This window comes from Cebus imitator, unplaced genomic scaffold, assembly GCF_001604975.1.
Source record: "Cebus imitator isolate Cc_AM_T3 unplaced genomic scaffold, Cebus_imitator-1.0 Scaffold180, whole genome shotgun sequence".
Classification (NCBI taxonomy): domain Eukaryota; kingdom Metazoa; phylum Chordata; class Mammalia; order Primates; family Cebidae; genus Cebus; species Cebus imitator.
Genome location: NW_016107495.1, coordinates 2,073,859 through 2,138,049, shown reverse-complemented (window position 1 = coordinate 2,138,049; position 64,191 = coordinate 2,073,859). Strand labels below are relative to the sequence as shown.

The following is a 64,191-nucleotide window of genomic DNA, read 5'->3' as shown; positions in this document are numbered from 1 at the left end:
CACTGAATAGTATTCCATTTTCTGGATATACCCCGTTTATTTATCCAGCATCTACTGAAGGTCATCCCTGTGGCATCCCAACTGTGAATAAAGCTGCTATAAAATTGGTGTGCAGGTTGGTGTGGATGTACATCTTCAATTCCCTTGGGTAAATACCAAGGAGCATAATTGCTGGATCGTCTGGTAACGATATGTTTAATCTTGTAAAAAAAAAACCACCAAACTGTCTTCCAAAGTGTTTGTTCTGCTTTGCATTCCCACTGGCAATGAAAAAAACTTTTTTATTTTGGGGGGACAGGATTTGCTTTGTCATCCAGACTGCAGTGCAATGGCACAAACATGGCTCGTTGCGGCCTCAATCTCCTGGGCCCAAATGATCCTCCTGCCTCCATCCCCTAAGTAGCTGAGACTACAGGCACACACCACCATGCCCCGCTAATTTTTGTGTTTTTTGTAGAGACAGGGGGTTCGCCATGTTGCCTAGGCTGGTCTCAAACTCCTGAGCTCAAGCGATCTGGCAGCCTCATCCTGCCAAAATGCTGGGATTACAGGTGTGAGCCACGGCACCCGGCCGAGACTTTTATTTTAAATCAGAATGAAAGTGACAACTATTAGTTGGTAGAGAAGCACTTCTGGTTCCATATTTCGGGTAGTTTTTGTTTGACTACACTGTGTCCTCAGCTAGACAAGCCAAGCCAGTCCCATGCCCTTACAAACACTCTCACATTTCCTCACCCTTGCTTTGAGGCCTCATTCTTGGTGCAGAAGCTTTCCGAGACATCCCTCTTCTGCTCCGTGGAGACTCCATCCATCTAGGTCCTGTGTCTGAGAAGCTTGTGATGCTCTTGCAGTGTCCTGGCATGCACAGGGGCCAGTGTCCAGTTGTCCAAGCTTACCTGTGCCCAGAGAGGACCCAGGTGGCTTTGGAAGGCCCCCTTTCTACTTGGAACAGACCTGGCCAGCCCCAGAGTCTGAGGAGTCACTGGAACATCATCAGGGCCTCGGAGAGGAAAAAGCCCCCATGGCTCTCCCCTCTCTCCAGATCCAAGCTCTTTCTTTCTTTGCCTCTCTTTGATGTGAAATTCACATAACATAAAAATTAACCATTTTAGGCTGGACATGGTGGCTCATGCCTGTAATCTCAGCATTTTGGGAGGCCAAGGTGGGTGAATTACACAAGGCCAGGAGTTTGAGACCAGCCTGACCAACAATGGAGAAATCCTGTCTCTACAAAATAAATAAAAAACAAAACAAATAACCATTTTGAAGTGAACAATTCAGTGTCATTTTTTTGGGCACTGGGACCTAAGGAGGCTCCCAGACATTTTTCTGTCTCTTTGGGTTCACCTAGTTTGGTAATGGAACAAATGGAAACATACAACATGTGGTCTTTTGTATGTGGCTCCAGGTTATTTTGCACGATTCTCTGAGGAAGGAGAAGGAGAAGGGACCTCTTCGGTCTTTGTCTCCTTCCCTGTCCCTTGTCCACCTTGCCCTGTGCGCCCACCAGCAGCACCTGTGGCTCAGCTCCTCCATTCTATGCCATTTCCTATTGCTCTTTTGTATTTATATTATTTGAAACAGGGACTCATTCTGTTGCCCAGGCTGGAGTGCAGTGACGTGACCATAGCTCACTGCAGCCTCGACCTCCCAGCCTCAAGCGATACTCCCACCTCAGCCCCCTGAATAGCTGGGACTACAGGCATGCACCACTATGGCCAGCTAATTTTTAACACTTTTTTTTGTAGACTCCGAGTTTCGCCATGTTGCCCAGACTGGTCTCAAATTCTGGGCCTCAAGTGATCCTCCTGCCTCTGCCTCCTAATGTGCTGAGATTATAGACGTGAGCCACCATACCCAGCCTCCTATTCCTTTTAAGTGCTTTGAGGAGTCATAGATGCATTCAACAAATAGCTCATAGGCTAGCAGCTGGGAGAGACAGGTTAAGCGTCATTAAAACTGTGATAAGGCAAGGCTAGCAGCTTTACAGAGAGCCAGGGGACCCAAGACACAACTAATTCAGCCTCAAGGTGAGGCGGGTGAGGGAAGGGGAGGCGGGGCCTGGGTCTGTCTTGCTTTTGTTCCTCAGCACTCAGGGTGGTTCCTGGTAACTAGAACGGGGATGAGTGGACAAGTCAATCAGTCAAGCAAGCAATCTCTCTCTCAGAGGAGCTGAAGAGGCCAGGCGCAGTGGTTCACACCTGTAATTCCAGCACTTTGGGAGGCTGAAGCAGGCAGATCACAAGACCATCCTGGCTAACACAGTGAAACTCCATCTCTACTAAAAACACAATTAGCCAGGCATGGTGGCAGGCACCTGTATTCCCAGCTACTTGGGAGGCTGAGGCAGGAGAATCGCTTGAACCCAGGAAGTGAAGGTTGTGGTGAGCTGAGATCGCGCCACTGTACTCCAGCCTAGGCAACAGAGGGAGACTTTGTCTCAGAAAAAAAAAGAGCTGAAGAATGAATAGGAGTTTTCTCTACCTTCCCCCCCCCCCCACAAAAAAAATGGGTAGAGCCTATCTGGAGACTGTAGGCAAGAGAGGCAGCCCGTTCATTACACTGAGAGATGTTTCAGTCTAGATGAAGGTTGAAGAAGATGGGGGTAGGGCAGAAGAAGTTGGGGCCAGGTCATGCAGGGCCTTGGAAACGACATAAAGGACTTTGACTTTAACTGGAGTAAAAGAGGGACCGCTGAAGGGTTTTACGTGGATTTGCATTTTTTTTTTTTTTTTTGAGACGGAGTTTCTCTCTTGTTACCCAGGCTGGAGTGCAATGGTGCGATCTCGGCTCACCACAAGCTCCGCCTCCTGGGTTAGGGCAATTCTCCTGCCTCAGCCTCCCAAGTAGCTGGGATTACAGGCATGCGCCACCATGCCCAGCTAATTTTTTGTAGTTTTAGTAGAGACGGGGTTTCACCATGTTGGCCAGGATGGTCTCGATCTCTTGACCTCGTGATCCACCCGCCTCGGCCTCCCAAAGTGCTGGGATTACAGGCGTGAGCCACCGCGCCCGGCCGGATTTGCATTTTAGAAACACACTGTCTAATCCAGACTAGTAATGATGATGACCTAAGGAGGTTCCCAGCAGACAGAACGTCATTCTTGCCCTCCTGCCATTGGTGGTCTACTGGAAAACAGAGGTGTTTCATCAAAAATAATCATGTGAAAAAAATTAATGAACTCACCACAAGGATGCAAGGTGCTCTGAGGGATGCTGTGAGTCAGGGAAATCCTTCCCAAGACCTGGAGGGACTTCGAAATCAGAACTCGGGAAATGAGCAGGAGTTGGCCAACACTAAGGCTCTCGGGAAGGTCCTGAGCAGCCTGTGTTGAAGGAAGTGAGAAAAGTCCAGGGCAGTTGCTGTGAAGAGTGTGAGGCGGGTAAACTGATCGGAGGAGGCTGGGGAGATCAGAAGGGCTCAGACCAGAACGGCTCTATTACACATTTTGGACTTACCCTAAGCAAAATAGGAAGTCCTCAATGATGTAAACAGGACCTATTTTGAAAAATAGGATTAATTGCATTTCTCTTTCACATTTCTGTGCATGTGACCTTCTTCCTGGTCAACTCAAACATCTGCTTCCCTGGGGGAAGGGAATAGGATTATCAAAGGAAAAAAACACAGAGAAAGATAACGAATAGCTTCTGACATCCAAACTATGATTTTTCAGCCAGACGATAGTCTTGAAAGACATTCTTTTTGAAAGAAAAAGGATGTTCCAGTGTCTTTAGCTCCCTCTGTAAGATAGCAAGAAGCCCTGACAGAATTCACCATGGGCTTTACCTAAAGAAAAGAATAGAAGAGAAACCCCTGACGTTTAGTCCAAAGGATGGCAAGGAGGAGGCCAGAGAGAAAGCAGGTGGAGCAGGAAGTCAGGAAGTCAGATGTGCATCCTGTCTTCCATTTGAAGTCCCAGAGGGTGAAGGTTTTAGAAGATAGGGGAACAGTGGCCCTTCTAGGACCCTGGGAAGAGATTTCCTTGAATATTTATCCAGAGGTCTTCACATCAAAGTAAACGTGGCGGTTTGGTGTGGTTAGGCACAGAGAGGGTTTGAACTTAACCTCCTCAAGCCACCCTGAGTTCCCATGTGGCGTGAGAGCGATGTCTACCCTAGATCTTTAGCTGTGGGTTTTCCTTAAGAAACTGACTAGAAGCAGATAGTTGAAAACATACCAAGCTTTTAAGAAAAATGTATGAAATTCTTTCTAAAAAGCAGTGACTATGGTCTGTCATAACCTTAACAGTTAAATTCTAAAACAACCCCAGGGCCCCAGAACCTACAGCAGCAAGAAGGAGGCTGTGAATACCCAGGGAGCCCATTCCCAATGCCCATTTCAAGGGTGGCCATGGAGGTTAGTGAACCAGAAAGAACCTCCCAGAAGGAAGAGCCCAGAGACACGGACAATGAACAAAATGATTCTTCCCAAAGAGGAAATTTTTCCCCCAATCTCTGGCTCCAGACTTTTAGATAAGAGAAGCAAATCTCGTATGCTCAAGGTTCTGTTTATTTGGGTTTCCAGGCACAGGCGGTTGAATGGAATCCTAACTGATATACCTCTCCAATAGGCTTTCAGCAGGAGTCCTAAATAATCATTTTGGTTTTAGGGACCCAGAACCTGCAGCGGCAGCAGCAGGAAACAGCAGGCTGTGAACGCTCATATCAGTTTGTTTTGGCTGCAGCGCGGATATTGGAGATGACTGTGGTAGTCTAGAGGAGAGACGAGAGGTGCTTATACCAGGATGGAGGCAGCGGGGCGGGATAGAACATTCCCACGGGGAACAGACGGGGCTTGGGGTATTTGCCTTGATATGGAGATTGAGGGAGAGATGAGAGTCAAGGACAGGGAGAGGAAAGTTTTTAGAAAAGGCATTTCACAGAAAAAGTGGTCAGCAGTGCTAACTGTTGGGCAGTAATCAAAGATGATAAGGGCTGAGACATGTCTGTGTAGGATTTTATCACGAGGAAGTACAGAGGCTCAGGCAGAGGAGGGAAGCCAGACTTCAGGGGGCTGAGAGAAGGGTGAGAGTGAGGAAGTAGAGGCAGTAAGTAAAGGTAACTTCCCGAGACTCTCAGCTGTGAAGCTGAAATGCGAGTGGGGTCAAGGGAGGGCTTTTGTCAGGTTTAAGATGGATGACACTTGATCACATTTAATGCCGACAGGAAAGTGCCCTTGAAGAGACAGACATCCATCACAACATAAGAAGAGGAGGAAGCTGATGCAAGAGGGTCCCTGAGAAGAAGGAGCATGGAGGAACCCGGAGCCGTGCGAAGGAAGGGGCTTGGGGACAGGAGGGGCCCTTCTCTGTCAAATCAGGAGAAGGAGGGAAGGTGGGAGACAGGTGGCAGCAATGGGAGATTGAGGAGAGACCCTCTGATGTCCTCCCTTTCCTGAGAGGTGGAAGGTGACGCCATCTGAAAAGTAAGGGAGCTGGGGCGCCCGAGAAGAGGGGAGGCAGTCTGGGGAGACCCTCTGGGCTCCCTCTGGGGAACAAGGGAGCATTGGCTGGGAAAACACAGACGGCCCAGGACCAGGGCAGGGTGGAAACATGGCGTGATGGCGGCACCCATCTACGCATCCTCCAGCTCCTGGCGTTAAATGCCTAAAACCGAACACAGACCTGGGCCTCCCTCCCCTGACCCAGCTCCTCCTCTTGCCTCCCAGTTTCTCTATTACTGGAACCAGACCTCTAGGACTCGGCTTCCTCAGGAACGTCCTTCTGATATCACTGCGAGTGCGGACTCTCTCGGGGCCTCCCTCCTCCCCCTGCCCACCTGTCCTGCACACCTGCTGCAATAAACTCTCTAGAGTGGCTGTGGCTGTGTCACCCCCATGCATCCGCCCCTTTTGCAGCTCCGAGTATCTAGAAATAAAGCCCTCATGTCTTCTTACTTTTGGGGTCTGTTTAAATGCCACTGATTCTGGAAAGCCCTTTCTAGCCATCCCCTAGACTAGGGAAAGTCCCTTTGACACCTGCCCTCATGATGCCTTATACATCTCTGAGACACTCGTGAACTTGTAATTACTTATCCTACAATGGCCAGTGGCCAGGACAATGGCCTGGGGTGGGGGTGGGGGCCCTAGGGTTTCCTGGTCCCCTCTGTCTTCCTGGAGCAGAGAACAGTGCCTAGCACAAATAGCCACTCAATAAAAGTCATTGATAGACTGACAACACAGTCCCCTGCACAGCCTCAAAAGCGAACCCACGTTCTCGTCCCTTTGTCTTTGCTCAGACTGTTCCCTCAGCCGGGCACACTTGTTCTCCTCTCCATCCGTCTTTTTTTTTTTTTTTTTTTTTTTGCAGGTTTTTTTTTTTTTTTTTTTTTTTTTTTTTTTTTTTTTTTTTTCTTTTGAGGCAGGGTCTTGCTTTGTTGTCTAAGCTAGAGTGCCATGACACGATCACAATTCACTGCAGCCTCCACCTCCTGGGCTCAGGCAATCCTCCCACCTCAGCCTCCTGAGTAGCTGGGATCACAAGTGTGTGCAACCATGTCCAGCCAACTTTTTAAGTTTTTGTAGAGATGCGGTCTTGTCGTGTTACCCAGGCTGGTCTCGAACTCCTGGCCTCAAGTGATCCACCTGCCTTGGGCCTCCCGAAGTGCTGGGATTACAGGCTTGAACCACTGTGCCCAGCTCCACTCTATCTTACCCATAGTCATCCCACTTCCCCTTCCAGGCTCTACTTTAGGGTCCTCTACTCCAGAATCTTCTCTGAAATCCCCCCACCTGCCACAGGCCAAAATATCTGTGCTCCTTCTCCTTCCACTCCAACCAGATTGGAACCTCCTTGAGGGCAGCTTCTAGTTTGTAGTTCATTGCTATTTCCAATGAAAACATTTGACTGTAAAATAAAGAGACACCTCATTTCTAACGCTGGTATCAATACTCTTTTAGAACTGTGTGCCCAAGAGTGCCTTTGGCAGTGCCATGCACTAGGTAGGAACACAAAAGTATTTTTGAATGAATATTGTCTCCCTCATTCCTGTCAGAACATAATGGTGACAGTCTCCAACTGCACACTCACTTTTAAAAATGTAGTTCTCCTATGTTTACGACACAAAAAAAGATGTCTGTTTTCATCAGTGGTTGTCTTTTCAGATTTATCCATCTTTATCAAAGAAACAAATGCATGCCATTTGCACTGGATCAAGGTAGTAACTGTATTTGCCAGTGGACCAGACACACTGCTGTGTAAGTAAAAAGGAATTTCTGGCCAGGGGCAGTGGCTTATGCCTATAATCCCAGTAACTTTGGGAGGTAAAGGCAGAAGGATCACATGAGGTCAGGAGTTCGAGACCAGCCTGGCCAACATGGCGAAACCCCGTCTTTACTAAAAATACATTAGCTGGGCATGGTGGCACATGTCTGTAGTCCCAGCTACTCGTGAGGCTGAGCCAGGAGAATCATATGAACCCAGAAGGCAGAGGTTGCAGTGAGCGGAGATCATGCCACTGCACTCCAGCCTGGGCGACAGAACAAGACTCTGCCTCATAAATAAATAAATAAATAAGAGGAAGAATTTCTCAAGGAGCTGAGATTTTCCAACACATCCGGCAACACTTTTCTTTTGGGTAACTGAATCGGACCATGGCTGTGAAGGCACATGAAAAGGCTACAAAGCACAAAAATAAGGGGGACCAGTAGCTCTCGTCTCTATTAGTTTATTCTCCATGCTCATGTTTCATGATTCTTTTTTCATTCAGAAAATAGAGTTACTGGGATTCTCAAAAATACTACCTAAATATAAATCCACAGAGACGCAAAGCAGATTGGTGGTTGCCAGGGATCGGGGAGGGAGGATCAGGGAGTTACTGCCTTGCTGGGGTTTTCTTTCCAGGTGATGAAAATACTTTGCAACTAGAGAGAGGTAGCAGTCTCTCTCTAGAGAGAGGATTATATAAAGGAACTTTGCAACTAGAGAGAGGATTATATAAAGGAAACAGCTGAGCAATGACACTATAAACTAAGATATTCTTCAGGCACTGGCTGTGCCTGGGGTCTGGACAGTTCTCCTTCCTCAGTGCCCATGGGGGGTGTTACCCACAGGCCCTAAATCACCCGGGCCTGTGCTGTGTCCTCACAGGGACATGGCACTCCTGTTTGCTTCATTCCATTAAAGAAAAAAACCAGGCACAGCCACTGGTGCGGAGCTGATCATAAGCAACCCACCAGCGGCACCCCGCTCCGCAGCCACCCCAGCCGCCGTGCTAACGCATGGCTGCCGCTGTGCAGCTCTTTCTGCTGGACGTGGCATTCGCCTTCTCCCACACCTAAGAGGCCTGGGCCAGCCCCGGGGCTCAGCACCAGGAATGCCGTCCATCGGGCAACTGTGAGAGCCGACCGGAGCCAGGAATCTGCACTCAGGAGCTGCACACGGAACATCAAGGGCGCTGCTGGCAGCTGAAGGGTGTTTGCAGAGGGAGGTGGGGAGACGAGGGCAACCCTGACCTAGGCTCTTGCTCGGATAAACACCTGAGCGACAAAAAAAAAAAAAGAGAGAGGTAGTAGCTGTAATATACAACATTGTGAAGGTAACACATGCCACTGAATTGTTCACTCTAAAATGGTTAATTTTCTTCTACATGAATTCCAACACAATACAAAGATATGTCACCTATATAATACTGAATAGTTTCTGAATGTCCTGAGGGACAAGGCAGCATTATGTTCTGAAGCTGCCGCAGGTCTGAAGGCCCGGCAGCAGCCTGTGCTTTGCCTTTGGAGAAAGAAGGGGATCCCTCGTGTCTTCGCAGGGCCAGATCCTGGCAGTGTCCGCAGTCACTCAGCTGGCCACCACTGCAGTCCAGACCACCGCGGGGCATTTGTGTTTGGGTTTGTTTTCTCCTTGGGCTCACAGAAGGACTGGCTAAGGTGGTTAGTTTGATCAAGAACTACCCAGTTCCAGAGGTGGAGCCTGAAGAAGTTTCTATTTTTTTTCTTCAAGTGAGTGGAACTTTCCAGGAACAACTCACAGACTGTGGATGGATTACAGATGCATTTGACTGTGGCCTCTACCCACAAGGGGCCTCATGGAGGGGAAGGAGGAGGAGCTGCCCAATGGGCAGAGTCGTGGGGTATAGTTCCGCTCTACTCCAAACAGTTTGGCAAAGGCAGAAGCTGACTGCAGAGAAGGCCGGGTGCGGTGGCTCACACCCGTGATCCCAGCACTTTGGGAGGCCAAGACTGATCACTTGAGATCAAGAGATCGAGACAAGCCTGGACAACGTGAGGAAACTCCGTCTTTACTAAAAATACAAAAAATGAGCTGGACATGGTGGCGGGCGCCTTTAATCCCAGCTACCCAGGAAGCTGAGGCAACAGAATCACTTGAACCTGGGAGGCAGAGGTTGCAGTGAGCCAAGATTGCACCATTGCACTCCAGCCTGGGAAACAAGAGTGAAACTGTCAAAAACAAAACAAAACAACAACAAAACAAAGATGGCTGGATGGACTTATCCTAACAGTTCACAGCGGCTCAGGAAACAGTCCTTTGTTGTCTCATCAGGTGCAAGTACAGCCTCCCAGACCAGATACACAGGTGGCCCTGAAGACCATCAGAACTGCGTGGGGGCTTGGCAGGGCCCTGTGGCCAGCAGGCGCTGAGCTACCCATGTACAGGTATCCCACCTACCCTTTAAACGCACAGAGCCAAAAGGAACATTGCATCCTTCATTTCAAAATGGCACTGGAGCCCAGAGCCCAGTGGCTTTACCATAATCAATTTGCCTCCATCAACACTGTCACAAGGTCTGTGACTTCAGCTACTTCAGTTTCCCCAACTTCAGCCCTTCACCTCCTTCCACAGGCCCTCACGTACTGGTCTCATTTCTCAGCATGTTGGAAAATATCAGCTCCAGGAGAAATTCCTTTGCCCTTACATAGTGGCGGGTCTCATGAATACAGAAAAGCCTGGAGACAAAGTTGTGTTCACTTGGGGAACTCTAGGTCCAGCAAAAGGGGATTGTCCCAGGGCTCCCTCACCAAGGCAGCTTTCCTGAGGAAGCAGACTGTGCTTCATCCTCGAAACTGCACATTTGCTGGAAATGTCATCAAGAGTTAACCATACCCCAGCCCACTGAACTGGTTTGGGCTGAGGCAGCGTAGAATGACAGGTGACTGCAATATTCCCCCAACAGATTGTCTTAGGTTGAGAACCCAGGGGAGGTTGTCCCTTAGTGTTTCTTTCCGTAAAAGACTGAAAAACTGTCTGGATGCTTTGAAGGCATTTACAGCTGCACAGAGAATCTTCTGACTCCATCTAATAAGTCACTGTCAGTCATCAACCTCTCTGATTGCCATATGGGTGAAGAGATGGGAATTTAAATAAACAGTGGATTTTGAAGATGAAGAACATTATGGAAGGGCCTAGGCATGAAAGCCATGCATCAAAGCATGAGCACATGCGTCTCTCTTGACAACTTCATCCCCAAAGCCCAGAGAAGCTGGATGTGGACCTCCTGAGCATCTGCCTCCTCGGCATGTAGACCACAAGGAGGCACACCGCTTACTCAAGGAAGTACAGGTAGCACTGAAACCCTCCAGATTCCTTCCGTTTCCTTGTCCACTCAGGCAGAAGAGGTCATTACAAGGCCTAGTGCTATGACTCTGAGTGGCCCTATTCCCTAATGCCCCTGGCTCATGTAAAAGGAAAAGGAGGCCAGGTGTGGAGGTTCATGCCTGTAATCTCAGCACTATGAGTGGCAGAGGCGGGTGGATCACTTGAGGTCAGGAGCTCAAGACAAGCCTGGCCAACATGGTGAAACCTCATCTTTACTAAAATTACAAAAGTTAGCCAGGTGTGGTGGCACACACCTGTGCTGTGTGCTGTGAACTGTTAGGATAACTCCATCCAGCCCTCTGTTTTTTTGTTTTGTTTTTTTGACAAGAGTTTCACTCTTGTTGTCTAGGCTGGAGTGCAATGGTGCGATCTTGGCTCCCAGCTACTCGGGAGGCTGAGGCAGGAGAATCGGTTGAACCCAAGAGGCGGAGGTTGCAGTGAGCTGAGATCATGCTGTTGCACTCCAAACTGGGTGACAGAGCAAGACTCCATCTCAAAAAATAAATAAAGGAAAAGGAAGACATACTGTTATTCCTCCTAGGATACTCTTAGAATATTATCATGACCCTATTCCTTTACCGATCAGGAAACTAAGGGTCAGAGGGATTAAATGGCTGTCTCCAACCTCAATAGCCAGTGAGTAGTGGGGGCAGGCATAGAATTTAGGGTCACTCTTACTCCCAGTTCAGTGCTCTTGGTGTCTCCAGAGAACGAGGCCTGTACACTGAGCTTGTCTAAAGCATGTGGGAGGCTGGACATGGTGGTTCACGCCTGTAATCCCAGCATTTTGGAGGCTGAGGCAGGAAGATTGCTTGAGTCCAGGAGTTCGAGACTTGCCTGGGCAACATGGTGAAACCCTATCTCTACAAAATATACAAAAATGAGCCAGGCCTGGTGGCGCATGCTCAAGGGCTGAGGTGAGAGGATCACCTGAGCCTGGGAAGTTAAGTCTGCAGGGAGCCATGGTTGTGCCACTGCATGCCACCCTGGGTGACAGAGTGAAAACTTATCTCAAAATAAAATAAAATATTAAAGCATATTGGAGCAGGTGGTATAATTTCTTGGGCTATGTCTCAACCAGCTGCCAGCCACCATGGGCCTGAACTCATGACAGGATTTCACCCCTATCATTCACACTACAAGGAAAGAGCCCCCCAGAGCAGATGTTCCCCGGTCACCCTGGGATTCCTGGTCTACAGGATAACGGGGCCTGAGCTGACACTTTTAAGTGCTCAACACCTAACAACCTGTGACTTTTCAAAAAAAGAAGTCCAGAGATGTGATCATCCAACATATTTGCATGGTTTTCTGAGCCCTTTCCTGCACGTGATCTCGTCTGACCACCCTGACACCCTTAGCCATACACTTAATTGGTTCTTTGAAGATTTCCGGGTTTCCAGAGTCAACCTGTTCAAACAAAATACCCCAAGGAAGGGATAGTACCTTATACTTTTATTGGCTCATAGCTTGGCAAGAGTTGGCAGCTGGCTGAGAATTAGGCCCTGAGAAGGAAACAGGATTGGGAGGGATTGGGAGGGGGTCAAAAGGGAAAAAAAGAAAAGTGAAAGGGGGAGGCAGAGATGCCCTGATGTCCTCCCAGAAGCCCACCTCAGTTTTGCAGAAAGAGATTCTAAGCAAGCAGAAAGAAGTTCCCAGCTCCCCCAGCCCCCCTGCCACCCCCACCAGAAGTAAAACCAACTTTACTCATGAGGGCCAAAGGTAGAGAGGAACAGAAGAAAAAGGAGAGATGGGAAGACAGAATAAACCAACCATCAGAGGCTCTTCAATCTTAATTCATTTTATTCTACAAAATGCTACTCAACTGAAAGTGGAAAAGCCAACCCCCCACCCCCCAAAAAATCGCAAAGGAAAGTTTTAATATGTTCTTTCTTCCATAGCAGCAAGCTTTTTCTAACAAGCTTTCTTTAGTGCAAATACTGTAGGCTCATATTACATACAGTAAAACAACAAAGTAACAACAGCAACAGCACACCACCAGAAAGGCTTCCGAACAGAGCTACTCCTCAATTTTCAAAACTACACAGATTTTTGAGCTTGCGGTTCTGCCTGGAAGGTCTATTTAGGAGACTCCAATGGGACCATGTCACCATTGCTTTAAAAAAGAAAAAGGTGCCCAGAAAGGTAATTAAATTCCCCATAGAGCTACATGAACCATGTACAACTTGTTTCTCTCCAGGGTCTTACAGCTGACTTCACTCCACGTCATTGATGTATCTCAAATACAGATGCGCAAAGCTTATTTTCTACTATACACCAAAATGCTATATATATATACACATCTCCCACGGCAGAAAAGACACCCTGATACCCTACTCTTTATACAAAATCAAATGTTTTCTTCCTGGAAATCAAGTAAACGCAAACTAAAATAAATGGAATAAACTTTTAATCATACAGAGAAGTAATTTTTGAGGATCAGGACAGGATCTTCCACTGTGTTCTCTTACAATGTACATGTGTTAGCGACCACTGTCCCCAGAGGAATGACAACCCACATTTAAAAATAGAACCTTTTTATACAGTTTACACAGCACAAGTCACAAATCACTTTAGAAACAAAAATACATTATCCTAAATTTTTAAAAAAAGGAAGCGAGAAGAGAGAGAGGAACGGAGGATTTTAATGCTATCAGTTTCTATTCAGGCTTGATACAACATAAAGAAGATGTAAACATTTAAAATAAATAATAAAATAAATGTCCATTTCTTCTCCCCCTCCCTTTCCCATAACCCTCTCAAAATTCGATCTGCCCTCCTGAACATGTCATCAAGCATTGGATAAATTAAACCCCTTGGTTGATGTATGGTCAAAACACTAGAAGCGTAAGAAGATGCCAGATTCGTAGTGGGATGACTGGGTTTCCTTTTAAAAAGCTACAGAACATGGGCACGCCTGGAAATGTACACACACATGCGCGCACACACACAGCCCAACCTGTCAATAAATAGTGAGATGCTGGCTTTTAAGATGAATGCCAAAACAACTCAACAAGCAGAAGGTAGCAAAGACCCCTTAAGTTTTTAAAAGAAAGCTCTACACACCACATATCCTATTGGTCCCCAAATTCTCTAAGGACTCGGGTTACCCCTCGGACCATCAGGGGAGTGCACAGGAGCACATGGTGGGGTAGAAGTATGGAGGTGGGAGAATATTGTAGGGGTAAGTCCTTGAGAACAAACATGAGATTGACGGCAGATCTCACCTCCGAGTGTTGCTGTTTATCCATTACTTAGGGGCCTTTTACAAAGAGATGTCCTCATCGCTTAGTCTCATCCTAAAGAGGATATATATAAAAGCTCCTAACACAGTGCCTGGCACATAGTAAGTATATTATTTTCCTTCCTAAAGGGGGCACAAAGATGTCTGATCAGGGAAGGAAATCAACCCGAAAGTTAAATGGTGAGATTGCATTTGCACTGTTGGTCCGTCAAGGAAAAGAGAAAAAAAGTCCCAGTGCTTCAGAGAGTTCAACCACCCTCACACTTGGAATCAAGCTAGAGCAGAGGGAGACTCTTTTCCCCAAAGCCTGAGAAAGAGAAGCAGCAGCCCCAGGTGGCTCTTGACTTTGAGATGCTTGAGCGACACACCTGGCCCCCAACACAGGCAGAATGATGTTTGACTCTTTCTGAAAACCTCCCCAGTGAATTATCTGCTTGGAGCTGGCTGCAGCAATTTCCTAAGTCTCAGCTGGGATCTCCTCTCCTTCCTGTGTCAGCAGCTTCCACATTCACCTGGCCAGGGAGAGTACTATTCCCAGAAAGACTGGCCAGGTCAAGAGGACCGTGTGTTTTACACGAGCTGACCAAAGAGTACCTGCCATGTGCCCTCCCAGATCTGCCTGCAGCTCAACCGGAGTCCACATCAGCTGCCTCTAGAGTGGGGCCGTGGGAAGCATGGAAGTTCCTATCCCAAGCACAAAGACAGCCCCACTGCAGCTCTTCCACAGCTGGAGCCACGGAGGTGACTGGTGATTCTGAAGCAATGGTGTGTGTGTGTGTATGAGAGAGAACTGAGAGGGCAAGCCATAAGGAAGTAAACTCAGGATATGCTAACTTAGATGTGAATATTCAGTCTTCCCCAAATCAAATCACCTCTGGCTTTGGGGAAGCCAAACAACCTCCTACAACAAAGCCTGGGGGTCTTCAGAGGGAACGTAGCTCAGAGGCCCCTTACAGTCCTGTGGGTTGGCTGGTGCTTTGCCTTCTGCTGGTCCCGACACCAACACAGCTTGAAATCTGAACTGAAGCCAAGCTGTGTCTCAGGAATTTGTCCAGCCTGGCCACAAATCAGGCTGCGACCTGCACTGGGATCTTTACTGTGCAAAGTGGGGAGTAAGGGAGCTTTTAGAAATAAAAGACAAGAAAGCAGCTTCATTTAAGAAATACCTATATGCACAAAAAAGAAAATAGCTCCCACTTGGCTACAAATACCACTTGAGATGATTACACCTGTGAGAACTGAGAGCACCCCAGTTTTCTTTGCCCATCTCCTGCTACTCCTGGCTCATTCTGCTGCTTCGATTAATCTGAAGCCAGAAACCCAACTGCCCAAGCTTCTTAGAAGGGTCCCTCCCAGAGTCCCTGGGAAACCTGGAGGGGGAGCATCACAGCCAAGGGATACAGGAATAACATTTCTAAAGTATTTGAACAAAATCCTTTTTCTTTGAAACTCTGCTTTCTGCATCACTTGTACACATCACTTCCAGTCCTACTGGGCCATGTACTTTAAGTGTACAGATGTTCTGCTCCGTATGTCTACTGCATGGAAGCAGGTAATGTTCATGAAATAATGACCAGCATGCGTGGACTCCACGTGCGAGGGAGCAGCTGTGTGAATGTGTCACTGCTTTCTCCACAGAGGAACTTAATTAATTAGTCTATCTTTCAAATGAGGATACCGTGATCTCTAGAGCTGAATCCCCAGCAGCGGAGTCTCTGCAGAGCACAAGCCCCGCAGAGGCCGGTTCTGGCCAGGAGCTACTCCCCTGACTCCTGTCAAGGCCCTGCTGGACCAGAAACGGCAGGAGTCATACTCTGGGGAGAAAAGGCTCAGAGGGCTGGGTGGCAGGGACCCCACTGAGCTGTGCTCCTGCTGGAGGTCAGGGGGACCCTTCCCCAACCCTGTGAAAGGGGACGGCTCTCCCGCAGTCAGAAACAAAGTATCCTATTTCCAATTCCAGCAGCCGGAAAGATTCCACAGACAACCAGGAACAGCACGTGAGCCACAGCGACAGCGACAGCTCAGCACAGCTGCTCACAGCTTGCTCACTGCCTGGGCCAGAAGAGCACACTGGGGTGGGGGCAGGGGAGTGTAAAAGAGAAAGCACTTGAGCCAGCAGGTGGAAGATGACCACAGAGGGCAGGACAGGCCCGGCGCCCTGCGGAGAGGCGAGCAGCCAGGGCAGGCTAAGCTGAGCGGGTGTTGGGGCAGCGGCTCCTGCAGATGCCACTGCAGATGCCACTCCAGTGACAGCCTCCCACCTCCCTCCCCTGCTTCTCCATCCACGGCAAATGCTCCTTTGAGGCTTGGGGAGGGGCTGCCTGGCAGCAATCTGGGGAAGGTCCAGGCCCACGCTCATTAAATCTCTGTGGGTGGCGTCACCCTGAGAGCCAGGGTGGGAGGGAGGCAGAACCCGGCAGGGACTTGGAGTATAATGTACAGCTCCTAGGGAGGGGTGCCTCCCTGGTCTGAAGAGAAGGGTCTGGGGCAGAATGGCAAGGCAGTAATTACAGGAGACGCCCTACTCAAGACACCAGGTGAAGGGAAGCTGGCTAGGACACCTGTGTGGCTTTGTTGGCACTATTCCTGGCCTGGTAATTAGGCATTTGGCAAACGCAACCTGTACCCCACTGTCTCACTCACACCCTGTCTTCTGGCCAAGCCACTCCTCCAGAAGCCGTCTCCGAAGGTGGGCAGGAAGGGTCCTCTGAGCCTCCCCGTGATGGCAGCATCTCCTTGAGAGCTCAGGGAGCCCTGCTGGGGTTCTGGAGATGGAAGCACCAGGGTAGGGAAGGTTCTGTATTGCACTTTGTCCCCTTCTGGACAAGTCAGCCCCAGCAGAAGAGTCACCTGCTGCCCCGTCTCCAGAAATGAAGAGCTTTAATATTCAGACCACCCAGATGAAATGTCATGGCGAATTTGATAAAAACCAAGAGGGACTGAAACTGACACTGGGGAGGGAAGGGGCAAGTCGAGGGAAGGTGAAACCAAAAGGCACTGAGCATGCGTGGTGGGGCAGGAAAGGACACCATCACTCCAGAGACAGTGTGGTAACAAAGGGACAGGAATGGTCCAGGCCAGCTTCAGGCTCTTCAGAAGCCAGAGAGATGTCCAAGTCCACCAAACCGAGTTCTCCAAGGCTTTTCAAGAAACAGGATTTGCTTGCAAGATGAATGAGGGAGGAGGTCCCATGGCTTCCAAGAGATCAACCCAAGTCTTCCAATACTCACTGCTAAGTCCCACCTGGATCCCCCAGAGCCAGGAAGCTCCATGGCAGGTCCTCCTCTTGCCCTCATGGCCCTGAAGCGCTTGAAGGTGCTGGTCCCTGGGAAGGAGGAGCGAGGAGGACCCCCTCCCAAGCTGGGGAGGAAGGTGCACTGGGTTACAGAGCCAGCAGAGTGGGGGAGTTCAAGGAGTCTGATGACTGGTCCCCACTGCTACTGCTTCTGCGGTGAGCCTTGGAGCAGGATTCGGAGGGTGACGCGGGCGACTCCTGCTCCAGGACGCTAGGGTAAGTGAAGACGAGGTTTGAGGTGCCTGGAGTGACAGCAGGCGTGGAGGTCACCACGATGGGGGTGTGCAGGGGCTCTTCACCGTAGAAGCCCCCAGCAATGCTGATGGGCTTGATGACAGAGCGCTGGGCCTTGTCCAGCCCCGCCGATGAGGACGAGGGGCTGTCCTCTTCCAGGGGCTCCTGCTTCACCACCACAGCGCCCACCACACCACCCCCACTGCGCATGGGTGGCAGCCCGGGGGCTGGGGGCGATCGGCGCTCCTCAGGGCTGATCTTGCACACAGGGCCGTGAGCCACCAACATGAACTCCAGCTTCTCCTTCTCCTTCTGCAGCTCAGCGATCTCCTTCTGCAGGCCCGACTTCTCCTCCTCCAGCTCCTCTGTCTCCTGCCAGGGAAAGAGAGGGATGTGAGGGACAGCAACCTGCCAGGGACCCTGCTGGGGGGCAGTTCCAATCTAGGCAGGAAAGAGAATACCAGTAATGTCCTCAGACACTGTGAGAGCACAGGCTCACACACCTAACCACAGATGCCACTGGTCTGAGTCACCTGGAGGCTCAAGATTCATTTCCAAAGAAGGAGAGTTAGCTTCGAGAGGGGGCACGGTAACAACTGCAGCTGCCATAATGCAGCACCTACTGTGTGCGAGGCACTGGGTTAAGCATTTCATAGGTAACCTCATTCAATCTTCCAGCAGTTTTTGGAAGAAGATGTTACCATCACCCCATTTTGCAGAGGAGGAAAATGAGGTTCAAAGGGGTTGTGTTAATTTTCCAAAGTCATAGAGCTAGCAGGTGGGGTAGCCCAGATTGGATTCCCATTGTATCTGACTCCAGAATCTATGTGCTACTACTATGTTCTACAGCCTTGGGGCCAGGACTGCCTCCTGGTACCCAAGGGGTGAGTACTGCAGAGATCTGCATGGAGAAGGGGCATGGAGAAGGGGCATGGAATGCAGCTCTGCACAGCCCTCGTCTTGTCTTCCTCCCAACCCCATGCCAGCCCAGCTGTGGATGGATCCACGCTAAGCTCAAGGCTGCAAGAGAGTGGAGACTGTGTCACGCACACTCCTGTAACCCCAGTGCCTAGAACAGTGCCTGGCTTCTAATAAGTGCTCAGCAAATCCCTGTGAGATCATCATAGCCTCTCCTCCCTTTTTTGGCTCCAATTTCTTTCTTTTTTTTTTCCTTTTTTGAGACAGAGTCTCACTCTGTCTTGCCTAGGATGGAGTGCAGTGGCATGATCTTGCTCACTGCAGCCTCTGCCTCCTGGGTTCAAGCTATTCTCCTGTCTCTGCCTTCATAGTAGCTGGGACTACAGGCGCCCGCCACTACACCTGGCTAATTTTGTATTTTTAGTAGAGATCGGGCTTCACCACGTTGGCCAGGCTAATCTTGAACTCCTGACCTCAGGTGAGCCACCCACCTCAGCCTCCCAAAGTGCTGGGATTACAGACGTGAGCCACCACCTCCAGTCTTTTGCTCTACTTTCTTAAGCGCATTTCAGGACTCCCAGAACCCTCAGAGAACATTCGGTACAGCCACCATGCTTGACACAGAAGTAATGTGACAGCCTGAGAGGGCCTGTGAGGACGCCATGGCCACCCTGCGAGGCCCTCACCCCACTTCTTTCATCCCCAGCCAGAGAAGCAGAAGTGAGCAAATGCACGTGGAGGGGCCTCTGTGGGAGGGGAGAGAGTGTGTGTCAGCAGCCTCCCCCTGTTTTCCCTAACATGGATGCCTGTTCATCTGCGAGGAGATAGAGGCAAGGGCTTCGTTAAGCAGAGTACGGCATATTCCGGAGTGAAAAAAAGTTTCCGTCTGTCTCAAGGGTCTGATGAACGTCATGAGCTTATGAGAGGCTTCCTGTGGAGGATGTGGCTCAGGGGCCTGGGTGGCTAGGCCAGAGGGCGGGGGAGGCAGGGGAGTAGGGTGTGAGGCTTCTAGGAGGAGAGAAAGAAAGGAGAGGGGCCTCGGGGGGCAGGACTATTCTCAGGCAGGTGGTAAGGAGCATCACGTGGGGCACAGCTCCTTGAAGTGCCAACCAGAGAAAGGGTAGTGGTGGGAGGGCTGGCTGAGGAAGGGGACTACGGATCTCCCTTGCCTGGGAATAAAGAATTCCCACTCATCCTCCCTGGCTCTCACAACTCTGAGGGACATTACTACAGGCATCACAGAATTCAGGCAATTCAATTCATTCAACACCCCAGCGTGAGGGCTGCAGTACAGAAACAAGCCTAAGCCGGTAGACGGTACCTGGGAACATTAACTGAAGTGAGGGGATGGGCCGGGCACAGTGGCTCACACCTGTGATCCCAGCACTTTGGGAGGCCAAGGTGGGTGGATCACCTGAGGTCGGGCAGATGATCTGAGGTCAGGAGTTTGAGACCAGCCTGGCCAATAGGTGAAACCCTGTCTCTACTACTAAAAATACAAAAAATTAGCCAGGCATGGCGGTAGGCACCTGTAATCCCAGCTAGTTGGGGTGTTGAGGAAGGAGAATCACTTGAACCCAAGAGGCAGAGGCTGCAGTGAGCTGAGATCATGCCACTGCACCCCAGCCTGGGTGACGAGAATGAAACTCCATCTCAAAAAAATATAATTAAAAAAAAAAAGTGAGGAGAGGGGGATGTTTTCAAAGCCCCATCCTGGGCAGTCATGGTGAGGACCACCAACAGAGTCTCTCATCTCCACACTCTGAAAGCATTCCACCCAGGAGAGTCAACCCTGGCTCGGGCCCTCCACACAGCACACAGCCCTTCCTGGAGGGCTAGGCTCTGAAGGGAGTTACGTGATGTTGGTCAGGTCAAGCCTAAGACAGGGAAGGGCAGGGCTATGGGCCCCCAGGCCTGGGCAATTAGGCAGCATGGGAGAGTGACTCACAAGGGCAGCATGCAGTGCCACGGCTGCCATGGCGCTGAGTTCATGATAGAGGCGGGGAACCCGCCTGCCCATAAAGGAAATGAGAAAACCCCAAGAAAATACAACTCGGCTGCCACGTGACCCATCTCCATCAAGACCTCCCCCTGGCCCAACCAGAGAGCTTAGGCCAGGCTAGGCCACTCCTGATAGCAGCAGGCATGGGAGTAGCTGGAACCTTGGGAAGCAGCCCTGGAGGGGGCAGGTCTGGATCTGCCCTGGCTCGCAGGGACCTGTGATTCTGAAACCCTCTGCCATCCCTCACCCAGAAGCCCCCACAGGTCCGTGAGCAGAGAACACTCAGGCATTGGGGAAAAAAAAGTGGCTAGACTCCCCCCAGAAGGTTGTTCATTTCTTCCCTCTGGGTCCTGGCTGGTGCTAAAGGCCATCTGCCTCCCTCTCTCTTTTTTTCAACTGGCACAATGCTGACCCATGTGTCCAAAGGAAGGAAAGCTCTATCTCCACTGACTCATCTGTAGGGTACTTGTGGGTAAGCAGACAGCTGTAGGAGAGAGATCAGGACCCCTGGGGCTCTCACTCCAGTCCACCCAGAGGTGTTCCTCACCGCCTGCAGCTTCTCCGTCAGCTCCCGGCGTCGGTTCCGGCACTTGGCTGCAGCCAGCTTGTTCCTCTCCCTCCGGATGCGACGCTTCTCCTCCTCTTCAGGAGACAGCTAGAGGCCAAACCCAATGATCATGATTAGAACAGGGCCAATGGTTCAGAGCATCATGATTAGAACATGGCCAATGGTTCAGAGCATCATGATTAGAACAGGACCAATGGTTCAGGGCATCATGATTAGAACAGGGCCAACGGTTCGGAACATTTTTTTAAAAACTATACTTTAAGTAAGGCAAGAAGCCCTTCTGTAAATGGGGAGAGGAGGAAGAAGGGTAAGAGGAGCATGGCTGGACTCAGAGGCCCCAGAACATGCAGCTCACTGATGTCTGGCTGCCTGGGAGGGCTCTTTTGAGCTCAATCTGCCCCAGAAGGTGATGTCCATGTTTAAAGTCCATGTTTAAACAGGACAGCAATGGGTCAGGGATTCGCTGGCCCCGGCATGATGGCACCACCTGTCACATCAGCCCTGATTCAGTGCCCAGGCCAGAGAGAAGGAGCTGGGGATGCTTCTCCAAGAGTCCCCTCCAGCTCCTGCCAGCCAGGCGTGGCCCCACCCACTTAAGCAGCTTCTTCCAAATCCTGGCTAATTACTCCTCCCATCACTTTGCCTGCTCTGCAAGCCTCATTATCCCTATTTGGTTAAGTAGCTGGGCCTGGAGTCCCCACACAGGTAAGAACCACCCAGGGGGAATGTTATATTGCTGCTGGGAAGGCCAGGAGTGCTACTCAACTCCCAATTTCCTCTGCCATTCCCAGGGTGCCAGCTGCTCACAGTTCAACCCCAAGTACTCCCCCACATGCCTGCTGCAGTGTTAGGTTGGACAGGACATGCAAAAGGAAGAGGAGCCCCCAGCAGGTATAATCCTGCTGCCCACCATACCCGTTCACTCAACAAGTGGGCACCTGCTTCCATGTGCAAGATACAGTTCTAAGGGCTTAGGATTTATCTGCGAACCAAACAAAGGAAGACTCCCCTGCAAAGAGCTTAGGGTCTACATTCTTCCAATGAGATGGTTAGGAACTTGTCTCTCATGCGAGAGGGCATGAATTCGGCCCTACTGAGCAGGGCCAATGCTCTGGTTACATAGAGCCTCGCAGAGCTGTGACCCCAATGCCTCTCTCGGGCAGAGGTAACACAAGGAGCTGACTGTGGGCCAAAGCAGAAAGCAATGCTAAGGAAAAGACCACCCATTCAGTTATCAGACATTGATACCTACTAAGGTATCAAGGTGTGCATCAGACTGTACACCTACTAAGTGCCTAGTGCTATTCTGGGGGCTTAGAAGATCTCAAGGAGAATAAGACTTGGGTCAGCTCTCACAGGACACCTGAGGGCAAACTCAAAGCTACTTTTGTCGGAGCAGGAAGAATTTGTCCCATGGGGGGATACTGCCTGGACTTTGGGTCACCCCATAAAGGAAAGAGCCACTGTTCTGGTTGAAACCAAGTCAGAGTCCCACGATGCTCCCTCTAACCCTGGAGGTCTGCTGCTGTGCTGTTCTGAACATCCAAGAGAGGACAATCATCACAGCACCAGGGAGGGCAATCCCATGCCTGTCACACAGAGGGGAGGCCACGGCTCAGCTGAGGTCATGAGGCCACTTGGCCAAGGCCCTGGATGCTTGCTGCTCCTAAACCTGTCTTGACTTGAGCCCAGCAGAGTTGCCAAGAAAACCTTATGGCACTGCTGCAGGCCTGGGTTTAGGGCTCACCACTGAAAGGGCCACCAGGGCTCCCTGTAAGGCCCAGGAAGCCCCCTAGATCCCTCGCTAATGAGAGGCAGAAAAGAAGGAGGCTGGCCTTGACCCCACTCCAAGCCTTCCTCCCCACCTGGCTGCTTCTGGACAACTTTTGGCCTCCTGATTGACCTAGAAGTCTCTCCCCTGACTGGTGAGGTGTGGGGCAACTCATGGGAGCTGTCGACATCGGAAGTGATCAGGGCCAGTGAGATCAACATGGTTCTAGCTTGAGTGTGTCAGCACCATCACATACCCACCCACAAGCCACACACCCCTCTCCTCCCCACCTGCTCAGCGTCGCTGCCACGGGGCACAGAGGGAGCCTCCCAGGCGGGCTCCAGACAAGGCCTATGAGGCACCAGGTTGGCTCCAGGGACAGGCTCCTCCCTAGCGGGGCAGCTTGGGGAGGTTGGGGACGGCTGGAGTAAGCTTCAGAGTGAAGCCCTGAGGGCTGGGAACCCAAAGAGCCAAGGTTCTAGGCTGCTACTGCCCAGGCTTCCTCAAAGTTGCCGGGTGATTGTGTGAATTCCCAATTGATGTGGGATCAAATGCTCCTTGTTCTCTCCCTGCCTCTCAAAAAAGGAAGGAAATTCTCCAGACAGAGTGTATGAGGCACGCCTAGGTGGTGTGGTGGGAAAACCACAGGGCTGAAAACCACAGGTCAAGAGAAGTGGGTTCCAGTGCTGGCTCTGCCACTAACTCACTGTGTGACTCTAATAGAGCCCTTCGCCTCTCTGGGTCTCAGTTTCCTTATCTATAAAATGGGTGTAAAGGGGAAATGAGAAAATTAATTAATTAATTAATTAATTAATATCCCTTCTGGATATTAATTTCTAAATTTGGTGTAAGGTAGGCCCAGAAGAGAATGGAGAGCATGGCTAGGCATGGTGGCTCATGCCTGTAATCCCAGCACTTTGAGAGGACAAGGCAGGCTGATCACCAGAGGTCAGGAGTTCAAGAACCAGCCTGGCCAACATGGCAAACCCCATCAAAGGTACAAAAAAATTAGCCAGGCATGGTGGTGCATGCCTATAATCCCAGCTACTCAGGAGGCTGAGGCAGGAGAATTGCTTGAACCCAAGGAGGCGGAGGTTGTGGTGAGCCGAGATCGCGACATTGCACTCCAGCCTGGGTAACAAGAGTGAAACTCCGTCTCAAAAAAAAAAAAAAAAAAAAAAAAAGGCCAGGCGCTGTGGCTTATGCCTATAATCCCAGCACTTTGGGAGGCCAAGATGGGTGGATCATGAGGTCAAGAGATCGAGACCATCCTGGTCAACAAGGTGAAACCCCGTCTCTACTAAAAATACAAAAAAATTAGCTGGGCATGGTGGCGCACACCTGTAGTCCCAGCTACTCGGGAGGCTGAGGCAGGAGAATTGCTTGAACCCAAGGAGGCGGAGGTTGTGGTGAGCCGAGATCGCGACATTGCACTCCAGCCTGGGTAACAAGAGTGAAACTCCGTCTCAAAAAAAAAAAAAAAAAAAAAAGAATGGAGAGCATTCAGCACATCCTCAGGCTTTGTGGTCCTGCTAGCCCCAAAGAGTCCCTGCCAAGCCTGGCTCTCACTCAGGATCACTTATGCCCGGGGAGAGTCCAGCTCATCGATGACTGTAAGGCTTTGCACCTTGGACTCCCTGAAGGAAGCGTATTTATGAAGGACATGATAAGCATGGCTACTGCAATATTTACAACTGCAATTATGGAAAGCAACTGTGAGGAGGATACTGGCCACTTGCTCCAGAAGCAGAAGCGAAACATGCAACTGAATCTATTACACTGTAGCAGACACGCCTCCCCAAGCGGCTCTGCACTGTGGTTCTGCTGTTAACAGAACAAACCAGCAAGGAGTGTATACAAGACCCAGCTCTGTTCTCAGAGGAGCAGAGCTCCTGAGAAAGCCTACAGTTCCTGGAGTGGTGATCCCTGTAATTCCACGTATCCTGGGGTCTGGATCTACCATGATCCATGGGGAACCATGTAACACTGTGGCCCAGGGATCACAGAGTGAAGATGGACAGCAGCTGAAATGGGCAAGTGTTCTGATGCTGTCACTGGAATAGTTTTCCAGGATAACATTCCATTTGAAAACGGGATTCCACTGCTAAAGTATTTTCCCTTCCCTGGGCTCAGGGTGGCATAGCCTTGGAGAAGGAACACTTCACAGGAGGTCCAGCCAACTGGGATCTAGCCCATACTTCCCCACTTACTGGAAGTGACCACAGGCAGGTATGTCTGGCCCTTGCTTGTATCATCTGAGATGGGGGACAGATGGGGCTCTCTGAAGGCTTTATTCCATTCTTTCTGGAATTATGCATGATTCTGATTTCCCTTTCCAGGACCAGGGTACCTGGCACTGCCCTGCCTCACTGTTGATCCAGGCAGTGAGCCTCTTGAGTACCGGGTAGGTGCTGCCTAAATAGCAGAGCACCAGCCCCCATTTTCTGGCTTCCCTCCCCAGCCAGGTTAATTCCTTCTCAAAGCTGATCCCCTTGAGGAGAAAAGGGATGATGTCTCGCCTCCTCTGCCTCATCCTCCCCTGTCAGCTCACGCTGCTGAACAGACTCCTAAGGCCAGAGTTACTGCGGGAACATGCATTCCAGGCCTTGGAATGTGCTCCTGCCCTGAGGTGGAACACTGAGGAGGAATGGGAAGTCATGTGGGCAGTACCGGCCCAGAGCCTGACCCCAGAGGTCTGCACTAGACCAGCTAAGGGCTCATTCTAAAAAGCTCACAGCCAGGGTTCATTGGCTGCTTGTCCCATGGCCCTTCTGCCAAGGATCAGAGAAGGATCCCGCTGTGGGCAGGTCGTAATAGTCCTTCCCATCTTTAGCTAAGTCCTGGCTGGCAGGAACTGTGGTCCCCATTGTGTGGCTGAGAAACAGACTCAGAGATTCTTTTTTTCTTTCTTTCTTTTTTGTGGAGAATGGGGTCTTGCTCTATTGCCCAGGCAGGTCTTGAACTCCTAGGCTCAAGCTATCCTCCCACCTCTGCCTCCCTAAGAGCTGGGATTACAGGTGTGAGCCACCATGCCCAGTGAGACTCAGAGATTCTAAGGGACACAAGCGAGATGACGGAGCCAGCCTGACTCTCGGTTCCCCAGCTCTGCCTCCAGCGATGGGGATGACATGCTCTTCAGCCCCTGATTCCCTTGTCTCCCGTGCTCTCAGAACATTAACGCTGCTCCCTACCAGTCTGCAGAAAAATGTTTTGTGTTTCTGGGGCTCTGACAGCCACTGACATGGCCCTTTCCCGCTGGTCTGAGCTGTACCTGCTCATCTCTCCTCCTGCGTCCCACGGTGGTGCCAATGGTCTTGATTACGCCAGGTCTTGGGAGGGCCATGTGCCCAGGGACAGAGGCCAGGCCTGGCAGGGGGCTGTAGGGGTGCGAGCGAGGGTATGGGTTGGACATGGAGGTGATCACTGTGGGCTGCACCATCCACTGCAGGTCCTGGCTGGTCGTGATGGCATTGATGGTAGGGATGAAGGCACTGCCTGAGCCAGGCATATCTACCCGGAATTTCTGAAATGAGGAAAACAATACAATTGAGCCAATACATACTAAGCTGAACAGGAGACTTAATGATAACTGAACAGAGCCGAGGCAAAAACCAACACAGAACAGGTCAGTGTTTGGAGGGCAAGGTCAGGACCACAGGTGGGCCTGGATAATTCCTGTGCATCCAAGAGTCAAGCGGGGAATCTTAACTATTCCTGGGGCTTCACGTCGGAGCTGCTCCCTGACTGGGTCCTGAGAACTCCATCCCCAGGTGGCTCAGTAAGGATACTGTCAAATCCCAAATGATTTCCAAGACAGACCTGGTCCCCAGCACTCACACTCGGCAGGCCCTTTTGGCAGCTCTCCAGGCTATACATCTGCAGGATGTGGCACCTGGGTCTCTTAGGCCTCTGAGTCACCTACCAACTGTTTCTCAGGACACCTTGAAGAGATTTGCACACCAGTAGCTTTATACCAACAAAGATCACCAAGAAAGCATCCTGTGTCTGCTTTTGTCACTTTCCAAAGAGGTTCTGGACAGGGCTATGATCCCATCAGGGCACAGCCAGGTCCATGAAAAGATGCCCTCTAAACCATGAGACTAACAAGTAGCGGCATTTGCAGCCAGGCGTCCCTTGCTGTCCTTATCCCTCCTCCCTTCCTGTCATCAGCATCTTGCTTGGGGCAGACCGGCTGAGTGTGCCTCTCTACACAGCTACACAAGCACTGATCTATGTTCACAGATGTTTCTGTGGGAAACTCTGGGGCTGCTAGCACAGAGTTTTCTCCCCATCTCTTAATTTATGCCCAGACCACGTTGCAGAGCTCTCTGGAACATGCTGCAGGAAGCATTCTATTTAAAATATAAGATGATGACAGAGCATAAAAACTAAAATGGGCTATGTTCCTTAGCAGTTGGTCTTGACCTTTCTCCAAGGCAGCCACTGGAAAGTGGAAGAAGCAGGGAGGAGAGAAGAGCCCCCCACTTCCAGCTTTTCTGTGGAAAGTCCCCCTAATGGAACCCAGGTGAACCTTCATCTTCAGATGATTCTTGTGTCCACATAAAGCTTCTCCAAGTAGTTTCTTCCCCACTTGGAAAGCGGGTGAAATTATGACAATAGCTAAACCTTCCTGGGCACTTACTAAACGTCAGACACTATGTCTTACCTAGATTATCTCATTAATTCTTCCTCTGAGGGAAGAATGACCATTAGCTCCATTTTAGGGACAGAAATTTAGGCTTAGTGAGATTAAGTAACTTATCCAAGGCCACATTGCTAATAAGCAGCAGGGCCAGGATTCAAACCCAGTTCAGCCTGAAAAAGAGGCCGGAGCCCCTGAACACAGTGATATATAAGCTCCTTTGCCATTGCTTCTTTCTTCCTCAAAATGCAGCCCTAAGTGCTGGTTATCCACCCCCACTGCCCTCAGACAGAGTGTCAGGTCATCCCCTATAGACCTTCCCTCTCACCAAGAAAGCCCCACAGATCTGTCTGGCCCCGAATGGAACCCCACTATCATTAGCATGGATGCTGTAGTATCCCCTCTATGCCGGTTCAGTCAGACCAACCAGGATAGAAGCATTCGCAGCAAAGCTGGCACGATTGTCTTTGCCCTGTCACAACATTGGGGTTCCTGCTGTGTAAATAATGCTTAGAGTACCCCACTGTAGCTGACATAGCCGGGGACCCCTTCTTGCTCAATTCCCTGCTATCTGCCTGACCCCAGTCTGTATGGTTAGAACAAGCTGAATCACCTCCCAGACCGCCTCGGGGGTCTCAAGCCAAAAGCATTCAGCGAAGAGAACTGCCCAGCACAACGGACTCTGGGACTCTGGAGGACAGTTACCCAGCGCAATGGATCCTGGGGTTCGGGAGGAGAGCTGCCTAAAGCAGTAGGTTCTGGGATTCCGGAGAAAAGTTACCCAGCGCAATGCATTCTGGGATTTGGGAGGCGAGCTGCCCAGAGCAATGGGTTCTGGGATTCTGGAGGAAAGTTACCCAACGCAATGCATTCTGGGATGGAGGACAGCTTCCAGAGCAATGGTTTCCGGGATTCTGGAGGAAAGTTACCCAGCACAATGCATTCTGGGATTTGGGAGGAGAGCTGCCCAGAGCAATGGGTTCTGGGATTCTGGAGGAAAGTTATCCAGCGCAATGCATTCTAGGATCGAGGACAGCAGCCAGAGCAGTGGGTTCCGGGATTCTGGAGAAAAGTTACCCGGTCCAATGGATGCTGGGATCCTGTGAGGAGAACGGCCCAGGGTGACAGATTCTGGGCTGCATTTCTGAAGGCAAAGAAAAGTGGGCTTTTTATCATGCACTGACTGAAAAGCAGCAGGTGTGTGCATGTGGAGGAGGGAAGGGTGCAGTGAGCAGGAAAGCATCCAAGTGGGAAATCATCTTCAAGGAGGAAAAATGGCCAACTGGGGCTGGGCTATGAGTAGGCAGAGTCGTGAGAACAGCGGGCATGGCTGAGTGTGTGTAGAAGCACCACGTCCCAGACAGCTATTTTTCTCCGGGGCTGCTGGATGGGAGGGGCGGAGTCAGCACTGCACTTAGGGTCAGGAGGCTTGGAGTTGAGACCTGGCTTAGCCATTGAATGCTTTGCCCTGGGCTCAGAGGACTCAATTCCATGGATGTGAAGGGGAATGCTCATCACACTCACTGTACTGTCATGAGGATTAAATGAGTAGCTACTTGTAATCACAGGCTATAAAAGCATGCCAGTGGTTCTCAACCCTGGCTACACAGAATATTCCAAGGAGCTTGTTAAAAACCGCCAATGTCAGAGCCTCACCATTAAAAGTCCAAAATAATTGGTTTGGGGCAGGCATCTGATAAGGTTTTCTTTTTTTTTTTTTTTTTTTTTTTTTAACTCCGAGGAGATTCTGAGAAACATTGCTTCAAACAAATGGAAGGTCATCACCACCGACCACCACCATGACATATGCCTGTGTACTTTGCACAGGTGGCTCTGGGGAGAAGTGCCAGCTTCCCACTCCTGGGAAGCACCCAACTTTCAAATTCCATTTCTCTCTCCAAGCCAGGTTCTGGGTTTGAAATGCACCTGAGGCATCCAGCACAATGGTTTAATATGACCCCCTCCTCCATGGGGAAGCTGTCAGCTTTCCTTTTAGGAAAGCACCGAAGAAAGTCACTCCTCATTCCAACAAATAAAAGTGTTCCCGTTTAAGGCTTGGGGAACCCAGCAGAAACCCTGAAGCAAAGCTGAGAGACTAAGATCCCTTGGGAATAAGTGCATGCCTATGAGCCCCTCTCAGGCCCTCCGGTCCACCCGCTGTGGAGGGCAGGTCCATGGTATGTGCTCCCTGGTATACATCAGCCAGATTCCTTGCAGCAATGGCTTGGTCTAGACAAAACAAGACAGCAATAAAAACCAGGCAGGAGGTAATGACTGCCTCTGAAACGCATGTACACCTTGTTTCAGACAGGAGGTAAGGCCATCTGGATCATACACTGGCTCTAAACTGCAAGGAAAACAATGTCCCATCCCCAGAGGGGCCCAGGGCTCTGATAAAGAAGGCTTTTGTCTCCAAGAGGAGCCTCTCTGGGAGACACACACAAGTTTCAATTAGATCTGGCAGATGGGCCTTGTCTCAACTCCCAACATGTTATTCAGAAACGTGTTATTCAGACAGTAGGGTAGGAGAGAAGAGGTGAAGTTAGGAGTTTGTGGTCCCAGAAGTTAGCCTGGCATTCTTCTATGCCAAGAGACCCGAGAATCAGCCAAATGTCACACTGGAGATAAATCATGGTTCTCTATGAACAAGTTAACATTAAACACAAACCAAGACAGAGCCGCTCGGCTGTGGGCTACAGGGCAGTTTCAGACCTGCTGCAGTGCCAGGAGTGTGCTGGGAGTGACGGGATGGCGCGAGGGAACCCAGAACCTCACTTGGCTCCTGGGGGCTCTGCAGCCAATATGTCCTCCTCGAGAACACAGTGAAGATGCTAAGTGCCTGTGTAGCATTCCAGCCTGGCAAAGCCTCCAAATATTTAACCATGTCACCCTGTCAACTTCTGGGTGGGCAAGAATGCCTATAAAAGGATACAGTAGTCCCCATCCACCTCCTACAGCACAGTCTAGCAAACTTTTGCTGTGAAGGGTCAGGCAGGAAATATTTTAGGTTTTTGTGGGCTATACAGTCTTGGCTATAACTCAATTCTGCCACTGCAGTGCCAAGGCAGCCCTAGATAACGTGTCAACAAGTAGGCATGACTGTGTTCCACTGAATTTTATTTAGAAAAATACTCAGGCCATAGTTTGCCAACCCTTGTCCAAGAGGTTCATTCTTATCTCTCACGCTCAGGTTGGAGGGAAAGGAATACAGACAGGAAATAAGAAAGCAAAAAATCAGAGCTGACATTTTCCTCTAACCCAGGTAACTGAGGAGATGGGCTCTCACTCATCAGCTCAAATCTCCAGACCCTAAGCCGAAGTTCAAGCCCTTACAAAAGCTTTGTGGTCTTCGGGCGTGGAAACCCCCATCACCCTGCTGCTCCCTGTTGCGAGGGTGCTGTGAGGCTGCTTAGAAAGTATGTGTGTGCTCCTTCTGCTACCAATAAGAAAGACGGCTGAGAACACAGATCCTCTAGGGCCACCAAACTTCAGCAAGTCAGAGAAGTGCCCCAGCCCAATTGTTGCTGATTCGGGAAAACCGCCTCATGAGACTCTAGGGCAGAGCCTTGGCTTCAGCCCCGAATCCATGGCTTTTTGCTGGTAGGTACTGAAACTAGGGTTTGGGCCCCTACAGGCCTGGATGGGGCCAAGGACTTAGCCCAGAGACTCCTGAGTGGGCAGAAGTGGTGTGTGAGATGGGAGTCAGGGTTGGGGTTCTTGGCCCAGCCTCGTAGCCAGGCAATTCTCCATCAGATGGATTCTTGTCTGAGTTATTAAGTATTCAAGCCATGAAGCCCTGTGGACTCCGGGACCTGCCTCACCAGGCAAGCAGGTATGACTGAGTGTATCTAGGAAAGGACTGGGTTCTCTCCCTTAAAGAATGCTTTCTTTAGATTCCCAAGATGGAAAAGGGAAAATTCCAACATCCCAGAAGATTAGCTCCAGAGGAGAGCAAAGGATAAGGGCATATGCTCTCACATTTCCCATCACATCCCCACTGGGGCCCCGTTTAACACAAATGCTCTGTATTTTTACTGAACCTGGGCTATTCCTCAAAGCCTTCCATAGGGAATTTAACCAGTCTTCACAGGTTCTTCGTTGAACATCACTTTGACCTCTGACCTTTCATTCCTCTCTGAAGAAATGCCACTATGTCACTATGGAAACTGTTGCTAATATGTCATGATTTCCCAGAGTGTGATAGTGTACAAATGCTCTCTCAGATGACTCGCCTCTCTTCAGTCTCCAGGCTTTCCTGGGTTCACTTGAAAGAGTTACTCTACACCTGGCTGCCTGCTGCAGGGAAGAAAAGAAACAGAAAGAGAAGGCAGCCCTCGCCCAGCTTCCCAGCTGCTTCCCTGCCAGGGCTCTTCTGACCAGAAGTCCCTCTCCAAAGCACTGGGGAATTCACTCCACTATTACTGCAGGCCCCTTTTGTAGCCCCCACAGCTCCTCAGCAGCTCTGCACTCCATGGAAAGAACATGTCCTCTCATCTCCCTTAGAGCCACAAGAAGGTGAGTCTAGGAAAATCTCAATGCCACGGGACAGGGACAGGGCCGAGGGACCAGGTGGGCCAGGCAAAATCTTACACCTTCCCTCTTTGGCCCAGGGAGCGGAGAAGGGATAGAATTACCAGATGGGGTTTGGAACAGATACATTTGCCTCAATCAGGGCAGCTGCTATCATTTTGAAAAACTGTGGCAACATACAACACAGATGAGACATATCCACAAAGTAATGATGCTATTTTTTTCTTTGTATAAACGAATAGACCAGAACATTCGTCTCCTTAATTCTCACATCCAGTATCTTTATTCCTATTTAACAAACGTGAAAAAACAAATCCAAGTTATTGATGGCAAAAGTGCCTGCTTTGGTGTCCTTTGTTGTGGGCATACTCTCCCAGGTAGAATCCTGAGGTCTGCAGGACGTCGGGTCACACCCTACTTTGGACCCACCCTGATCACCCAGACTTTGTGTGTCACACTTCATTCCAAAGAGGCTTTTGGTAATTTCCAAATGTCAAATTCACCCCTCAAAAGACAAAGATTTGTTAGCAGGAGGATTTTCAAAAGAATATGCTGAAGGCAATTGCAAGAGAGGGTACTGCAAAACCTTTCTGAGTCTGAGCATAGCCACAGCATTCAGATAAGCTTTTAGTCTCCTCAAGGAAAAAACAAGGAAGGGGATGACAGTGATTTGGATGAATAAGTTCTGCTGTGTTTGTATTAAGATAGAAAAGAAAAACAAGTCTCCCAATTTTACCCTCACCTTGAATAATAAGATGCAGAAAAAGGTAGTGGAAATGCACTCACGGTTTTGGATAGGAAAATTCAAATGCCACTCAGACAATGCATGACTGCTATTTCACCCCATTCCCTTTGATGAAAAAGTGAAGCTGACTTCCACCATCAAGAATCAGCGGAACAGACAAATTCTTGGGATAACATTCTGTTTGATCCTAATCTACAACATCTGTAAGATCAAGGGGAAAAAAAGCACTCAGACCCTTAATCTGTGCCTGCCACGTTCCCACCAAGTGAACAAACCCCCTCCTAATACAAGCACGTAAGAAAACAAACCTTGGGAATTAGAACAAATTGTGAAGGCACCGTAATGAACAGACAGACATCAAAATAGGAAAAGAAAAAAGCATTCCTTTTTCAAACAGGTTTTATTTAGAACAAAACTAAAAAAGGAACTCAAAGTCAAGCAGTTCCCAGTTAACCACGGTTCAATATGTGGCAGTTATTTGTCCCTCATTAAAAAGAAAAAGCATCCTAAGAATTCCAAACTCACTAATTTAACACTCTCTGGGACTGGAAAAATACATTCCCAAGATAATTTTCCTAAAAATTTCCCATAGAGGGCACTAGAGAGGTACGATTGAGGCTGACTTGGGAATCACAGTCATTTCTGGTAAAAGTTCTTTGATGTGAGGAATGTCCCAGTCTGGTACAGTTGGCAAAAGTTCACTCTGGGGAATTGTGTGTGTGTGTGTGTGTGTGTGTGTGTGTGTGTGTGTGTGTGTCTGTCTGTCTTGGGAAGGGGTGGTTGAGTAAGAAGAGTGCTAATCTGGTATCATTAATTTCAAAAAGGAAATACTCCCCTTGATTTATTTTCATAAGTTATCTGAGAAACAAATAGCAGCCCTGGAAAAGTTCTAGGTCTTGTTTTTGTTTTGCTTTTTCATTAAAAGGGGGCCCAGCTGATGAAAACAAGTTATGAAATGACCTATGTTTGTGTAACTGGCTGGATTGCGTAATGCTAAGGCCCTGAAACCGTAATAGCCAAGCTGCCAGGCAGGGCATATATCTGGGAGATGTTTTCCTAGGAAAGTTAGGAGAGAGAAAACAACAGCAAAAAGAAAAATCCAAGAGGGGGAGGTGTGTGCAACGATTACTGACAAAATGAAATCACCAATGACCAACCTTTGAGATTAAAACTATAACTGGAACAGGAAATATTTTTCATGCCTCAAGTTCCTGCCATATATAAGAACAGAAGCTATAACAAAGAGTTGTCTGCTCCCCTCCACCCCCCAAAGTCACTGGAGTTCATGGCCATGTGTTAAGATCCAGCTTCATGGAGCTAGATGGGAAGGGAAAGCTCTGGGTTGAAGAACTGGCAGCAAACTGATGAGGACTATCGGACCCCCAAAAGAGAGACCTGAAAAAACAAAATTCACTTGCCCAAAGAAAAACCAGAGAACGGTCTTATATGGATGGGTGCACTGAGATGCCATAAAAGAGAAAGGCCCATCCACTGACTGCCAGGAAAGTCTCCCAGTGAAGGAAGCTGAGAGAAATAAAGTGATTACATGTTTTATCTGGTATGTAGTAAAGTTACCTTGAGCCCAAGATCGGGCAAGGTCATAGCACAGACTTGTGACAAAAGCCTCTGAGGTCAGTCCTCAGGACCACAGAACAATTTTGTTCACAGCTGGAGCGATGACGGAAAAATCCACCCCGTTCCTCCTCGTCCCCCACCCAACCACCACCAGACCAAGGAGCGGACAGGCCAAGAAACTTGTCTAAATCAGCATTACCTTGCCAATCCCTCTGGTTTGAAAGGCGCTTCACACACTGCCGGGCCGAATGGGCAGGCGTCTATGTGAGAGCCCCATGCACTGGCTATTGCTAATTGCAAAATCCTCATGTGTTACAGCATGCTAGGAATTAACCAACAGCTGCTTTTTGCTTCAGTAATGAGGCCCTATTACACTCTGCTGGGCTGAGTTCTCTTCCTTCTTCCTCGCTCTGGTTTCCTGTCTGATTTTCTTCCAAAACAGGGAATTGCCTCCACTCAGATCCTGAGCTCAAAGCCCTAGTGACACAGATTATACAGTTGGGGCACCAATGTCCGGTCTGACTTCCCTCCAGCTCCAGGGTCTATGCTAAGCCAGGCAGTAAGATTGCAGTACTCCAACGATCACTGCCAAAGACACGTTAGGGAAAAGAACAGAAAAGAAATCAAAAGATCCCTTCCTGATTTCAGGGAGGAGGAGACAGGCGTTTGGGGTTCGTGGACTGGGAAGAAGAAGGGAGTGGGTATAGACTTCCACCTATTGCCTGCCTCATAATGTTTACATTGAATACAAACCACCAACAGGACTGGGAAGCAAACATAATCAACAACTTTCGGATTTTAAACTCCTCACCTTGGTGCTCAATGAACAGACTAAGCTGTCTACTGTGGGTGCTTATAGGAGCACCAGGGGAGGCAGAGGGAAGAGAGAAAAGCCATTTTGGGGACTCACCAGATACAGGGAATCACTTTGGAACAAGGGATCCCTCATCAGATCCAAAAGAGACCCATATTCCATAATATTTTCCAGCTGAGTCCACCCCCTCCCTGGAAGCCCACCCAGCCCCTTCTAGAGCCCAAGGCCACACTGCGCGTTAGGGAGCATCTCCTGCTGCAGCCAACTTTGCTAGACCCCCACAGATGCTGACCACGGTGGGCTTCATGTTGTATTGTGTCTGCGTTAACCCAGCTCTCTCGAGACAGAGCGGGTGGAGGAGCTGCAGCAGAGGGCAGGCACGCCATCAGCACCCCCCCCCCAACCCCCAGCAGCACCTTCCTGGTATTTATAAACACACAGATCACACGCACAATCCCTCCAGTGCAAACCAGTCAGGCTGCTTTAGAAACAAGTTGCTTTCTGCTTCCAGAACCACCCAGGAGCCTACGTGATGTCTCTTCCCCTACCCGACCCCCTCTTCTCTCTGCCGGCCTCCTTGCTCTACCCCCAGACCCTCAAGGTGCTCCTTCGTTCCTGGGGGAGGCGGACAGTGCAGGCTCCTGCCCCCCGACCCTTACAGAAGACGGACGGAGACGGGCAGGCAGGGGCACACAGGCGGCAGGAGCCAATCAAGGCTGGCTTCTTCCCTCCTGACCTTCGCACCTGATTCCCAGAGCGGCAGCCCTCGCCCTCACTCCAGTTACTTGAAGGAGTCCAACCATGTTTCTGGGTCCCCAACCCCTTTCAGAAAGGAGCTAAGACTGATGGAGACCGGGGAGGAGAGGAAGAGGGCTTTCCCGAAGGAATACGGTCCCAGGATGTCCAGAGGTGCCAGTGGGTGCAAAGATTTTCTTGTCTGTCCACCACCCAGAGAGAAGGCGCGGGGGGTGGGGGAGTGGGGAGAGAGGGTAGTTCTTGGAAGGAGGTAACGGCCTCCTGGTAGGGGGCCTACAATTCCAGGAGTTTGTTTGGGTAAAATATAATGGGGGGGAGGGTGTTGTCTCTTCAAGCCCACTCACCAGTCCCCTAGTTTAAAAGGGCAGGGGGGAAGGGCGGGACGAAAATCCAGAACTTACAACGGTGGCCAGTAGGTATTTACTCGCCAAGAAAAGGAAAAGAAAGGAAAAGAAAGCAAAAGAGGCAGTGGCGGCGAGAGGAGGGCAGGGGTCCGCCCGCGCCGCCAGGTGCACCGGGGCCCTCACCTACCTGCTGGCCGCCGCCGCCGCTGGGGTAGGACTCGGCGTGCGCAGGAGAGCCGCTGCTGCCCCGGGACGAGGTGTCAAAGTTCCCGGGATAATCCTGGTACATGATCCGCGGTGGGGGCCGGAGAGGAAACAGGGTGTTTTTCTTCCCCCGCCCTCGCCGCGGCCGCGCACCAACTGCTGCGCGCTTGGTCGTCCACCCGCCGCGCCGCGGGCTCTGAGCTTCGCTCCTGGGTTTCTCCCCCTCCGCGGCGGGCGAGGACAGGGAGGCGGCGACACCCCGAGAAATGCGTCCCCCAAGCGCCTCTTACGGCACTTCTTTCCGGCTCTGCGAGCGCCGCGGGAACAGTTGTCCACCCGGTCCCTCCCTCTAAAAAGTCGGCGCGTCTCTCGGTCCCTCCCCTGCGCGCGCCCTCCCGCCCCCGCGCGCAGCCGGAGCTCAGCCGGGACCCACGGCCCAACCAAAAATTGGAAATTAAAAAAGACTGGGAGCCCGGCGAGCCTGGCCTGCCAGCCCCAGGGACCCCCTCCCCCCCGATTTCAGACAGGGTCAAAAAGGCGGAAAGAAACGCTGTCCGCTGGGACAAACTTCTGTTTCTTCCTTTTAGAAAAGGAGCCGGCGAATAAACTTCCCGTGGCCGACTCGCCGACGGAGTTTCGGGGCGGCTCGGACACTTGACTAGGAGAAAGCGGCGTGCGCCTGTCCCGCAGCCCCGAGTGCGCCAGGGGAACAGCGGCCCGTGGGGTTGAAGCTGAGCTGGCGCTGAGAGGGACGCGGCCCCGCTCCCCGCTCCGGCGTCCGGACCTGCACCCCTTCCCTGGCGCCCGCTCCAGGACCGGCCCGCCTCGCCCGGCCGCGCCTCTCTCTCCCTCTTTCGGTCCCCGCCGAGCGCGGCTCGTTCGCTCGCTCGCTGGTTCGCTCCGAGCCCTAGCGCTCTGCCCGAGATGAGTCACTACAATGGCACGAGTTCAACTCCACACTCTTTATTCTCCAGCCCTGTACCATGTGGATTCACTCACGTCAACCCCAGACTCCACCTTGAGGGAGGAGCGCACGAGGAGGCGGGGGAGAGGAGGCCGAGAGGAGGAAGAAGTGCGGGAGGGGAGGAGGCCGGCGCAGCGCTCCCCTCCGGGCTTCGGCTCCCGGCCGCGCTGACGCCAGCCGCGCACTCCGCGAGAGGAAGCCAGGTGGTGTCCCGGGCTGGAGCTGGCGGCCCGCACGGTTCGGGGTCGCAGAGGCAGCCCCGGCCCTCCCGCGCCCCCCGCTCACCCCCCGGGCCCAGCGCCCTTGGTCTGTTCCATTGGCGCACGTTGCCAAAGATGGTCATTTGCGTTAGAGGACGCGAGTGCGGGTTTCCTCGCTTTCGGGTGACGTGGAGGGAGAGGGATTCCCTCGCCCGCTCCCGAGTGCGCTGCGGCCTCTCCCCCACCCTGGGAAGGGGCGCGGGGCGGGCCCCGAGAGCGGCCGCGCGGGTCTCGGCTCCAGATTTTAGAAAATAATCACAGCCCTGACGGCGAGACGGGCGGCTAGGTGCGGCGCCACCGGGAAGTCGGGAGCTGGGCGCGCACAGGCGCTTGCAGGGAGGGCGCGGCCGCGAGCGGTTGTAGGCGCCCTCCGCGGCGCCGCTGAGCGCAGCGGGCGCCCGGGGCGCGCAGGGTGCCCGCGCCGCCCTGCGGCCGGGTCTTTGCTGGGCGCGGCGCCGCCGGGCGGGGCTGGCCTGCCTATTTTTCCCTCCGTGGCGGGCTGCTTGCTGCTTCCCTTTTTTGTTTTTTTTCTTTTTTTCGGTTGTACAGTTAATTTGTTAGGAGTAGCCTTGAAGATGAAATTAACCAGTCAAGACATTCCGGCCGCCCTCCGCGCGGGCAACTAGGACGCATCTAATAAGAGTAATCGGGCATTTATAAGCAAACTCGACTGTTACGAATTAAAAAAAAAAAGGTTGCCAGTGAGAGGGTGTGCCCCAACGTTGTCATCTTCAGCTGTTTTGGAGCGAAGTTCAGGGCGCGGGTAGCCGGACTCCAGGGTCCCCCTCCCTCGCTGGGCGGGGCGCGGCTCAAGGTACCGAGCACAGACCTAGGAGCAGGAACGCCCGACTACGCTATTTACGAGCTGTGAGATCGTGGACAAATTCCTTAACCTCTCTGGGCCTCAGTTTCCTCCTATAAAGCGAAGGAGTTGGGCGACATGACCTAAGGCCCTTCTCTGCTCTGGAGCTCCAATCCTTCTGCTGAGATGATTGTGCGCATGGAGAAGTACTGTAGCAAAAGTCAGGGAACTTAGATTCTGATCCAGGGTCTGTGTAAGCGTCAGTTTACCCAATTCTTAAGTAGCACCAGGCATCTGTACCCCACAGGGTCCTTATGAGGGCCCAATGTTAAGAGGTGTTGAGAGTCCATTGCGGACAACTCGCTGTGCACTGTCACACAATTTCAGTCCTCAGTTTCCTTATCCGTAAAGTGGGGGTGTTGGTAGGAAAGAAAAATAGAGCCGGGAACGCGAAGCTTTCCTGGGGCTCTATATAAAGCGCTGGCATTTCCGGGACTGCTGGCGGCATCTGGCCGCCCCAAGGGCCCCAAGATACGGTAATCCCAAACAATACTCGGGGTCATTGTTTACAGCTATAAAACACATTCTGTCCTGAACACTATTCCCAAGGACACGCGCGCGTGCGCGACGAAGCTAGGCCCGCCAGACTCCTCGCACCTCCGCTGGTGCCCGCTGGGCAGAGTCCCCAACTCCGCAGGCCCAGGGATGGGGTGTGGGGCAGGCGAACGCGTACGCCAGCCGTGGGTGATTTGCTTCCCCGCCCCCGTCCCCCATCCTTGAGTCCTGGCCTGCCTGGGTGTTTACGCGCCTCTCCCAGCAGGACTGAGTAAATGCAGTCCTTTGACGCAAAACGAATCAGCCCTTCCCCAGCGGCAGCAGCGAAACCCAGAAAACTGGGGGTGGGGTGAGGACGGGAGGGGCGCAGAAGAAATCGTGACACTTTCCCACTTGCTTCTCAGCCCCTCCCCGGGTCACGCGGGCCTCAGGCTGCCCTAGCCAAGTCTTGGGGGCTGCAAAGAGAGGCGCGGCCAAAGCGCTCTGGGCCCTCCCAGTAGCAACCGCGTGTCTGAACGGCGCGAACAGACGCACTTTTGGTTTTCCTTTGAGCAGTAAAGGCTGCCCCGCCCTCCCCCACCTTGCGCTCGAAAATCCGGGTGCTTCTGGGTCTCTCCCACACAGTCCTTCCAGTAACGCGGGGGGGAAAAGAGGAGGGGGAAGGGGAGCGGGAGCTTCCTCCGCGGCCTCCTTAGTCCCGGGCGCGCCCAGCCGGGGCCAGGCCCCGCCGGGAGCGCGCGGGCGAGCGCACCCTCGCGCCCTCGCCCGCCCCCGCCCTGCCAGCTCCCCGGTCCTTTCCTTTCTTGTGGGTTCCCGTAAAGCCCAGCAGCCTGGAGACGTCTGCAGAGCATCACGGAATCTGTGCTGATGCAACTCACTAGCCTCCCTTTGGTGCGCCCTGGCCTGCCTCAGAGCGCTTTGATCCTGGCCCTCTTCTGCTCCAGAACTCGTGCTGGCTCCCTCTGACCGCCGGGAGGCCTGCGTTCCGAAGTCCGCTCGCCCCCTTTCAGTCCTTCCAGGGCCGAACACACAGCGCTGTGCCCTGGTCCTTCGGTGGGACTGACCTCCCCCGGTTCAGCGAGTGCCTCGGCGAACTGCGCCTGCCAAACCAGGAGAATTCAGCCTCCAAGCCTAGTTCAGTGCCCTCTCCTTGGGAAATCATTCCAGAGTCGTCCAGTTAGAAAGGTCCTCTGGCTCCCTGGAATGCTAAGAATAGAGGTGACCCTTTGTGGAGTGCTCAGATCAGAGCCAGGCACCATGCTGAACACAGGGCTTGTTCCATGGAATCCTCACACCAAACGCTGGAGGCGTTTGCAGATGAAGACAGTGAGATTGAATAACCTGTCCCGGGGAACTGGTTAGTGAGTTAGTGATGGGTAAGGAGTGCAGCTGAGATTTTCTGACACCAGGCTCTTCATGTTACCCAGGACAGGGCATGTCCTGCCTCCTTTTGGAATGTCTTTGTTTCTCTCTTACTGGTCTTGGAAGGCATGGTCTTCGTCCAGTGCATGGCTTTATGCTACACTTAGAGGTGCTCCTTAATTCTCCACTGAATAAATAAACAGCCTCAGCACCATTCCTCAGCTTAGGGAAGAGGCCATGTCAAGTGAGGGAAGGGAAGGGGAAGAGGGAAGCTGGAGCAGGAAGAAAAGCATAGGTAGTGGGCCGGGCGCAGTGGCTCACGCCTATAATCCCAGCACTTTGGGAGGCCGAGGCGGGTGGATCACGAGGTCAAGAGATCGAGACCATCCTGGTCAACAAGGTGAAACCCCGTCTCTACTAAAAATATAAAAATTAGCTGGGCATGATGGTGCACGCCTGTAGTCCCAGCTACTTGGGAGGCTCAGGTAGGAGAATTGCTTGAACCCAGGAGGCAGAGGTTTCGGTGAGCCGAGATCGTGCCACTGCACTCCAGTCTGGGCAACAACAGCGAAACTCTGTCTCAAAAAAAAAAGAAAAGAAAAGAAAAGAAAAGAAAAGCACAGGTGGGCTGTCTTCTCGTTCCCTCTCTGGGTCCCTGAGATCTCCCTGCCCCACTTTTGCCTGTCTCCTTGTTTGTCCATCCTGGCCAGTGTTTAGTGCCTGAGAGGTGAGGAATCGCAGAACGGCTGCCCCCTCTGAGCTGCACTGGCCCACGCATTTCAGCACGGGATAGTTGATGAAGCCCTTTCACACACGTGACCTCACTTGTACTAACACATGACATCTCTGAAAGGTATGTGGACATCAGAGTGACTCTGGATTGCCAGAGAGGAGGCCAAGGAAATTTTCCAGCCTGTAGGTGTCAGAGCCTGAGTTCAAAGCCATCTCACCTGACTTTAAACCCAGTGCTCTGCTGTTTGCCATGCTTCCAGCCTTGTAAGTTTAGGAGCAAACTCCATCTCTTTTTCTTTTTTTATTTTTTATTTTTGTCCCCCAGGCTAGAGTGCAGTGTCTGATCTTGGCCCACTGCAACCTGTGCCTCCCAAGTTCAAGTGTTTCTCCTACTGTCCCCAGTACGGGCACATGCCACTGCACCTGGCTTTTTGCGTTTTTTATAGAGATTGGGTTTCACTATGTTGGCCAGACTGGTCTCAAACTCCCGGCCTCAAGTGATCAGCCCACATCGGCCCCCAAAGTGCTAGGATTACAGGCATGAGCCACCACACCGGCCCACATCTCTTAATGGTGCACTGCCCTCTATATCCATCATGCCTGAATGAACCTGCCATCATATCTTTATAGTAAACCATACTTTTTGATGATGTTGTAACATTTCTGAAAGCCAGATGTATCTTATAATCAATGACTATTGAACATGGAAGTGTTCCCATTTGTCCAAAGACCTGTGAATCAGTCATGGGTCCAACAGGAAATATACTTTAACCCAGATGGTTCAAAGGATGAGGCTATAATGGAGAAACTCCTTATAGAGGTATGGGCAGAGTTAAGAGGGAACTTGAGGCACGCAAAGCCTAGTAACAGCAGGAAATTATGACCATCCCTAGAGTTGAAAAGAGGAGGCAGTCATGTTATTGGAGCCTAGTGAGCCAGCTCTTGGACCATGAAAGAGGGGCCATCCAGCAGGTAGAGGGAAGGAGCCACTGCCGGAGATACGGTGCTGAAAGAGAGAGAGGCATGGGGGCAAGAAATGCCAGACCATCTCTACCACCACCTGCCTCCTTCTCTGGCGAAAGGCCAGGGGCTGCTGATCAATGCAATCCACTAAGGTTGGCCTCCCAGGGCACAGAGAAGGGCAAAGAAGGGTAGAGAGTGGATCTAGTGGGGCACTCAACAAATGGGGAGTAACCAGTATAGATCCCATTAAGCCCACAAAGCATCTAACAAGGGATGAAGTTTCAGAATGAGAGAAATAAGGTAAATCAGTGAGTCTTACACCTCACCTACTGTGGACGTGGACATTGGAAGAGCCTGCACAGCTTTTTCAAACCACATCTCCCCTCTGTACTGATACACAAAGACACTAACGCTGACACACGCGCCACTGAGGCATATATTGTATCTCTCATGTGTGGCGCAGAGAAAAGGCTCTCACCGCTGGTGAAAAGCAATCCACACCTGGGGAAGAAGCAGGTATGACTTTCTCTCCTTGAAATTCTAAGAGCAACTCTCCTAGCTAAAGTCTTCTGAGATGTGACCCATAAGCCTTCACCCAACCCGATTCCCATTTCATGTATGGGCTATACACCAATAGAGAAGAAATGAAGACAAGAAGCGTCACTCTGGAGGCAATTAATCATGGTTTTAAAGTTGAACAGTCTCAGGCAGGGCCCAGTGGCTCATGCCTATAATCACAGCCCTTTGGGAGGCCAAAGCGGGTGGTTCACGATGTCAAGAGATCAAGACCATCCTGGCCAACATGGTGAAACCCCATCTCTACTAAAAATACAAAAATTATCTGGGCATGCAAGCATCTGTAGTCCCAGCTACCCGGGAGGCGGAGATAGGAGAATCGCTTGAACCCAGGAGGCAGAGGTTGCAGTGAGCTGAGATCACGCCATTGCACTCCAGCTCCAACCTGGCGACAGAGCGAAACTCCGTCTCAAAAAAAATCCCAAAAAACTGAACAGTCTCCATCTGAGTGGGGTATCACATGTCTGGGTGTATGTAAAAGTTCATCCATCAGGCTCTGCCCTTAGGATTACAACATTTTATTCATTTTACTTTATGTATGTTACCCTCAATTTAACAAAAACAAGAAGCAAACAACAAGGAAAGCTTTTTGTTTCCTTAGACCACCTTTAGAGTTATATTGAAGTTTGTTGCAAAACTTTTGAGAAAGCATATGCAAATGAGGCCTTTCTGGCCACCCCCACATGCCCTGGGAGACCGAGTGGAATCAGTGCCCTAGGGGGGCAGGAAGAGGGTAATTCCTTGCCACCAGCCTTTTGGCTTTTTGTTTCTTTTAAAGCCGGATACATTCCAGAGATAAAGTGACCAGTGCTATTATTCAGAAATATCTTTATGAGTTAGAACAGAAGGCGCCCCGGTAGGCACGTTTGTCAGGTTGGGAGAAGAGAAACAGGACAGCTTCCCCTGCTGCTTCTCTGGTTCCAGGATTTGCACCGGGGGGCAGCACGAGGTTTGGCTTCCAGCTGGGAAATGGAGCTCCAGGGGCAGCCCTGCTATGCCTGGCTGTGTGACCAGGGCCAAGCCCCTTGACCTCTCCAGACCTCGGCTTCCTCATCTGCCACCAAGGCGCTGGATTGAATGTAAGGTACTCTGTAAGGCAAGGGAGACACAGAAGTCCTAAAGGAGATACAGCTGTCCCCCGCCGCCCTTCCATCTGGACGAGTCTCCTGCCTGGCATCTTCACAACACGATTCTGCCATCTTCCTGTTCTGAGAATACCTGGAAGAGCAAGGAGGAAGGGGCTGATGGGAGCCCCACTTGCTCCAGGTCCAGACAAGGAGGCTCAGGCACGCTTTTCTACTCCTGATGCGGTGGGGGCCCGGGATGCTGCCAGGGTCTCACAGCCACTATCAGCCTGTCATCAGGGGCATAAGAGAAGCTGGAAGCCTAGATGGGCCCTGCCCTTAGGCAACTTCTAATTTAGCTGAGAAGAATAAAGAGCAACACACAAAATATTGGGAGCATGAGGCAGTAACTATGGGGACACCTATAAAAACCTTTTATTGGGCTTACCTGGTACCAGACAGTATTTTAACTGGGTCATACATAGTGCCTTAACTCGGTGAATATTCGCACCACCCCTGTGAGGTAGTTACAATTATCCCCATACAATGATGAGGAAAACTGAAGTCAGAAGAGGTCAACTTCCCCAAGTTTCCAGAGCTGAAAAGCAACAGAGGCTGGGATTTCACTGCAGGCATTCTGGCCCTGCCGTCTTGGTACAGATGGTGTTAGTGAATTCTGGTGAGAGCACCCGATTTTCCTTTGGAGAACCTCCATTTCCCCATTTCATGTGCCATAAGTGATCCTACCTTGAGCTCTTGGAGTGAACCTATGGACACATGATCCAGCCCTGATCAAGCAGGACATCTCACTTCCCTGGCTACAGTTAGCTGTAGGTTCAGGATCGTAGCAATGACCTAAGACTGGCTTCTGAGAGCCACATTTAAGACTATGGCTCAAGCTCTTAGAGATGTGCTCTTTTTTTCAACTGAGGCATCGCATACACTCTTTACTACTCCTTGAAGATGGGCTACCAGGAAGAAAGCCAACCTAGAGGGTTGCAAAGCTGAGCAATGGAGAACAGCAAGTTCCTCATGACATTGTCTGTGGTCTAAACCCCACTGTACCTCCAGTGGCTGTCTCCCTGGACTTCCAGTTAAACGGAAATTATCCCTTTCCTGTTGAAGCCAATTCGAGTTGGTTATCTGTCACTTACAACCAAAAAGGTCCTAATGCACCAGTAAACACAGAGCACATACTGTGAGCACCTACTCTTCCCCCCGTCAACCCCCACCCCTGAGACGGAGTCTTGCTTTGTCACCAGGTTGGAGTGCAGTGGCACAATCTTGCCTCACTGCAACCTCCACCTCCCAGGTTCAAGCGATTCTCGTGCCTCAGCCTCCCGAGTAGTTGTGATTAGAGGCATTCACTGCCACGCCCGGCTAATTTTTGTATTCTTAGTAGAGATGACGTTTCACCATGTTGGCCAGGCTGGTTTCGTACTCGTGACCTTGTGATCCACCCACCTTGGCCTCCCAAAATGCTGGGATTACAGATGTGAGCCACCGTGCCCAGCCTGAGCACCTACTCTTTTCAAGACATTTCCAGAAAAACAAATAGAGGTAAGAAAGGGTCAGTCTTCAGAGAACGTGGAAGCTGGTGAGCGATGACAAAGATTCTCAAATAACTTTAAAACAAGTCAGAACGCAATTGACAGCACAAGGCAGCTACCCGGGTTCTCTGGTTAATGCAGAGTGAGAAAATATTGGATGGAACACATCAGAAAAGTTCTCATGAAGGTGGTAGCAGTGAAATTGGCCTCAGAAGTCTGATAGGATGTTGTCAGTGAAGGCAGGGAAGCTACAGGGCAGACAGGAAGGGCCCAGGTTCAGGGAACTATGGGCATGCAGGCGCAAGTGTAAATGGATGGGATTGCCCGAGACCAGAGGAAAGGTCTAAAACGTACAGTCTGAGGCTGGGGCGAGGTGGGGAAAGGATGGTTCTGAAGTATCTCCAAATATCTGAAGATATTCCCCATGGAAAAGAAACTAGGCATACTGCCAGGCGTGGCAGCTCACGCCTATAATCCCGGCACTTCAGGAGGCTGAGGCGGGTGAGTCATGAGGTCAGGAGTTCGAGACCAGCCTGGCCAATATGGTGAAACCCCATCTCTACTAAAAATACAAATATCAGCTGAGTGTGGTGGTGGGCACCTGTAGTCCCAGCTACTCAGGAGACTAAGGCAGGAGAATTGCTTGAACGGGAGGTGGAGGTTGCACTGAGCTGAGATCGCTCCACTGCACTCCAGCCTGGCGACAGAGCAAGACTCCATCTCAAAAANAAAAAAAAAAAAAAAAAAAAAAAAAAAAAAAAAAAAAAAAAAAAAAAAAAAAACCTTGGATAAAATGGCATAATGCTTGGATTTTTTATTTTAAATATTTCAGCAAAAAGGGGGACACATTTTATACACATTATTTTTCCACACATGTGATATTCATAATACACAAATGTATATGTTACACACATGCATATGTACATACATGTATGGGTATATGTGTATATGGGTATGCATATATGCTACATGCATGTATATAGCTGGTTAGCAAATAGAATAGTAAAATAAGCCAGACACAAAATAATATATATTGTTTCGTTATATACATTTTTTTGAGGCAAATTAATTTATGACGGTAGAAGTCAGGACATGGTTGGCCTTGTAGGGTCAGGATAAGGCAGAGAGAGATGAGAGGGTCTGAGGGCCTCTGGTGCTGGCTGAGTACCATTTCTTGGCTGGGTAAAGTGTGCACAGACCTGCTGGCTCTGTGAAACTCATTGAGCTGTGCACATGATTTGTGTACCTTATCTATGTTTTACATGTCAATAAATTCACTCCAGAATGCCACCCCCTGCACACACACACACATGGAGAGATATCTGAAGTAACTAGGACTCCTCCACTGATAATTTCTTGAGAAGAAGGGAGACGGCATGATCTGGGCTATGCGTTAAACATGAGATTTCCAAACAGATTTGACTGCTACTTTCCAGGGTGAGATGTTTTTTACCCATGACCCGTGGGACACACATAATGGGCTGCAGCCTGAAGTCAAAAAGTCTGGTTTTAAGCTGATCTCCCTGGTGGCAGGGAAAGAATGGAAGGCAACAGGAAGAGCTCAGAGAGGAGGCTGGCGGCTTGAGTCTTCTGCCACGGTTCAGGAGAGATGTGGGAGACTCTGCCACAGGGCCAGGTGACAGGAAGGCAAGTACACTCCAGAGAAAGACACCTTCATTGTCTGGGAGGCCCCGCCGCTCCAACTGTCTGGGGTATGCCAAGAGGGACAGAGGAGACCTGCACAGACCCCGCCAGACGCCCCAAGGACAACACACACAGAGTGGGACCAGGTCCTGCCAGAATCCCCACGAGTGTCCCCCAGGGTGTCAGCACACCCACCCCGCACCCCATACATCAGCTGCCATGGGTCCCTGGGCAGATGCGCTGCGGCCTGGGGCCCGCACTCCCCACACACCCCACACACAGCCTGGGGAGTGGTGGCTCTGTTATCTGTGCCAAGGAGCACATCATGCGATTTCCTGCCCAGGACACGTGAGAGGAGAGGGGATGTTCCTGGAGAGACAGAGCAAGCGGGGAATGAAGAAGGGGAGGGAAGGTGGGAGGGACTCCACTGGTTTTTCTCTTGAGGCAACTATGCTGTTTCCAGAAACAGCCTTAACATTAGTAGGCAAAAAATGGGGGTTTGATTCCTGGCTCTGCCAGTTGGAGCTGTAGTAACCCTGACACAGTCACTTCATCTCTATACACCCAGTTCACTTGGAGCAAAGAATGCTGATTGTGTCCTTAGCGCAAAGCAGCAGAAAGGGCCATGAGCTTAGACCACAGAGGCCTGGGTTCGAATCTTGGTTTTGCTGCCTGACAGCCAGGGGACCCTGGGGAGGTACTGAACCCGTCTGAGCCTCACTTTCCTCCTTTGTGATGTAGTGATGGTAATAACACCAAGACCTCCAGGCCACGATGAGGATTACACACGTATGTATTTATCTAAATATCCACCCACCATCTATTTAGTTATACTCTGCCTTATTCCCAAAAGGATTTCTCTAGCTATGGGAAGATTCGCTGAAAAGCCCGGGAGGGCTGGCACGTGGGTGGTGCTCACAGTGTGACATTCCTTTCTCTGCCCATCTCATAAGGTTGTGGTGAGGCTCCCGTGGGTTCATGTTTCTGAAAATGTCTCACAAACTGGGAAATTTCATACATATGGAAGTGGGGAAGCAAGGAAGGGTCTGGGGAGGCTGAGGCAGGAAGGCATGTCCAGCAGCTCACAGTTGGGTTGCTGAAGCTCTGGGGTCTCCCACCTATTAGCTGGGGGCCCCGTGCTGTGGCACCTGCAATAAAGCAAATCTGGGAGAAGCTGCATCTACAGGATCCTGTAATGTCAGAACTAGAAGGAACCTGAGAGTGTATTTGGTGCAACCCCCACCATTACACAAATGTGGGAACTGTGGTTCAGAGAGGGAAACAGGCTTGCCTCACATCACCCAGGGTGGCAGAGGCAGAGCTAGGCACAGACTCCCATTTCCCATGTGGAGCGCAGGGCACCATTTCCACTGCCCATGCACCTGAGAGCCCAAGGCACCTCCCTCACTCTGGGGCACCTGGAAGCAGGTCTGCAGGAACTTCACTTTCCAGGAGGAATTCTGGGAGCTCAGGGCAGAAAGGCTCAGTCCGCTCCCCTGTAAGTGTGCGTGGGGCCCTACCCTGTTGACATGCCCAGGGGCTCCCAGCAGTGGCATTAGCCAATGACTAGAACCCACAGCCAAGACCAAACATAGAGCCTTATTGTTAGGGACACTGATTACTGCGCTGGGTTGGGCATTTATTTATCACATCCTTCTTTTCATTAACAGAAGGTAAACATTCCGCACCCCAGTAGCTAGAAGGCTACTTACCTGCACGGGAAGACAGGTGATGTCTCTTAAGGCCGGTTGGGAGCAGATCCGACCTACTTACTTGGTTGCTCCATCAGATGCAACTCAGGTGAGGGGAGGAGAGATTCAGGTCAGACCCAGGGAGAACACCCTCAGGATGGAGAGGCTGCGTTACTAAATCATGTCGAAAGCTGTGGTGTGGGGTCAGGAGCCAGACAGATCTGGCCCTACTCCGCACTTTGCTTCTTGACTTTTTTGGCATGACACTCAACTTCCCTGGGCCTCGGTGTCTTCACCTGTAAAATTTTAGAGGTTAAGAGGATTAAACAATACATATGTGACAGCAGCTAGCGTGGTATCTGGCACAGGGCACTCAGTATGTCAGGGCACTGTGAACTTTGTTCCTGCAGGTGAAACTGTTGGGTAACAGACACTTCAGAAAGGTTGATCTGAGGCTGGGTGTCCTCTTCTAAGGAATCTTAAATACAGAAGAGGATAGGAGAGGGTGATAGCCCACATGTCATCTCACGATGGGCAGGGGGAGAAATGTGGGAGACTTTTCAGGACAATCCATTCTCCTCGTTCGGCTTTCCTGTCAACGTTTCCGTCTCTCTCAGAGCTCCCACCCTACCGATTCCATTGGTGAGTGATGCTCAGCCTCTTTCCTTCCCTTAGGACACATCATTCATGTCCTTCTTTTTCCCCCACTAGAAGCACCTTTTCTTTGGGATGTCCAGGTATTCTTCTTGCTCCCACTTCATAAGTTCCAACTCCTTTGAGATTGTTTTTTTTTTCCCCAGCCAAGGTAGAATTTAGTCGAGACCTTCAAATAAAACATCCAGAAAAGCTGATTCAGAGACAGCATTACCTAACAAGGGTGGCTTAGCAGTGCTGAGTCTGAGGTTGAGACAAGTCTGGATCTCCAGGAGACACAGCAGCAGAAATACTCCTTCCTTCCCTGAGTTCCTCCCACAGGGCCCTCAGATTCCTGCAGTGCCAGGTAGGGGCCAGAGAGGCACAGGGCCCCTAGGCAGAGGCCATCGCCCACAACCTCTCCCCGGCTGTCTGTGGCTTGGGGCAGGGGCCTCTAATTACCCAGGTTATTTGTTACCTCCAGCAAAATGCTTAACAACAGTGCTAGGGTTGGGACTGAGCATATGAACTATTTGGTTTGACCTAAAGAGATTGTGAAAGCTGGAAAAGACCCTCAGGCGTCACTGAAAGCTCTTCCCCAAACAGTGAGGAAGGTTTGCAAGGTGATGAAAGAAGATGGTAGTGGATAACAGCACTGTATTTTCAAACAAGTTTGGGAAACATTGGGTTAGGTGGTTTTCTTTACTAAGGACTTCTCAGAGCCTTTAATATGCCAGTGCAAATGGCAAATCTGCAGGATGCATTTCTCAAAAGCATCCCATAAAACGGTGATTCAGCCACTCTCCGGTGTTACAGCCAGGAACCAGGCACAAAGTCCTACAGACAGAGCTACCAGGCAGTCCAGGATCTGTGCATTTCCCCTGACATCAAAACTAAGCCCATTCGTCCTTTTTCTCGTTTTGTTTTTGCCTTGTAATCAGGGGCAGAGGTGGTGGGATTGGAAGGTTTATTTATTTAGATGTATTTTAGGTACTCTGAAGGCTGGAGTACCTAAAATACTAAGACCGGAACTAAGGCCAGTGGGTAAAATTTCCTGCTGAACAGAATTTCAGCTCCACCCAAGTATAAGAACTTTTTTTTTTTTTAAGACGGGGTTTCACCGTGTTGGTCAGGCTGGTCTTGAACTCCCGACCTCAGGTGATCCGCCCGCCTTGGCCTCCAAAGTGCTTGGATTACAGGCATGAGCCACTACGCCCATTCGAACTGTTTGGACATAGATGGAGCCAACTCGTGCAGTAGTGAGCCTCCCGTCACTAGAGGGGTCTAAGCCACAGCCTACCGACCACTGAATGGTGTAGCGGGCGGAATGGTGCTCTCCCAAAAAGGTAGGTCTCTGTCCAAATCCCGGGAACTTGTGAATGTGAGCTTATTTGGAAAAATAAGATGTAAGGAAGTGAAGGATCTTGGGATGAGGAGATCATTTTGGATTCCTGGATTATCTGGGTAGACCCCATATTCATCAGGAAGTATCCTTTTAAGAATGGGGTAGAGGGAGATGACACACACAGAGAAGACCTCACAAAGACAAAGCAGGGACAGAGGCAGGCACAAGCTAAAGAATGCGGACCGCTCCAGAAGCTGGAAGTGGCAAGGAATGGGTCCCCCCAGGGCCTCCAGAGGGAGCGCCGCCTGCTGACACGTCGATTTCGATTTCGGACTTCTGGCCTCCAGAACTGTGAAAGAGGAAGAGTCTGTTGTTTTAAACCGAGTTTGTGGTCACCTGTTATAGCAGCCACAGGAAACTAAGAGGTAGGGGTGCTGAGGGGGAGGGCGGCGCAGGAGGCTGCGTTGAGAGATCTCGGGCCTCTCCTGACCCCCTGCCCACCAGTCGTCACCTCCAATAATGCCTTTGATTCAGTGATGGGAAAACTGTGCTGGGATTCCGCATCTGTCCCAGGAAGGGGGAAAGCAAATGGACTCAGCTTCAATGCAGAACATGAGCTGCTGCCTCCCCAGCTCTGCCAGAGCCAGCAGCCAAGGTGCCCACATTGGCCTCTTTAGAAGATAGTCCCTTAAAGTCAAAGAATCTACAACCATCTTCTAGCCCCCAGGGTTTGAGGCCGTCTCCACTAAGTGGTGAGTGGGCTGCCAGGCAGGTGCCCGTCAAGACCGGCTGAGAAGTGAGGAGTTGGGTTATGAGAGCAGTTTCCGTGGGTGTCCATCAGCACAGGGAGGCTGGGCAGCTCAGGCAGCAGCTGCAGCTACACCGGCGTTGATGGGTCTGTTCTGTGTCCTGGGGCCCCCTGCCTCCGTGACAGAAATCAGCCTGGTGAACCTCCCCCTGCCATACGCACACACAAGGGAGGAGAGCTGGACACCCATCCCCCACCCCATGTGCAGCCTGTTCCCTTCCTCTGCTACACGCGTGCACTTTTACACACACTCAGGAGCTGTGTTGTAACAGCCTCTGTGCCCGGAGACAAGCGATAACACGCCCTCCTGCCCGTCTCTTCTTGCCTTTAGTGCCTGGCAAATTAAGACCAAACCCAAGTTGCAGGGCAAAAGAGGATCAATTACCAGGTAGAGGAGGAGGCTGCGGTTTGAATGTCTTAGCAGCAGTTTGGGGAGACTGGGGGACAGGAGAGAGAGGGGCTGAGGCCAGTGCTCCCTTCAGCACTGCCAGTTGTCCAGATGCCTGCAGCCACGGGTAAAAGCAAGCTCAGTTGCTTTGTCCCTGAAGCCAGGAGCCCAGTTGGTTGCGTCAATCAGGGCTGGCTGCTCCCTTCCTCCTAGGGGAGCAGAATGAGCTTTGCCCACCTGGTAGAGCAGCGCTGGGTGTCCCGGGCAGGAATCCCAGCCCTGGCACACCTGTGTGCAGTCTGACTGGCTTACCCAGAGCCCAGTGGCTCTCAGTGTCTTCCCTCCTTCCCTCCCTCTTGGGGTGGGGAGGGTTCCCACCTGCCCACCTTCCTTCCAGGCAGACCCATGCCTCCCCCAGAGTTCCAGGCATCCACCTTCAGAGGTGGCCTCTCTTTACCTCTTAGTTTCTTTCCGCTTTCCAAATGCATCACAAACCCCAATACCCATCCCCAGACCTGAGTTTGGGGGGAAGGGAACCTGGCATTCTCCCCTTTCTAGGTCAGAAATGTTTTGTAACCAAGCCCTCGGGCTCTGCAAATGTTTGCTTGCAGGTTGTTTTGCTCAGCTGGAGCAGGGCTGGGCTGAAGCCCCCTGTCCTCACCTGCCTTCTTCCCCTCCCTTCACCACCCTAATTTCAGGCTCAACTGTGAGCGTTTAGGGCTTAATTAAACTCTTGTCTTGCTTTCAGAAGAGACACTTTCTGCCCCCGGGAGTTGCTACCGTGCTTTGTGGGGAGGGCAGGTCTGAGCAGGCTTCAGGTGAGGGCCTGCTGGGAGGGAGAAGGACTATCCCTGTTGGAAGCTGCCTAGTGGTGCCAAGTGGGAGCTAGCAGGGTGGGAAGCTCGGAGGGTGCTCACCTCCACGAGGGCCCCCCAAGGCACAAGGGGTCTCCCTATCTCCACCACCGCCACTGTGTGCCCTGTTCAATGATCGAAGGTCACAGTGTCCAGGTCACCCTGTTCCCCGTGCCTGCCCCACCCTGCCCCACCCTGCCCAGCCAGGGAGGAGGAACCTCCGGCACCTTCCACCCACTGCTGGCCGCACCCTGCCCTCACCATCAGGAGGGCCAGGCCTCCCACCCCAAGGGGCCTTGCCTATCCTGCCCTCACCATGTGGGGCCAGGACCCCCACTCTGAGGGACCTTGCCCACCTCCTGGGGACCTTGAGAGAAGGAAAGGGACCCAGAAAGCCGGTCTGTGATCCGGACCCTCAACCCAGGCACATGGCGACCACACTCCCAACCATTAGGATGGGCCTGCCTTGTACTGGCCCCAGGAATAACTTCGTGGTGTGGAACTTTCTAGAGAACCATGTCTCAAAGGGCCTGATGCCTTCGAGGCCTGAGTTGCCCCCTTACTACCTGCATGTTCTCTAGCAGATTACTGCATCTTTCTGAGCCTCATTTCCTTGTCTGTAAATTGAGGGTACTCTATACCTGTCCCCCGAGGTGTCGAGGGGAATGGAAAGAGATAACATAGGAGAGAAAGCCTGTTGCTAACTTAGGTAAAAGGCTACTCAGACATGAGATATTACTTTTTTTTTTTTTTTTTTTTTTAAGAGACAGGGTCTTACTATGTTGCCCAGGCTGGAGTGCAGTGGCTATTCACAGGCGGAATCCCACTACTGATCAGCATGGGAGTTTTGACCTGCTCCATTTCCAACCTGGGCCGGTTCACCCCTCCTTAGGCAACCTGGTGGCTCCCCGCTTCCGGGAGGTCACCATGCTGATGCGGAACTTAGTGCGGACACCCGATTGGCATAGCGCACTACAGCCCAGAACCCCTGGACTCAAGAGATCCTGCAGCCTCAGCCTCCCTAGTAGCTAGGACTATAGGCATGCGCCCCCGCGCCTGGCGAGATATTACTTCTGTCAAGGCTGGGCAGGCTGTGAGCAAAACTGTAATAGAGCTTTCAGCATTTTCCCCAAAAGAAAATGCTACATGCTCTCCCCCATCTCATTCTGTAAGCGCTATGTTCCCTGCACGCTCTCTCCCTGGCCAGCAAAAGCTCATCTTGCCACCCCCTGCATGTCTTGGGTTTCACAAGCCCCCTCAGGATCACTCCACTGGTATTCTCCATTGCTGTTTTTACCAACAGGGAAACTGAGGCAAGGCACGGGCCTTTGTGCAGATCACACAGTATGTCTGTGAGATGGCCAGGAGCCGGAGCCGAGGCTCCTGACAGCCTGCTGGATCCTCAAGGTTCTGCCACTGTCTCTGGGATGAACCTGCTTTCTAACATTCTTTAAGCCGATGCAGGGGCAATTATGAAAAACAGTGTTCTGGAGAGTGTGGCTCTAAGTTAGGGACCGGGGACTGTCAGAGCTGGCAGGGACCTCAGAGGTCTCCTAGGTTCACCCCTTGGAGCACTGGGCCTGGGAGAAGGGGAGGAGCCGCCCCGACACACAGCTCTGGTCTCAGAACCTCTCTGCCCCATGCAGGGCTGGGCTCACTCCTCTGTCCCAGGAAGCATGGTCCTCCCCTAGAGAAGCTCAGAGGTGGGACATGTCCCCAGGTGATCTCCGGTCAGCCCAGGTGAACCCTGCTGTTTCCAGTCTTCTGTGGGATGACCCTGAGCCCAGGACCCCGGGCGTTTCATCTTCCCCTGGGAGGCTGCAGAGCTGCTGTCTCCGAGCACTTCAAAGGCCTGGACATGATCTCATCCAGTCTCATCTGCTCACTCGGGCTTGGGAGGGAGCAGGGAAAGGTCAGTGAAGAACAGTGTCTTGTCACAGTCACACCCTTGAGCAAGTCAGTGTTCCTCTGTGTACCTCAGTTTCCCCATCTCTAAAATGATGGTTAACAGTGCCTAGTGCTAATAGTACCTAGAGGGCCTGTGGCTCTGTTAGGGATAGTGAAGGCAGCAGCAAGTTGCTCGGCCCACAGTGAGTGAGAATAAAACAAGTCAGTTTCCTTATGGAAACATATGCCCTTTCTCACAGGTAGGATGAGACCACAGGATACAAACGGGCCTCTTACGGGATCTGGTGTGTGTTGGAGGCTGATGGTCATTAGTCCTACTAGAAACAGAGGCCTGGGGGTGGAGATGCCAGGCTGCCAACCCCCTCGAGGACTCTGTGGACAAGTGAGTCCCTAGTGTATCTTTTTTGGAGGAGGCCCATCTGCTTCCTGAAGACATTTAGGAACAACCCTATAAATGCTACTTCTCTCCCCAAATTGCCAGGCCAGGAAAACACAAGTCTTTCCTCCGAAGCCACTCCAGGGGCCCTGGCAGGCTAGGAGGCTCTGCGGCTGCTGCTGGGCTCCTCCCCTACGATGGGCACCTTCCCCCTGGGCTGGTTGAAAGCCTCCATTGTCTGTGCCCTTGCCAAGGGCTGGGGGCTGTGAGTTCCAACCTTCCTAAGATTTCCAACTTACTGTGTGGCCTCAAGCCAGTCTCCTGGCTTCTCAGTTTCCCCACCAGTAAAATAGGGCTAATGACCATCAGCCTCCCGCACTGGGGCGTTGTGAGAATAATTAAGGTTTGTGAAAGACTTTGAGATCCATGGATGAAAGGCCCTGGAGAAGGAGAGTGTTATTATCCATTATTAGTACTGTTATTTTCCATGCAAGAATCTCAAAGCCTTTCACAGACAGTAATTAGTACCTTACAGGAGTGTTTTGAGGGTGATTAGTTCCATTTCACATATGGGAAAACTAAGGCACAGAAGTCAGAACAGGGCAGATGAGTAAGTGCTCACCTAGTATACCTAGAATTTAATGCTGCCCAAGCCCGGGTGTCCCCCGCCTCCGGGGTATACGTGAGGCACCTTCCTTTGGACCAGTCAGTCAGAGTCCGCAAGGGGCCAGTAAGAGGCCCAGAGCAGGCGCCTCACAGCCTGCCTTCCTGATTCTTCCCTTTCTCTCCTGCTGCCCCAGGAAGCGTGCACCAGGCAGCCCATCTGCTGTCTGGTTGGGCAGCAGAAGCTGGCGCCAAAGGCACTGGAAAGAGGACAGCTGCAGGAGATGGGAGCACAGGGCATGGAGGGGCAGAGACAAGCAAGACCCCGGGCAGCCCCTTTGCTCAGGGGCTTTGAGCACAGACTCCCCTTTTTCTCTGGACTCCCCACACTCCTCTGGTCACCTTGTGTATGGGATCACATTGAGGCTTGGGTGAACCAAGGGCGGCCCAGCCTTTCAAGCTGTCTTTACAGGGACAGCTAAGAGGGATGGAAACAGGAGGTTACCAGACCAATGAGGTGGGGCAGGAGAATAGCTTGAACCTGGGAGGCAGAGGCTGCAGTGAGCCGAGATCATGCCACTGCACTCCAGCCTGGGCAACAGAACGAGATCTGATCCAAACCTTTTGTCTCAAATAAAGAAGAAGGTTTGGATCAGAAGAGCCATATTGCAGCATGTTGAGAGTAAATACAAAGGTTGGATGTAAATAAAAGTTAGGGAAACTCAGGGAAGACTCTTCAGGATGGCCTATGTTTGCTCTGAAAAGTGGGGGAAAAGGGAGCGGGAGAGAGACAGGTGGGGGCTTGAGACAGAGGTAAAAGTGTGGAAACTCTGTCTCAGGAATGAAAGGGGCTGTTGAGCAGAAGTCAAAGCATTCCTGGGCATTAGGCACCACACATTTGCAATGGCACCTGTTGGTAGTGCTGTGCAAAAGCTAGTTGCAGGGTAACCCGGGTGGTGTCAGGTTTATTCACTAATAATTTCTTTTGAAATAACTTTAAGCTTACAGAAATATTTCAAGAACAGTACAAGGAACTGCTATATCCCCTTCACCCAGTTTCTTTGATTGTTAACGTTTCACCATATATGTGCCCCCTCCGTGCACATATTCCTCTATTCCCCTCTATTCCTCTCTCTCTCTCTCTCTGTATATGTATATATATATTTTTTTCCTGAACCATTTGAGAATTTGAAAATAAGTTATAGACTTGATGCCTCATTACTTCTAAGTACTCCAGCTTATATTTCCCCAACACAACATCTTCTCCTTGTTCTACCATGAAATCCTCAAATTAGGAAGTCAAAATTAATTTAACACCATCCTCCAACCCATGGACCCCATCCAAATTTCTCCAACTGTCCCAATAATGCCTCATTTGCCTTTCCCGTCCAGGATCCAAGTTTGGGTTCTGAGCTGCATTGAGTTGTCATGCTTCATTAGTTTCCTTGAATAGGAAACAGATCTTCAATCTTTCCCTGTCTTTTGTGACCTTGACAGTCTTCAAAAGTATGGGCCAGTTATTCAGTAGGGTATGGCCCCCAAAATGAGTCTGTCAGTTGCCACTCTTGGGCTGGGCATCCTTGGCAAGTATGCCACAGAAGAGATGCCATGTTTTCCTCGGGGCATCACATCAGTCTTATGATTCTGAGCTGTCCCACCATTAGTGATGTTAACCTTGACACCAGGTCAGGTTGGTGCCTGCAAGGTTTCCCCACCATACACTCACCATCTTTCCCTCTGTATTAGACAGGTATGTGGTGAGGAGATACCAAGACAAACCAAAAGCCTGCTCCTCATCAAATCTCGCCCACCAGCCTTAGCATCGCTTGATGACTCTGACCTTAATCAGCCACCATTATGATGGTTGCCAAACAGTGACTGTCTATTTCTGTCACTCACTCTACATTTATCAGCTGGCATTCTACTGTAAGAGTTTTTCTTTCTCCCTGACTTACTTATTCATTCATTCACTATACCCATCTGGACCCATGGATCTCCATTGTAGTCAAAGCGTTGTGATCTGTTACTGTAATTATTCATTTTGATGCTCAAATAGTCTCAGTTTTAGTCAGTAGGAGCCCCTTCAGGCAGACTCCTGTGTCATTTTGACATGTCCATATTATTCTTTGGGCACTTCCTTACTTTCTGACACAAAAAGATGTTCCAATCTCATCTTGCATTATCTCTCTTCCAGTCCTGGGATCGCCCCTTTCTCCAAGGATCTGTGGTTCCATTTAGTGGAGAAAGGCATTTAACAATTATGATCTGAGGCTTTCTAGCTTACTGCTACTGGGGTAGCATTGCCTCGTGGTAATTGCCTCTAATCAACAGCATCGGTTGTCAGTTCCAGAATGATTTTAAACAACAGTGGCCAATCCTGGCATCCTCTTCTTGTGCCTGACTTGAACAGCAATATCCCTGGTGTTTCAATGTCACACATGGTGTTGCCTATTGGTTTGACACAGATTTTTTTGGGGGTTGGGGGATGGAGTCTTGCTCTGTCGCCCAGGCTGGAGTGCAGTAGCGCTATCTTGGCTCACCACAACCTCCGCCTCCCAGGCTCAAGCCATTCTCCCACCTCAGCCTCCCAAGTAGCTGGGATTACAGGCACCCGCCACCACGCCTGGCTAATTTTTCTATTTTAAGTAGAGACGGGGTTTCACCATGTTGGCCAGGCTGGTCTTGAACTCCTGAACTTGTGAGCCACCTGCCTCAGCCTCCCAAAGTGCTGGGATTACAGGTGTGAGCCACTGTGCTCGGTGACAAAGATATTTTTTAATCACATTAGAGAAGCCTCCTTCTATTTCAGTTTTACTAAGAGAGTTTTTTTAAAGCAGATATGTTGGGTGTTATAAAACACATTTTTTTTGGCATCTATCTAGTCAGTCAAATTGTTTTTCCTCTTTTGACCTATTAATGGGAATTATAGTACAAAGTTCAACAGTATTAATCATGCTTGCTTTCCCTGAATAAACTCCATTTGAGCAGGATGTATTTTTTATAATATAATGCTTGATTCATCGTGCTAATATTTCACTTAGAAATTATGCGCTAGCAGTCCCAAGTGAAAAGGACCTGGCACTCCCTTTTTTTTATCACTGTGGTCAGATGCTGGCATTGGAGGTAAGTGGAAACAGAATGCAAGTGAATGTGTAACAGAATTGAGAGACTGGGGCCATGGAGGGAGGGAAGGAGGAGCAGTGGGGAGGAAGGAGGGGGTGGTCCCTGCAGGCCTAAGGGAGAGGCAGGTACACAGGAAGGTGCAGTCTGAAGGGGGATTTTAAGAGCAGACCCCTGCCAGGTGGGGTCAAGGCTCAGATTTTGGCCAGGGAGTGGCTTGCTGAGGGAAAGCTGAAAGTCCACAGGATTGCAGAGGTCAAGAAGTGGTAGGCAAGGGTACTGGATGGGTTGCCCGCCTGGGTGTTGAAATTTTCCCAGGTGGTGGCCCAGAGGCTGGCTGAGTCAGTGCCATGGCGAATGGGGTCATGACTTGGAGACCAGTTGGGGGATTACAACTTGGAGAGGAGAGGGGAAAAGCCCCCAGAGGGGGAGCCAGCTTGTTTTTCTTTTTCTTTTTGAGAAGAAGTCTTGTTCTGATGCCCAGGTTGGAGTGCAGTGACACGATCTCGGCTCACCATGACCTCTGACTCCTAGGTTCAAGCAATTCTCCCGCCTCAGTTTTCCAAGTAGCTGGGATTACAGGCGCGTACCACCACGTCTGGCTAATTTTTGTATTTTGAATAGAGACGGGGTTTTGTCATGTTGGCCAGGCTGGTCTCAAACCCCTGACCTCAAGTGATCTACTTGCCTCAGCCTCCGAAAGTGCTTGGGATTACAGCCATGAGCTACTGTGCCAGCTTGTTGGTGTTGTTTTTAATGAGGGTGAAATAGCCTCATACAGACCAGTGTGGAGCTGGAGAGCCACCCTGTCCTCTTCTCAGCTCAGATGAGGACATGAGAGCCAGAGGAGCCAAGAACCCTGCTCCTGGAGGTCAGGGGTTGGGGAAAACAGTGACCAGGCCGTGGAGCTAGGACGGCTGAACTACAGCTGAGGGAGGGGCAGCTGTTCTGGCCCAACCCCGGGACCAATTCAGTTAAATGAGTTCACAGATGTAAAGATTTCGTGCCTGGCACTGAGCAAATCCATTAGCACTATTATTATTAATTTGCACAAGATAATTAAATGTTTTTCAAGTAATGCTAAAAGGCAGTTCCAGACCCTGCCCGAGAAATGTGATTGACACATTCTGCTACAGGCAAACAAGATGATCTCGCTCCCACTTTCCCCCCTCCCTTTATAGATCCTCTGGTAGCCTTTGTGTCAATCAGGCCCTGGCTCAAAGCTCAGAGGCCACACTGACAAGCGGCATGGATTCCGGCAAACTTGGGCCTCATCTGTAAAATGGGTACAGCCTCCTGGAGTTGGGAAGGGCATCTGGGCTACAGCCCTCTGAATCCAGCCAGCACCCTGAGCCTAGGACCACCAAGTGCCACAGGATTGGTGGCTGCTCAGAGGCTGAGCAGATCCCAGGGCAGAAAAGGGAAGAGAGAGAGGGGGCCCAGCCAGGTTCCAGAATCCCACAGCCCCCGAAGAGGAACAGGAAGGAAAGGAGATGAGGAGAGGGCTTTTCAGTCCACAGAGGCGGTAATTCATCATGCTAAGATCCAGGAATATAATTCAGACACTGGGAACTCCAAGGTGCACGAGCACAGAAAGGCTAAGTTCCTTTGCCTGTGGTTAGGTGGGTGGTCTCTGCAGTTCCCCATTTAAACTGGGAACTAAGCCTCCAGCCACTACCACATGCCTCCATCCGGCCCATTTCCGGCCATGGTGTTAGTCCCAAAGGCCCTTCTAGGGGCCCCAGGTGGTCACTGGCCCTTTCCAGGGTCCCTGCTGGGGTTCCCCCTCCCCTGCTCACTCCTCAAGGGATGGGGTCGTCAGGAAGAGCCAGGGTGAACTTGGGGGCTTGTCCTAAAAACGCCTCATCCCAGAGCTGGAAGGGACAGAAAGGAGGGCAGGGTCGGAGCTTCTTAGCACAATGAGGCTCTCCCAAAGGGGCTTCATCCTGGGGCACTGCCGGGCAGGTAATAATGATGAAGATAGGAACATTTGTTCACACCTGTCCCAGGCCTCATTTCACAGGTGAGAAAACTGAATCTTGCAGCGTTAAATGTACCAAACATAACAGAGATAGTGAGTGTCGGAGCAGGATTCGAACCTGTGTCTTCGGAGCCCCGATGCCTGTGTGCTGGCCCCCTCCACGTGCAATGCATAAGTATTCAGTGAATGGAGTGAGCCCAGCTCTGGCCAGGTGTTGGGGAGGCGTCAGGCAGGGCCAGAGGGTACATGGTATAGAACAAAGAGGCTAGATTTCAGGGGACACACTGGACTGTCAGTCTCAGCTCAACCACACCATCAGGGACCTCAGTGACTTACTTAACCTCTCTGGTCTCAGGTGCCCATGGTGGGAAATACGGATAACAGTTCTAGCAGAGAGACACAGAAGGGAGTAAATCAGGAAATGTCAGTGTAACCCAGATGTCGGCTGGGGCCTCCCAGCTTCCTGAGGTCTAAGCATGATCAACGCAAACCCTGACGCCAGAGGCAGAGGAACCCAGGGCCCTCTCCCAGATTTCTGCTGGTACCCCAGAGTGGCAGTGCGGTCGGGCTTAGGTTCCAGGGGTCCTCAGCCTCTAGGCCCTGCTTCTGCATTTCTCTCTGTGCCACCCTGTGATAACCCAGGTGTGGCATCTCTTCCTTCCTCTTTTCCCATTCTGGAGCCGGCAGCAGGTGGGGTGTTCACTGCACAGTCCATAGGGAAACAGCTTCTGCTGGGACACAGGATCCTGTTGAGGTTCTTATGTGCCCTTCAGTCGCTTCACTGGGGACTTTGCATTGGCTTCCCCACTGCCCAGCGCCAAAGTCCCAGCTACTGCCTCTCTCAGCCCTGGCCCTACTACCCCTCTCTCCTCCTCACCCCTGCCTCCCGCTGTGTACTCCAGACTCCTCTCCCTTTGTTCAGGCAGCCCATGGGGCCACCCAACCCTTCTGCAGACGTGTGTAGACCCTTCTCTGCACAACCAACCCAGGCAGTTGCTCGCAGGGCAAAATGATCTTCATGAAAGCCACCTTCTTAGACAGCAGTCTTGGTTATAAAAAATAAAGGCAGGGGCTGGGTGTAGTGGCTCACGCCTGTAATCCCAGCTACTCGGGAGGCTGAGGCAGGAGAATCGCTTGAATCCAGGAGACAGAGATTGCAGTGAGCTGAGATTGCGCCACTGCACTCCAGCCTGGGCAACAGAGAGAGACTGTCTCAATAAAGCAAGAAATAAAGGCGGGGAGGGCCCACATGGAGTGAGTGCCTCCCCATCCTTGCCTTTGCTTCTCACAGAAGTGCATGCAGGCCGTGTAGTGAAACCAATTCTTGTGTTAAGCTCTGCAAAGACCATTTGGGAAAAAGAAATATTGCTCTGAGGGGCTTGATGCAAACTCAGAGAGGGGAGCAACTTGGAGAAAATAGACAAGCAACTGGGTTTTGTTCCCCCTGATAACTCACCATGTGACCTCCACACCTCAGGGACCTGGACCTTCCAGTCACCTGTGACATGGGAAAGGGGGGCAGGATTGAACCAAGAGGTCTCTAAGGGCCCTTCTGGCTGTCACTTCCTGGAGAAGCCCTGGGAGGGATGACCAGCCCCACGTCCCCCTCAGCCAAGTCACTGCCCTACCCCTGCGGCTTGCAGCAGCCGGGCAGCCCCTGCCCTTGGGAAGTGTGCGTGAAGCCAGATGCAGGCGGAGGGGCTGCGACCCTCGCTAGGCAGAGGAGCGTGGCCTGAGCTGGGGGCCTGCACTGCACATGAGGAAGACCTGGGAGGGAGAAGTGGGTCCCGCTTCCTGGCCCAACCACCGACTGTGACTGAGCAGCTAGCTTCCTCTCTCTGAGCTGCGGTTTCTCATCTGATAAGAGGGAGTGCCTGGCTTCCAGATAGGGGCTGGGCCAGCACAGACCACCGGATCCGGAGTGTTTGGAGCATGGACAGAGGGTCCCCCTTTTGGGGCTGGGACATGGGGGCAGGTTAGTGGGAGGAAGAGATGCCTGGGGATGCAGGGAGGACTCAAAACAGGAGTTTTTAAAGGTTTAGCCAGCTTCTGAACTCTACCCTACACACAAAAAAATCAGCATTAAGAAAGAAAGAGAAACATTACAGCCCAGAAGCCTAAGAGCCTAGAGGGAAGCCATGGGCATTGCTCCCAGCACCCTGGTCAGCAGCCTGGTTCATTCCGCAGACACTGCCTCAGACCTCGTCAGTGCCAGCCCTGGGCAAGGTTACACAACCCATCCTGGTCACACCCGACCTGGCCACATCCCCTCCCGCCCCTGGTGGTGTTTCCATCAAGCTCTGCTTCCACCCCTAGCCTCCACCAGGGCGGCACTCCCCCAGAGCTCCATCATCTCAGACCACCCAGTTGTGTGACTGCCCCAACCACCTTGGGTTTTGAGTGAATGAATGACTGCTGTCAATAATGAGTATTGATTGGGTGCCAGTCCAGAGTTATGCACTGAGTGTGAGTGTGGAGGGTGCTGTGATGCCCCTCCCAGGTCATCCCTTAGTGAAGGACTTGTTGCCTCGGCTGCTGGGAGGGTGGCTGTTCGGTCACGTGCCCCTTCAGGGGTGTCCTCAGTGGCAGGGAGTTGCCTCTCCCAGGATTTCACCTCTTCCTGGGCAGCCAGGTTCTGTGACTGAAGGATGCGATAGCAGGAAGGCCTGACACCCTCAGCCCAAGGGGGAGGACTCTGAAGAGCAGTTCTGGCTCCAGAACCCCTGTGGGGCTGGTGGGGGCTGCCCTCGGGCCCACATCCCAGTTTGGCCTTGCTCTGCCCTGTGCTGCTTCCTGTCCTTCCATCCACAGGAGGCCTCAAGCCCTCAGAGCCTGATTCCCACACACAGTGAAAACACAGCCCCTTCACCACTGAAGGGTGCTCAGCCTAGCTGGAAATAGAAGCAACAGCAACAGCAGGAATAATAAACACCATGTGTTCTACTCACTACTTTCTATATTCACTCTACTCCCTCCCATTGGCCAGGCAGCGTGCAATGCATTTTATTTTTTCTTTTTAAATATTTTAATGTATTTTGTTTGTAGACACGGGGTTTCGTTTTGCCATGCTGCCCAGGCTGGTCTCGAACTCCTGGGCTCAAGCCATCCTCCCGCCTTGGCCTCCCAAAGTGTTGGGGTTACAGGCACCAGCCACCATGCCTGGCCTTCAATGCATTTTGCATTCATTGTCTCTGTATAACGGAGAGTCAGGCCTCTCTCAGTTGAAATAGCCAGAAACCCAGTTGAAATGACTTAAGTAAAAAGGAGAATATATTTGGTCCAGGGAACTGAAAAGTCTAGTAAGTCCAGTAGACTCTGTGCTTCAGCCCCTAGAGGATCCAAGTGTGGCCACAGGGTTGAAATCCACTCCCCGCTCCTGGTGGCTGATTCCACGGTGCTGGCTTCGGTCTCAGACACAGTCTCTCCCTTTGGTGTCTGTGTTCAGTTCCTGCTGCTGCCGTAACAAATCATCGTGAACTCGCGTGGCTTAATGAGAGAATCACAACAGAAAGTGATTCTCTCCCAGTTGTGGAGGCTGGAAGTCTGAAGTCAGGGTGTGGGCAGGCCCTTTGAGGCTCTGAGGAGGAGGCTGTCTCCCTACCTCTCTCCAGGCTCCTGAGCAGTGCCAGCCATGCTTGGCATCCCTTGGCTTGTAGCTGCCGCCCTCCTGTCTCTGCTGCTGTCATCACACGGCCTTTTCCCTGTGTGCGTCTGTGTCTAAATTTCCCTCTTAGAAAGACACGAGGTGTGGCCAGGCATGGTGGTTCAGGCCTGTAATCCCAGCACTTTGGGAGGCTGAGGTGGGTGGATC

At 51.3% G+C, this 64,191-nt stretch overlaps 1 protein-coding gene across 2 annotated transcripts; it reads right to left on the bottom strand.

Annotated features, from left to right (window-relative positions):
• Positions 1-12,952: 12,952 nt before the first annotated feature.
• On the bottom strand, positions 12,953-37,554 carry FOSL2 (FOS like 2, AP-1 transcription factor subunit). Of its 2 annotated transcripts, none has more exons than XM_017545645.2 (4): positions 36,185-37,554; positions 25,863-26,114; positions 20,800-20,907; positions 12,953-17,704 (listed from the first exon to the last, which is right to left on the bottom strand). In XM_017545645.2, exons 1-4 carry the CDS (start codon positions 36,284-36,286, stop codon positions 17,186-17,188), a joined length of 981 nt encoding a protein of 326 aa, XP_017401134.1. In that variant the 5' UTR covers positions 36,287-37,554; the 3' UTR covers positions 12,953-17,185. The 2 variants fall into 2 exon arrangements, with proteins under 2 accessions (XP_017401134.1, XP_017401135.1); XM_017545646.2 differs by lacking the exon at positions 36,185-37,554 and adding an exon at positions 34,283-35,098 and having other exon boundaries at positions 17,037-17,704.
• Between the last annotated feature and the right edge of the window lie 26,637 nt (positions 37,555-64,191).

What these genes read in the sequence shown, in the direction of transcription:
- FOSL2 (XM_017545645.2), bottom strand. Translation starts at nt 36,286, where the DNA reads ATGTACCAGGATTATCCCGGGAACTTTGACACCTCGTCCCGGGGCAGC. An exon ending in GCAGGAGGAGAGATGAGCAG is followed by an intron (nt 20,908 to 25,862) that starts GTACAGCTCAGA and finishes TTTGGCCTCTAG; the next exon opens with CTGTCTCCTGAAGAGGAGGA. An exon ending in TGACGGAGAAGCTGCAGGCG is followed by an intron (nt 17,705 to 20,799) that starts GTGAGGAACACC and finishes TTTCCCTGGCAG; the next exon opens with GAGACAGAGGAGCTGGAGGA.